Below are 72,089 nucleotides of genomic sequence, written 5' to 3'. Positions count from 1 at the left end.
GCTTAATTGTACTTTTCAAATGAGCACATACCTTGACATGATCTTGAAGGTGTTCAAGATGGATCAGTCAAAGAAGGAGTTCTTGCCTGAGTTGTAAGGTATGAAGTTAAGACTTAAAGCTCGACCACGGCAGAATGGAGAGAAAGGACGAAGGTCGTCCCCTATGCTTAAGACATAGGCTCTACAGTATGCCATGCTGAGTACCGCACCTGAAGTGTGCCTTGCCATGAGTCAGTCAAGGGGTACAAGAGTGATCCAAGAATGGATCACAGGACAGCGGTCAAAGTTATCCTTAGTAACTAGTGGACTAAGGAATTTTCTCGATTATGGAGGTGGTAAAAGAGTTCGTCGTAAAGGGTTACGTCGATGCAAGCTTGACACCTATCCGGATAGCTCTAAGTAGAGATACCGGATACGTATAATGGAGCAACAATTTAGAATAGCTCCAAGTAGAACAGTTATTTGGAATAGTTCCAAATAGAGCGTGGTAGCTGCATCTAGGAGATGACATAGAGATTTGTAAAGCACACACGGATCTGAAAGGTTCAGACCCGTTGACTATAACCTCTCTCACAAGCATAACATGATCAAACCCAGAACTCTTGGGTGTTAGTCACATGGGGATGTTACCTTGAGTGTTAATCACATATCGATGTGAACTGGATTATTGACTCTAGTGCAAGTGGGAGACTGTTGGAAATATGCCCTAGAGGAAATAATAAATAAGTTATTATTATATTTCCTTGTTCATGATAATAGTCTTTTATTCATGCTATAACTGTATTATCCGGAAATCATAATACACGTGTGAATACATAGACCACAACATGTCCCTAGTGAGCCTCTAGTTGACAAGCTCGTTGTGATCAACAGATAGTCATGGTTTCCTGGCTATGGACATTGGATGTCGTTGATAACGGGATCACATCATTAGGAGAATGATGTGATGGACAAGACCCAATCCTAAGCCTAGCACAAAGATCGTGTAGTTCGTATGCTAAAGCTTTTCTAATGTCAAGTATTTTTTCCTTGGACCATGAGATTGTGCAACTCCCGGATACCGTAGGAATGCTTTGGGTGTACCAAACGTCACAACGTAACTGGGTGGCTATAAAGGTGCATTACAGGTATCTCCGAAAGTGTCTGTTGGGTTGGCACGAATCGAGACTGGGATTTGTCACTCCGTGCAAACGGAGAGGTATCTCTGGGCCCACTCGGTAGGACATCATCATAATGTGCACAATGTGACCAAGGGGTTGATCACGGGATGATGTGTTACGGAACGAGTAAAGAGACTTGCCGGTAACGAGATTGAACAAGGTATCGGTATACCGACGATCGAATCTCGGGCAAGTAAAATACCGCTAGACAAAGGGAATTGTATACGGGATCATTTGAGTCCTTGACATCGTGGTTCATCCGATGAGATCATCGTGGAACATGTGGGAGCCAACATGGGTATCCAGATCCCGCTGTTGGTTATTGACCGGAGAACGTCTCGGTCATGTCTACATGTCTCCCGAACCCGTAGGGTCTACACACTTAAGGTTCGATGACTCTAGGGTTATAAAGGAAGTTTGTATGTGGTTACCGAATGTTGTTCGGAGTCCCGGATGAGATCCCGGACGTCAGGAGGAGTTCCGGAATGGTCCGGAGGTAAAGATTTATATATGGGAAGTCCTGTTTTGGACACCGGAAGAGTTTCGGGGTTTATCAGTAATGTACCGGGACCACCGGGAGGGTCCCGGGGGTCCACCAAGTGGGGCCACCGGTCCCGGAGGCTTGCATGGGCCTAGAGTGCAGAGGGACCAGCCCCAGAGTGGGCTGGTGCGCCTCCCACCCTTGCCCAAGGCACAGCTAGGAGGGGAGAGGGGAAACCCTAGGCGCAGATGGGCCTATAGGCCCACCCTAGGGCGCGTCCCCTCTCTCCCCCTCTTGGCCTCCCCCTCCAAGTCCCATCTAGGGCTGGCCGCACCCCTTGGGGTGGGAAACCCTAAAGGGGGCGCAGCCCCCCTTCCCCCTATATATAGTTGAGGTTTGGGGCTGCCATACACATGAGAACTTCTCCCTCTACTGGTGCAGCCCTGCCTCTACTCCTCCTCCTCTCCCGTGGTGCTTGGCGAAGCCCTGCTGGATTGCCACGCTCCTCCACCACCACCACGCCGTTGTGCTGCTGCTGGATGGAGTCTTCCTCAACCTCTCCCTCTCTCCTTGCTGGATCAAGGCGTGGGAGACGTCACCGGGCTGTACGTGTGTTGAACGCGGAGGTGCCGTCCGTTCGGCACTAGGATCTCCGGTGATTTGGATCACGACGAGTACGACTCCTTCAACCCCGTTCTCATGAACGCTTCCACTTAGAGATCTACAAGGGTATGTAGATGCACTCTCCTTCCCTCGTTGCTAGTTTCTTCATAGATAGATCTTGGTGACACGTAGGAAAATTTTGAATTTCTGCTACGTTCCCCAACAAGTGCTTGGCATGATCTTCCTTGTTCTTCGAGAAAACCAGAATGTCGTCGAGATAGACCAAAATGAAGTCATTGGTGTAGGCATTGAAGATGAAGTTCATCATGCGAGAGAACGTCGGAGGAGCGTTGACGAGGCCAAAAGACATGACAGTGTATTCGTATGAACCATAGCTTGTCCTGAAAGCCGTCTTGGGAATATCTTGCTCATGGATTCGAATCTGATGATAACCCATACGGAGATCAAGCTTGGAGAATACTTGGGCACCTTTGAGTTGTTCGAACAGCTCGTTGATGTTGGGAAGTGGGTATTTGTTCTTGATGGTCTTCTTGTTCAATGGACGGTAATCAACACAAAGTCGGTCCGTTCCATCCTTCTTCTTCACAAAAATAACACCACAACCCCACGGAGAAGAACTAGGCCGGAGGAGACCCATTCTTTCTTGAATATCGAGTTGCTTCTTCAGCTCCTTCAACTCTTCAGGACCGAGCTTGTAAGGACGCTTGCACACAGGTTCCATACCAGGCTCAAGATCAATAACGAATTCAACTGGCCGGTGCGGAGGCATTCCTGGAAGCTCTTCTGGAAAGACGTCTTGATATTCGCAAACGACTGGAATTTGCGAGATAGCATCCAGTTCACCCTTCTCATTGAGAGAAAACAGACGGATGGTATCATCACGAGCGGCAAAGACAATTACATCCTCAGACAAATGAGTCAATTGAATCTACCTGGCTGCACAATCAAGATGTGCCTTGTGCTTAGAAAGCCAATCCATTCCGAGAATAAGATCAATATCCGAGTTGCCCAGAACAATAGGAGAAGCTAGAAATTTGTAGTCGCCCAACGTGATAGTAATATCCGGGATGCAGAAATTAGCTGTCATTTGCTTGCCCGGTGACACGATTTGCAAGGAGTTTTGCAGATACTGATAAATCGCACTCATACTTCGATGCAAAAGGTTTGGAAATGAAACAATGCGATGCACCAGTATCAAAAAGAACTTTTGCAGGAATATCATTAATAGGAAGGTTACCCATGATGACATCTGATGAATCCTCTGCCTGGGCTGCGTTCATCAAGTTGACCTTGGCATGCTTGGGGTTATGCTTGACCACAGCTGTACTTGCCGATCTCACAGGAGGAGGAGGAGGAAGACGCCTCTGGTTGTGACACTTGTTGGCATAGTGACCCTTCTGTTGGCACTTGTTGCACGTGACCTCTGAAAGCGGACGGTGGTACAAAGCACTCGATCTTGGAGCTTGAGACGAAGTCTTGTTCTGAAAGCCAGGGTTGGGTGGGTGGGAAGAACCACTGCCACCTTTGCTCTTCTGCTGATACGGCTGACGAAACGGAGGAGGAGGAAGCCAATACTTTTGCTGCTTGGCCACTTGAGTAGAGGAAGAAGGAGTAACATCTCTGACTCGCTTCTTGGAAGCATCACACCTCAGTTGAGTGGCCTCTTGCTTCAGTGCCATGTTGTAGAACTCATCGTACCTCAAGGGCTCAAAGAGAACAAGAGAGAGCTGGATTTCTTCTCTGAGACCGCCCCCGAACTGGTATATCATGCTCTTCTCATCAGGTACGTCCTGCTTGGCAAAGCGGGCGAGCTTCTGGAACAACTTGTTGTAGTCATAGACAGACAAAGAGCCTTGCTTCAGGTTGCGGAATTCCTCACACTTACTTTCAACCACGCTCTGAGGGATATGATGAGCTCGGAAATCTTGACGGAATTCATCCCAAGTGATAACACGTCCACCCCTGGAATCCTTGTACTGCTGGAACCATTCTGCAGCTTGATCTTTGAGTTGGAAGGAAGCGAACTTGACGAAATCCTCAGGCCTGACGTTACTGCACTCGAAATGCTTGCACAGATCCACGAGCCAATCATCAGCATCGGTTGCCTCAACACAATTGCTGAAAGTCTTTGGCCCATTAGCAAGGAACTGGTTGAGTGTAGCAAAGTGATTCTGATTGTTGCCTTGATTCCCTTGGTTGCCTTGATTGCGCTCTTGGAGAATTTGCATGATCAACTGTGTGTTTGCATTGGTTGCGGCCATCACAGCTTGCCATGCCTCCGAAGGAGGTGGAGGTGGTGGCGGATCAGGATTCGTAGTCGTGCGCGTTGGAGGAGCCATCCTGAAGAGGTTGACATCCATTAGCACATTGATACAAAAATATTGAAGCTGAATCCAACGGAATGAAAATTGCAACATATAGTCTTCACATCCGAACAAAATGAACGAATGCATTCCTCTTGAAATGGTCACATATCCATAAATTGAGAAGCCACGTAGAATTAAGGTAGAGAAATAAATCAACAAGGTACGGCTGAAGAACGAATAATCGGTAAGAAATCCCAATCTCAAACCAATATCCGTGGAAGAAGAACTAGAGCTACGAGAATTCCCACCTATGAAACTCCCGAACCTTTACGGTTATGCAATCAGGTGTTGGGGATACAGGGGAGCATAATATCTCACCCAAATCTAGCAAATCCTACATCCAGATGTATCCATCCTTCAACACATACCCGAGAAAAACTTCGGAAACCATCTACCTCAACCTTCGAAAAACATCCGTTATACAAGTTATGGCGATACTCCCGAACTCCCGCCCCAGTACTGGGTGGCGTCGAGGTTATCTCACCAACGAACTTCATAAAAGAGATTTTCGATGTCGGCGTGCTAAAACTCAGGTATTCCAGAATTGTAACGATAAAATTATGACGACAACACCTCAGAGCTCAACTCCCCGGGACACTTCCACTAAACCCCTGACAGGAGGCACCAAGACAATGTTCTCATCATAAATCCATCGGAACGATTCCAAGATACGCGCGTGATCCTAAATTTTTTTCTAGTGAAATTTGAGAAGAGAAGAGTCAAAACTCTACGTCAGGATGCCTTACCAGAGCGATGAGGGGACTGGGGAGTAAAAAGAATTCCTAAACTCTCCGATATATAATTCCTAAATGACTCAAAACATTTTTCTAGGCACAACTTGGCTGCTAATAACGATCAAGCAATGGGGCTCCTAAGGTCGGGGGAGGCTCTGATACCAACTTGTAACACCCTCGATGCGACTATATCTCCCACGTGTCAAGGCACGACTTAGAGGCATAATCGCATTGAAGGCATATGTCGCAAGTCAAGCAATCATCACAAACATCCCATGTAATATAGATAATAAGAAGGGATAACATAGTTGGCTTACACTCGCCACGTCAATCAAGTACATGAATAACATTACATCATCCAAACACTCATGGCCCGACTACGGCGCCAAAATAAAAGATAACCCAACATGCGACACGGTCCCGATCACCCCCAACTGGGCACCACTACTGATCATCAGGAAAGGAAACATAGTAACATTGAGAGTCCTCGTCGAACTCCCACTTGAGCTCGAGCGCGTCACCTGGAGCGGAATCATCAGGCCCTGCATCTGGTGTAATAGTAATCTGTGAGCCACAGGGACTCAGCAATCTCGCACCCTCGCGATCAAGACTATATAAGCTTATAGGTATGACAAGGTAAGTATATATGTGGAGCTGCAGCAAGCGACTAGCATATATGGTGGCTAACTTATTCACAAAAGAGAGCGAGAAGAGGAGGCAAAGCGCGAGCGAGAAACTAGAGGACAACCTGCGCAAACATTACTCTAACACCGTGTCCACTTCCCGGACTCCGCCGAGAAGAGGCCATCACGGTAACACACTCAGTTGATTCCTTTTAATTAAATTAAGGTTCAAGTTATCTACAACCGGACATTAACAAATTCCCATATGCCCATAACCGCGGGCACAGCTTTTGAAAGTTCAAATCCCCGCAGGGGAGTCCCAACTTAGCCCATGACAAGCTCTCACGGTCAACGAAGGAATAGACCTCCTCCCGAGGCGTTCCGATCAGACTCGGTACCTCGGTTCTTCAAGACATTTTGACAGGTTAAAACAAGACCAGCAACACCGCCCGAATGTGATGACAAATCCCGATTGGAGCTGCACATATCTCGTTCTCAGGGCACACTCAGATGAGCTCTCCATACAACTAAAACCAAACCTCGAGTTTCCCCGAGGGGGTGCTGCACAGGACTCTAGTTCGGACCAACACTCAGAGGAGCACTGGCCCGTGGGGGCTAATAATAAGATGACCCTCGGGCTCCGGAAACCCATGGGAAAAGAGGCTAGGTGGCAAATGGTAAAACCAAGGTTGGGCATTGCTGGAAAAGCTTTAATCAACGCGAACTATCAAGGGGTTCCCATTATAACCCAACCGCGTAAGGAACGCAAAAATCCGGGAACATAACACTGATATGACGGAAACTAGGGCGGCAAGAGTGGAACAAAACACTAGGCGAGAGGCCGACCTTCCACCCTTTACCAAGTATATAGGTGCATTAAGATAACATGGCAATATAATGATATCCCAACAAGTAAATAAATGTTCCAACAAGGAACGGCCTCCAATCTTCACCTGCAACTAGCAACGCTATAAGAGGGGCTGAGCAAAGCGGTAACATAGACAATCAACGGTTTGCTAGGACATGGTGGGTTAGAGGTTTGACATGGCAATTTGGGAGGCTTGAAAGCAAATGGTAGGCATCGAAGCATTGGCATAGCAAAAGAGCGAGCAATCTAGCATAGCAAAGATAGTAGTGATTTGGAGGGTATGATCATCTTGCCTGCAAAGCTGTCAGAGTTGACTGGATCCTCGAAAGCAAACTCAATGGGATCCTCGTTAGCGAACTCGTCTCCCGGCTCTACCCAAACAAAACAAACAAGCAACAAGGACACAATCAACCACGTGCAAGGATCAAACAATATGATGCAATGATGATATGCTATGCGAGATGCGATGCGGGATGCATATGCAAGATTTGACAAGGGATGCATGAACCTTGCCTCAACTTGGGAATCCAAGTGTGCCACTGGAAAGATGAGATGAAATCGCTTGAAAACGATATAAAGAACGCCGGAATCGGAGTTACGGTTTGGAAATGGCAAGGGATTCAAATATGACACCGGTCTGCGATTTACAGCAAGTAGCCAACTAAATGCAATGAGATGAACATGCTACAGCACTCAAACATGGCAACAAAATACATGGCAAGGATGCAAACAAGATGCTTAACAAAAGTCTAGCACTGAGCTACGACCAATTCATCCATTAACAGGCTCAAATAAGCATGGCAAAAATGCATATGGAAAACAGATCTCAGACTTAGTGAAATTAACACTTGTCTGGAATTTCAGATCAGGTAGCTCTCTTTGGAGCAGCAAAACTACATGCTACAGGACCTGAACATGGCAAAGTAAAACATGGCATGGAGCTACTCAAAAAGCTTAACAGAAGTCCCTTAGTGACCTTGAGCCAAAAGGGATCAGAAAACACATTTGCAAGCATGTGAACATAGCAAAAGCATAATCAGTTTTCAGACTTGGTGAAAACTGGCACATGCTAAAACATAACTCAAGTAGGCATGTTTACGAGCCCGATGCACTCACTACGGAGCAAGTCATGAAAAGCTAAGCATACATCTATCAAGAACACACAAAACTCAAGCTCGACATGGCAAGAACAATTGCATAGCATGCACGGATCAACTACAACATCATCGGCAAAATTGCAAACAAGTTGACAATCTGCCCAGATTCACGAAGTAGCAAAAGTAGAGCTCGATTGACTCAAGCTAGGGTGCTCCATAAATGCAAACAAATACATGGATGGATAGAGCACTACAAGATTAATAAAACATCCTTACTGATCATCCTCAAAAGAGGCACGGATCACTCGGAAACAACATGAACATATAACAACATGGGATAAACAGCTCAAGGACTTAGTGGAAATGCTAAGTCCCTGAAATCAGAATTACCAAGTGCCTCACTTGGCAAGCTTGTGCTAGTCACCATACACATCATAAAATACATGGGTTGCACTTCTGGAAAGATGACAAAACCCTTAACAAAACATATGTAGAGCATCAGGGCATATCATGCACACAATAATCATGGCAAAAATGACAAATGTCTAAATGGAGTAGCAGATCTAACAAATATCTCAAGTAGCCCTCTTCTAACAGCATTTCAGGCATCAAGATGAACTCAAATGAAAATGATGCAATGGAATGAAATGGTGTACTCTCTGAGATGAACATTTTGATATGCTATATGCCCAAATCGGAGCTACAGATGAGGAGTTATGATGCCATGAACAGGAGCATATGGATCTGAGATTCGGGGACTTAGTGCAAAAACAACCTCGAGATAAAAGTCAATGGTTGCACGGAAGCCGAGGCGGTGGCGGATCTCACCGGAGAAGACGAAGATGGCGGCCGGCGAGGTCAGGGTCGCCGGATCCGGTCGCTCCTCGACCAGATCTGGCCGGAGGAGGGAGGCGCCGGCGGGGCAGCGCGCTGCGGCGGTTTGCACGGCGGCGGCGGGGGGACCCGCGGTGGCGCGACGGCCGGTGGACGCCGGGCGGCGGCGGCTCGTGCGCCGGCGCGGAGAAGGAGGCGGCGGGCAGTGCGCTCGGGCGGCGGGGAGGCGCCCTGGCGCGACGGCGGCGGCGGATGGGCCTCGAGGGCCCGGGGTGGGCTTCCCGGGCCGGCGGCAGAGGGAGTGGCGGCTGAGGCGCGGGCCAATGATGGCGTGCCACGTGGCGGCAGACACGTCCGTCGGTGGCGAATTTTGTCCGGCGCACGCGAGGTGGCGGAGAAGAAGAAAACGGAGGGGGTCTTTATATAGGCATAGAGGGAGCTAGGATAGTCCAAATGAGGTGCGGTTTTCGGCCACGCGATCGTGATCGAACGCTCTAGATGATGGAGAGGGTTTTGGTGGGTTTTGGGCCAAATTGGAGGGGTGTTGGGCTGCAACACACACGAGGCCTTTTCGGTCCCTCGGTTAACCGTTGGAGTATCAAACGAAGTCCAAATGATACGAAACTTGACAGGCGGTCTACCGGTAGTAAACCAAGGCCGCTTGGCAAGTCTTGGTCCAATATGGAAATGTTTAGTCCCCACACACGAAAGAAAGCTAGAAATGATCACCGGAGGAGAACGAAGCGCCGGAATGCAAAACGGACAACGGGGAAAATGCTCGAATGCATGAGACGAACACGTATGCAAATGCAATGCACCTGATGACATGATATGAAATGCATGACAACGATAACAACACACAGAGACAAAGACCCGAACCCGAGAAAATAAAATATCTTAATGCCAGAAACGACAAGAGTTGGAGTACAAATTTGGAAAGTCATATCCGGGGTGTTACAACACTCCACCACTATGAAAAGATCTCGTCCCGAGATCTAGGACTGAAAGAACGCCGGGTACTCAGAACGGAGGTGATCCTCGCGTTCCCATGTAGCTTCACGGTCGGAATGGTGTGACCACTTGACTTTGAGGAACTTGATCGACTTGTTGCGAGTCTTGCGTTCAGTTTCTTCAAGAATAGCAACTGGGTGCTCACGATAGGAGAGATCTTCTTGGAGCTCAATGTCCCCGAAGTTGACGGTGCGGTCAGGAGTCTTGAAGCACTTTCGGAGCTGAGAGACATGGAACACATCATGAACATTTGCAAAGTTTGAAGGAAGCTCGAGCTGATAGGCGAGATCGCCTCTCTTGCTGACAATCTTGAAAGGTCCCACGTATCTGGGGGTAAGCTTCCCTTTGATACCGAAGCGACGAGTACCTTTCATAGGAGAGTCACGGAGGTAAACATGATCTCCGATCTCGAAAGCCAAATCACGGTGCTTACTATCATAGTAGCTCTTCTGGCGGGATTGGGCTGCTTTGAGGTTATCACGAATGACTTTGCACATTTCTTCTGCCTCTGTGATTAAGTCATTTCCGAGAAGCTGACGTTCACCGGTTTCGGACCAGTTGAGAGGGGTACGGCACTTCCTGCCATACAGAATTTCAAATGGGGCCTTGCCCGAACTTGCTTGAAAACTGTTGTTGTAGGAGAATTCAGCATAAGGAAGACAATCCTCCCACTTCATGCCGAAGGAGATCACACAAGCCCTGAGCATATCTTCAAGAATCTGGTTGACACGCTCGACTTGACCGCTAGTTTGAGGATGGAAAGCTGTGCTGAAGCGGATGTTGGTGCCCATGGCCTTCTGAAAAGAATCCCAAAACTTGGAGGTAAAGATGCTGCCACGGTCTGAAGAGATCACTTGTGGAAATACCGTGCAGAGAGACAATTCGAGAGGTATAGAGTTCCGGCAATTGAGCTGCAGTGATCGACTCTTTGATAGGCAGAAAGTGAGCCACTTTAGTGAGTTTGTCGATGACAACGAATATAGCATCATTGCCACGCTTGGACTTTGGAAACCCAGTCACGAAGTCCATTTCAATGTGGTCAAACTTCCATTCTGGAATGGCAAGAGGTTGGAGGAGACCAGCTGGTCTTTGGTGTTCTGCCTTCACTCTTCTGCAGACATCACATTCATTCACGAATTGAGCAATCTCTCGCTTCATTCGAGTCCACCAATAAGCCTACTTAAGGTCCTGATACATCTTCGTACTCCTAGGGTGGATGGAGAGGAGAGAATCGTGAGCCTCGTTCATGATCACATTGCGGAGGTCACCTTTGGGCACAACAATACGATCCTCGAAGAAGAGAGTATCCTTGTCATCAAGGCGGTAGCACTTGGACTTGGGTTGACTCTTGGCAACCCCAATCTTCACCTTTTTCACCATAGCATCAAGAAGATGGGCTTGGCGAATCTGGTCTTCCAAGGTAGGAGAGACTTGAAGGTTGGCGAGGAAACCTTGAGGAACAACTTGCAGATTAAGTTTGCGGAAAGCTTCACAAAGCTCGGGTTGATAAGGCTTGAGAATCAGACTGTTGCAATAAGCCTTCCTGCTCAATGCGTCAGCAATCACATTGGCCTTGCCTGGAGTATACTCAATACTCGGATTATACTCTTGAATCATTTTGACCCATCGAGTTTGCCTGAGGTTGAGATTAGGCTGAGTGAAGATGTACTTGAGACTCTTGTGATCAGTGAAAATGTCCACTTTTCTTCCCAATAAGAGATGTCTCCAAGTCAAAAGAGCATGCACAAATGCCGCCAACTCGAGATCATGAGTGGGGTAATTCTTCTCATTGGGCTTCAATTGGCGAGAGGTATAAGCAACAACTTTCTTCTCTTGCATCAATACTGCACCGAGACCTTGGAGAGAGGCATCACAAAAGACCTCGTACGGTTTGGATTCATCAGGCGGAGTCAGAATTGGAGCAGTGATCAATTTCTCTTTCAAAGTGTTGAAAGCAATGTCACACTCCGGAGACCAAACGTACTTGACGTGCTTCTGGAGAAGATTAGAGAGAGGCTTCGCGATCTTAGAAAAGTTTTTAACGAATCTTCGACAATAGCTTGCGAGACCGAGGAAGCTACGGAGTTGCTTCACGTTATGAGGAGGTTCCCAATTCACAATTGCAGACACCTTCTCAGGATTCACGGCAATGCCCTTAGCAGAGATGATATGGCCAAGATAAAGAACCTCATCGAGCCAAAATTCGCACTTGGAGAACTTGGCGTAGAACTGATGTTCTCTGAGCTTATCGAGTACCAAACGCAAGTGTTGTTGGAAATATGCCCTAGAGGCAATAATAAATAAGTTATTATTATATTTCCTTGTTCATGATAATAGTCTTTTATTCATGCTATAACTGTATTATCCGGAAATCGTAATACACGTGTAAATACATAGACCACAACATGTCCCTAGTGAGCCTCTAGTTGACTAGCTCGTTGTGATCAACAGATAGTCATGGTTTCCTGGCTATGGACATTGGATGTCGTTGATAACGGGATCACATCATTAGGAGAATGATGTGATGGACAAGACCCAATCCTAAGCCTAGCATAAAGATCGTGTAGTTCGTATGCTAAAGCTTTTCTAATGTCAAGTATTTTTTTCCTTAGACCATGAGATTGTGCAACTCCCAGATACCATAGGAATGCTTTGGGTGTACCAAATGTCACAACGTAACTGGGTGGCTATAAAGGTGCAAACGGAGAGGTATCTCTGGGCCCACTCGGTAGGACATCATCATATGTGCACAATGTGACCAAGGGGTTGATCACGGGATGATGTGTTACGGAACGAGTAAAGAGACTTGCCGGTAACGAGATTGAACAAGGTATCGGTATACCGGCGATCGAATCTCGGGCAAGTAAAATACCGCTAGACAAAGGGAATTGTATACGGGATCGTTTGAGTCCTTGACATCATGGTTCATCCGATGAGATCATCATGGAACACGTGGGAGCCAACATGGGTATCCAGATCCCGCTGTTGGTTATTGACCGGAGAACGTCTCGGTCATGTCTACATGTCTCCCGAACCCGTAGGGTCTACACACTTAAGGTTCGATGACGCTAGGGTTATAAAGGAAGTTTGTATGTGGTTACTGAATGTTTTTCGGAGTCCCGGATGAGATCCCGGACGTCACGAGGAGTTCCAGAATGGTCTGGAGGTAAAGATTTATATATGGGAAGTCCTGTTTTGGACACCGGAAGAGTTTCGGGGTTTATCGGTAATGTACCGGGACCATCGGGAGGGTCCCGGGGGTCCACCAAGTGGGGCCACCGGTCCCGGAGGCTTGCATGGGCCTAGAGTGGAAAGGGACCAGCCCCAGAGTGGGCTGGTGCGCCTCCCACCCTTGCCCAAGGCACAGCTAGGAGGGGAGAGGGGAAACCCTAGGCGCAGATGGGCCTATAGGCCCACCCTAGGGCGCGCCCCCTCTCTCCCCCTCTTGGCCGCCCCCTCCAAGTCCCATCTAGGGCTGGCCGCACCCCTTGGGGTGGGAAACCCTAAAGGGGGCGCAGCCCCCCTTCCCCCTATATATAGTTGAGGTTTGGGGCTGCCATACACATGAGAACTTCTCCCTCTACTGGTGCAGCCCTGCCTCTACTCCTCCTCCTCTCCCGTGGTGCTTGGCGAAGCCCTGCTGGATTGCCACGCTCCTCCACCACCACCATGCCATTGTGCTGCTGCTGGATGGAGTCTTCCTCAACCTCTCCCTCTCTCCTTGCTGGATCAAGGCGTGGGAGACGTCACCGGGCTGTACGTGTGTTGAATGCGGAGGTGCCGTCCGTTCGGCACTAGGATCTCCGGTGATTTGGATCACGACGAGTACGACTCCTTCAACCCCGTTCTCATGAACGCTTCCGCTTAGCGATCTACAAGGGTATGTAGATGCACTCTCCTTCCCTCGTTGCTAGTTTCTTCATAGATAGATCTTGGTGACACGTAGGAAAATTTTGAATTTCTGCTACGTTCCCCAACAGTGGCATCATGAGCTAGGTCTATTGCGTAGATTCTTTGCACGAGTAGAACACAAAGTTCATCGAACTTTCCACTCAAAACATTAATTTCTTCTATCGCACGCACTTTCTTATTAGTAGATCTTTCAGTGTGCCATTGAGAATAATTAACCATTATATTATCTAGGAGTTTAGTAGCTTCTCCTAAAGTGATTTCCATAAAAGTGCCTCCCGCGGCCGAATCTAAAAGATTTCTAGAAGCAAAATTCAATCCGGCATAAATATTTTGTATAATCATCCACAAATTTAAACCATGTGTTGGGCAATTACGTATCATTAATTTCATCCTCTCCTAAGCTTGTGCAACATGTTCATGATCAAGTTGCTTAAAATTCATAATATCGTTTCTAAGAGAGATGATCTTAGCGGGAGGAAAATACTTAGAGATAAAAGCATCTTTGTACTTATTCCAAGAATCAATACTATTTTTAGGCAAAGACGAAAACCAAGCTTTAGCACGATCTCTAAGCGAAAAAGGAAATAGCTTCAATTTAATAATATCGTTATCCACATCTTTCTTCTTTTGCATACCACACAAATCAACGAAGCTATTTAGATGAATAGCGGCATCTTCACTAGGAAGGCCGGAAAACAGATCTTTCATGACAAGATTCAGCAAGGCAACATTAATTTTACAAGATTCGGCATCGGTAAGAGGAGCAATCGGAGTGCTAATAAAACCATTGTTGTTGGTATTGGTAAAGTCACACAATTTAGTGTTATCTTGAGCCATCGTGACAAGCAAGCAATCCAACACACAAGAAAACAAGAAACTGGCAAAAAGAGGCAAATAGAGAAAGAGAGGGAGGATAGAGAGAGAGGGCGAATTAAACGGCAAGGGTGAAGTGGGGGAGGGGAAAACGAGAGGCAAATGGCAAATAATGTAATGCGGGAGATAAGGGTTTGTGATGGGTACTTGGTATGTTTGACTTTTGCGTAGACCTCCCCGGCAATGGCGCCAGAAATCCTTCTTGCTACCTCTTGAGCACTGCATTGGTTTTCCCTTGAAGAGGAAAGGGTGATGCAGCAAAGTAGCGTAAGTATTTCCCTTAGTTTTTTAGAACCAAGGTATCAATCCAGTAGGAGGCTACGCGCGAGTCCCTCGCACCTACACAAAACAAATAAATCCTCGCAACCAACGCGATAAGGGGTTGTCAATCCCTACACGGTCACTTACGGGAGTGAGATCTGATAGATATGATAAGATAAAAAAATTGGTATTTTTATGATAAAGATGCAAAGTAAAATAAAAGGCAATGAAAATAACTAAGTATTAGAATACTAATATGATAGAGATAGACCCGAGGGCCATAGGTTTCACTAGTGGCTTCTCTCAAGAGCATAGATATTTTACAGTGGGTGAACAAATTACTGTTGAGCAATTGACAGAATTGAGCATAGTTATGAGAATATCTAGGTATGATCATGTATATAGGCATCACGTCCAAGACAAGTAGACCGACTCCTACCTGCATCTACTACTATTACTCCACACATCGACCGCTATCCAGCATGCATCTAGAGTATTAAGTTCATAAGAACAGAGTAACGCCTTAAGCAAGATGACATGATGTACAGGGATAAATTCATGCAATATGATAAAAAAACATCTTGTTATCCTTGATGGCAACAATACAATACGTGCCTTGCTGCCCTTACTGTCACTAGGAAAGGACACCGCAAGATTGAACCCAAAGCTAAGCACTTCTCCCATTACAAGAAAGATCAATCTAGTAGGCCGAACCAAACTGATAATTCGAAGAGACTTGCAAAGATAACCAATCATACATAAAAGAATTCAGAGAAGATTCAAATATTGTTCATAGATAAACTTGATCATAAACCCACAATTCATCGGTCTCAACAAACACACCGCAAAAGAAGATTACATCGAATAGATCTCCACAAGAGAGGGGGAGAACTTTGTATTGAGATCCAAAAAGAGAGAAGAAGCCATCTAGCTAATAACTATGGACCCGTAGGTCTGAGGTAAACTACTCACACTTCATCGGAGAGGCTATGGTGTTGATGTAGAAGCCCTCCGTGATCGATGCCCCCTCCGGCGGAGCTCCGGAACAGTCCCCGAGATGGGATCTCATGGATACAGAAAGTTACGACAGTGGAATTAGGGTTTTGGCTCCGTATCTGATCGTTTGGGGGTACATAGGTATATATAGGAGGAAGAAGTACGGCGGTGGAGCAACAGGGGGGCCACAAGGGTGGAGGGCGCACCTGGGGGGGGGGGGGTAGGCGCGCCCCCTACCTCGTGGCCTCCCTATTGGTTGCTTGACGTAGGGTCCAAGTCTCCTGGATAATGTTCGGTGAGAAAATCACGTTCCCGAAGGTTTCATTCCGTTTGGACTCCGTTTGATATTCCTTTTCTTTGAAACCCTAAAATAGGCCAAAAAATAGCAATTCTGGGCCGGGCCTCCCGTTAATAGGTTAGTCCCAAAAATAATATAAAAGTGGATAATAAAGCCCAATAATGTCCAAAACAGTAGATAATATAGCATGGAGCAATAAAAAATTATAGATACGTTGGAGACTTATCAAGCAAACGCAAGCAAAAACCGGGAAAAGCATAAGATCAAAGAACTACACGATCTTGGAAGATCAAGCTTTGATTCAAGCATGGAGTGTGGTGTCTCTTGATGCATGCATGGGTACTTCTCAAACTTCCAAGAGATATTGGCAAAGGATCGAAGATCAATGCTTCCGCATTATGGCAAAGCATCCCAATAGGACCCCACGCACATTTCGGTCGCTTCAAGGGCATTGGGAGAACATCAAGCCTATGTGCAGCCCTAGGGCAGCTTGCTTGGAGCAAGTACGCAATGCACCTGCAAGTGGCACCGTGGAGTCCGACTATGTGAGTTTGTTTTGCCTTTGTTCAATTTGTGCATCATCATATTGCATCATGAGAAATGATTGGATCACTTTGTTCACATTGTGTAGGACAAGATTGCTCAACATAGATACAAGGACATGGAAGCTTCGGAAGGCAAAATTTTCAAACTAGAGCATTGTTGGGAGTTGCTCCAAAAGTGCGAGAAGTGGAAGTTGATCGACAAAGAATCCCCACCAAAGAGAGGCTCACTTACAAATATGGATGAAGATGAGGATGATGACGGCCCAAGAAATTTGCACAAAGCCTGATGGTGACAAGAAGACCAAGGAGAAGATGAAGAGAGAGCAAGAAGCATCAAGCTTGAGGGAGAAGATTGATGCCATGGTGCAATCCAATGATTCGATGTTGTTGAAATCGTTGGAGATCAAGAAAGAGTTGGCCGAGAAGAAGGCGAAGGAGAAGCAAGAAAAGTGGCAGTTGCTCAAGGAAGAGGGGCTGCGCAAAGCTGCCATCGAGGAGAGAAGAGCACGCGCCGCCAAAAACAAATCTATGTCCATGTTGCTCGCCGAAGAGAACAAGATCATGTCAATGAACCGCAATGACATGGACGACCTCACCAAAACATGGCATGATATGACAAGGAGAGAAATCTTGAAGAGAAGAATGGTGGCGTCGGCCGGTCCGTGCTACAGTTCCGGTGATGTTTTCTCCGCTCCATATGGTGGCAATGTGGATGATTTCGGTGCGGGAGTTGGAACAAGCGCCGGAGGTGGATTCAGTGGCGCCGATGAACTCCAAGGTGGACTCGATGACGCGGAGTGAAGATCGATCAAAATGATGCCAGACATGGGCGCAAACCTTTTGCAGGGCCCTCTTTTGCGTTAGCCGTAATGAACTTGGCTTCTATTTGCGCGTAATTATGTCGTTTGAATTTGAACTTGTTTGTGAAATCCTATGTTAAATGCGAGATTTGCAGTTTATCTGTTTGCGGGTCGTCGCGGTGGTGTCCGAGCAGAACCCGCATAGCCGACCCGTTAAAAACATATTCCACGAATATACCTTTTTACGGATCCGTTTGGGGGTTTGCATCTGTGCCAGCCAGCGCCGGCCCGCAAAAGCGGTTTTGCGTGAACTGCAAACGCGTTTTGCGGGCCGACGGGATGCGGGGTCTGCTAGAGTTGCTCTTAAACTACCTAGGTCGTGTTGCTTCTTCTAATGTGACTTAGAGGGTGCTTGGATCCAAGGGACTTATTTTAGTCTGACTAAAAATAGTCTCTTTAAGAGGCTAAAGTTCCAAGCACCCCTGACTAAAGAGGGGCTAAAACTAGTCTTGAGACTAAAAAATTTTAGTCAGGGGTACCCCTACTAAAATGTGGATTAGTCCTCTCTCTCCTCATTTAACTCTTCTCCTTTAACACATGTGAGTTCTGGATTGAAGGGTTTGGAAGATAATAAATGCTCATTAACTTGATTTTAGTCTCTTTAGTATTTGGATCCAAGCATGGGTGAGGCTAGCAAGTTTTAGTCACACTACTTTTAATCATGAGACTAAAACGTATCCAAGCACCCTCTTACTTATCTAGATGGAGGGAGTACAAGTTTCCTAGCTATTTTCTAATTTATACTTTGATTCTATTTAGTTCATTCTTTATTACCTATATCAATATGGGTGTGCACCCCTTGTGTCTCTGCTCATGCATCTCATACTTACAATCTTACATCTACAAGTGTCTCTTCGAAACAGTCTTTTGGTTGCAACTCACAATTTGTGCGTACATGTTTGTCATCCGTGATGGCGTAACACAACTATTATAATATCTTCGTTGTAGTACATAAAATTTATTATGGTTCTGATAATCCTTAGTTGTCATAATTTACAAATTGCGCCAGTTGATTTTGCAAGAGAGTGGAGTGAAACCTCGAGCCAGAGAGGAGCCCCACGATCTCTATGGAAGCAACAAGTTTACGATGCGCGTGCGGGGGATCGTTGGCATCGAAGTTCAAGGGTGGTGTTTAGAGAGAAAGTCGGGGTGGCGGAGAGAGCACAGAGGGGCAACAAGGTGTGTGTGGTTGTACAGTCGATCACGGGTGACAGCAGCAGGTGGTTTGCCAGTAACGAGCTGGGCAGGTTGGCCAGTTTTATGGCGAAGAGAAAGCTGAGGAAGGAGAAACATGAAGCCGCATCTGCTGGATTTCTATTTCAATGGTTAGGGCGAATCAACTAAAAAAGTAGACAATTGTAACACACGTGGTCTTAATTCATTCTAGAAACATTAATTTAGCAAAAAGTGAAAATGAACCTATCGGCTAATGCGTGACGTTATGGTTAGCAATTGAGGAATATAAACTGTGACAAACAATATACATGGCTTCACTACAAAAAAAGTGCTACATCTCAAAGGCGTGTTTGACTCATAGCAACACATTGCCACAAGTGTGCCATGCAACTATCATAGTTGTGGCATGCCACACTTTCTTAGCAGTATGTCCCACATGCCATACACACACACTTTTTATCAAATCTTACTAGACTTGTGACGACCAATTTATTCACCGCATTTGTGGCATGCCACAATTTAGTTAGAAAAGTGTGGTCAAGTCTGACTACAAACCAAACATGCCCAAGTATTTAGAAAACTATTTTTTTACTCCTACCCAGGGTGAGACATGAGTTGTCGATGATTGTAATAATATTCTTGATTAATATATGTGGTAGTGGTGTTTTAAAAATATGACATGCTATTTAAGGATGCCAATATCTGGCGTATGTTAACTCAAGTTGACCCCCCGAGCAGAAATATAGCTCGTTGAGAAAGGAGCGAGCGAACCTTTTTGTTCACTCATGGAAACCCCCCTGCGCGAACATTTGGTCATTTGCTGACCCTCCAGCGTCATTCCTTCTACGAAGAAAAGGCAGTCCAAGCACCAAATCAGTAAAAAGAAATTGCCATCATGCACACAAAAAACTGCAACAATGTTGTACAGGAAAAACACGCAAAGTTAAACTAAGGATTTTGTGTTATATAGAAGCATGTCAAGTTGCAATAATATCTGTAATAATCATATGGCAAGCATAAAAAAGTGTTGAACATGCTCTATATAAAATGGTAGCATGCAAAAAAATGCAAATTAATAATGATGACAACGCAAGATGAAAACACTTTGTACCAAAAGATCACATGCCCAAAAATGTCATGTTTCAAGATTTCATATACAGGGATAAAAATATATGAAAAAACTGAGAGATTTGCAATGACACAATGGAAAAAAATCCGTCTGTTTATAATATGAAATTGCCATGGTAGATACAGAAAGTTTTTTGCCATGGAATGATCAGTAAATGTGCCATCTTATATACAAAACATTTGCCATTGTCCCCTACAAACTAAAATAATTACAAGCCTGCCACCATCGCGTGAGTTGCGCCGATGTGACAAAACCTACTTGCCCATCTAGTAAAAACTATGAACACAATTTTTTCACCATGTATTTTACTGTCCATCTCTCCCCCTACCCCGAAGTTCTCATGATAAAATTTAAAAAGTGTTTGCCATGGTATATTTACTAAATTTTCCATGGTCCATTTAAATAAATTTCCATGGCAGCTACAAGAATAAAACTATCATGGTTTAATAACTTGTTTGCCATGGTCTCGTTAGTGAAATTGCCATGGACCTATATTAAAATTGCACATGTAAAATTTAGAAAAAATGTTCTCTTGGAAAACATTTCAACTTTTAGAAAACTTGTAATGGTAAGAAGGAAAATTTATTCTTTTATTCATGTTCAAAAAACATGGCAAGGTCATGGATTTATTATTTGAAAGAATGGAAAATTTAGGAATTTTCCGTGCACACATGAGACAACTGTAATTAAAAATGTGCCATGTTTTGGACCACATAATTAATAAATTTGCCATTCTCTCAAAACATAAAATTTTGTATGCGACCAAAAACAAAACTAACATGGTCTAATTAATAATTGTGACATGGTGTATTTAATAAAATTGGCATACACTAAAAATAAAATTGCTACATAAATTGAAATTGTCATGGTCTAACTAATAAAATGGCCATGGTCTAAATAATAAAAATTGTGATGGTATCTACAGCAAAAACTACCATATTCCAAAATTTTCCATGGTCTGCAAAATTAGGATTTTTTTTGTTATAATGGGGACATGGCAGATTTATGAATTTTGTTATTTTGAAAAAAGTGCCAAAGTTAAAGGTTCATAGTTGTGGCCCATGGCAACCACAAGCATGTTGCCATGGTTACTTAAGAATCTTGTTTGCCATGGAATCTAAGAATTTTCTGCCATGTTAATTAAGATTTGTTGTTGTAACATTTTTGTGTACTTATTTTGCCATGTCAACTACTTCTGCATACTTTGGCAGCATGTCAATGAAATTGCCATGTGAGTTATTTTTGTGTGACCTTGCCTTGATCTTCGATACTTTTTTCTTCAAAATTTGCCATGCTTTTAGAGAAAAAATTCCAAGCATTTGCCATGTGACGAACCAAAAAGACTTTCTTTGAATTTGCTTTTACATTTGGACCCAATGTTTTCTAAATTTGCCATGTGACTTGTGAAAAATGTACCAAGTAAAGAAAAATCCCCATGAGTAAAAATTAGGAGTTATCATCTAAAATGCTACTTAAACTCTTCAAACCCAACTTGCCAGCCTTAACAGCAAATTAACCATGGCAAAAAACGGCTATACAAGTTTACAACAAGTACTAAAAGTTTACAAAATATTAATTCATGTCACCAAAAATTATATTGTTGGATTCGTATCTGAACATAGTCTCCGGTAATACTATTTTTACTATGTATAAATTATATTTTATTAGTTAAAATCATGGTTATGATGCTAAATACGATGGGGACTAATACCAGGATGGAGGCATTAGCTAACACAAACACTTGCCATGGCAACAACCTCGTGCACAGTTTGCAGGGCGAACTAGATCATGTGTTTCGACTCTGCCACATCTTGACAAAGAGAGATGGAAGTACAATAGCTAGCTCACCTAGAGGTTGAAAGAGACAATGGTGAGCTTCATGTCAACCCGTCGCGCCACGGTGGCCCGCATCACCGGGAGCGGCAACACAACCGCCTCCATGTCACCTTGCTTCCCTTCAAGGTTGTGTAAGGCTGGCCCAACAGTTGCTGGACGAATGCCCTAGCTTGAGGCAGGAGCACACACTGGTGAAAAGCCGCGGCGAGGAGCGCGGGACCAGACCATGCCTGGCATCGGAGAAGTCAAAATAGCGCTGCAACGAAGCGCATCTTGCGGAGGAGGTGCCGAGGGTGTTGGAGGCTGCGACACCATGGAGGAACGAGAGCAGCTCGAGGAGCAGCAATGATGGCAAGGACACTGATGGGGCGACATACGACGAGGTCTGCATAACTTGCGCCAAAGTGTGCCCACACATCTGCCTCCGTGGAGCGCTGAGCTTGCGGAAGAAAGCTTCCTCGACGCAGTGACCGACACGATTGAGCACGCACTTTGTGGGGATGTTGGCGACGAGCATGAGGTCGAAGCACCGGCCAGAGGGCCACATCAAGGAAGCGCGCAGCCATGGTGAGAGGAAATAGAAGGTCGGTGAGCGACGACGAGGGACACGACAAGGTAGCTGATACGTCTTCAACATATCTATAATTTTTGATTGCTCCATGCTATATTATCTTCTGTTTTGGATGTTTATGGGCTTTATTATACACTTTTATATTATTTTTGGGACTAACCTATTAACCCAGAGCCTAGTGCGAGTTTCTGTTTTTTCCTTGTTTTAGAGTATCGCAGAAAAGAAAAATCAAACGGAGTCCAATTGACATGAAACTTCACGGAACTTATTTTTGGAAGGAAAGCAACCCGGGAGACTTGGAGTCCACGTGAGGGAAGCAACGAGGAAGCCACGAGGCAGGGGGCGCCCACCCACCTGGGCGCGCCCTCCTCCCTCGTGGGCCCCTCATGCCCCCCTGACGTACTTCTTCCGCCTATATATCTCCATATACCCTAAAACAATCGTAGAGCACAATATCGGGAGTTCCGTCGCCAGAAGCCTCCGTAGCCACCGAAAGCCAATCTAGACCCATTCCGGCACCCTGCCGGAGGGGGCAATCCCTCTCCGGTGGCCATCTTCATCATCCCGGTGCTCTCCATGACGAGGAGGGAGTAGTTCTCCCTCGGGGCTAAGGGTATGTATCAGTAGCTATGTGTTTGATCTCTCTCTCTCTCTCATGTTCGTAAGGTGATACGATCTTGATGTATCGCGAGCTTTGCTATTATAGTTGGATCTTATGATGTTTTCTCCCCCCCCTCTACTCTCTTGTAATGGATTGAGTTTTCCCTTTGAAGTTATCTTATCGGATTGACTCTTTAAAGATTTGAGAACACTTGATGTATGTCTTGTCGTGCGTATCTGTGGTGACAATGGGATATCACGTGATTCACTTGATGTATGTTTTGGTGATCAACTTGCGGGTTCCGCCCATGAACCTATGCATAGGGGTTGGCACACGTTTTCGTCGTGATTCTCCGGTAGGAACTTTGAGGCACTCTTTGAGGTTCTATGTGTTGGTTGAATAGATGAATCTGAGATTATGTGATGCATATCATATAATCATGACCACGGATACTTGAGGTGACATTGGAGTATCTAGGTGACATTAGGGTTTTGGTTGATTTGTGTCTTAAGGTGTTATTCTAGCACGAACTCTAGGGTTGTTTGTGACACTTATAGGAATAGCCCAACGGATTGATTGGAAAAAATAACTTTGAGGTGGTTTCGTACCCTACCACAATCTCTTTGTTTGTTCTCCGCTATTATTGACTTTGGAGTGACTCTTTGTTGCATGTTGAGGGATAGTTATGTTATCCAATTATGTTATTATTGTTGAGAAAACTTGCACTAGTGAAAGTATGAACCCTAGGCCTTGTTTCCTAGCATTGCAATACCGTTTACGCTCACTTTTATGCTGTTTTATAATTTCAGATTACAAAAAGCTTTATCTACTATCCATATACCACTTGTATCACCATCTCTTCGCCGAACTAGTGCACCTATACAATTTACCATTGTATTGGGTGTGTTGGGGACACAAGAGACTCTGTGTTATTTGGTTGCAGGGTTGCTTGAGAGAGACCATCTTCATCCTACGCCTCCTACGAATTGATAAACCTTAGGTCATCCACTTGAGGGAAATTTGCTAGTATCCTACAAACCTCTGCACTTGGAGGCCCAACAACGTCTACAAGAAGAAGGTTGTGTAGTAGACATCAAGCTCTTTTATGGCGCCGTTGCCTGGGAGGTGAGTACTTGAAGGTATATCTTTAGATCTTGCAGTCGAGTCTTTTAGTTTCTTGTTTTATCACTAGTTTAGTTTATAAAAGAAAATTACAAAAATATGGAATTTAGTTTGTCTCATACGCTTCATCTTTTTAATATCTTTTGTGAGTATGATGGAAAGGAAAATTGTGCCAAAATATTAGAAGAATGATGCATTAGAATGTTTGGCACTAAATATTTGAATGATGAGCATGATTGCAATGTTGTTAGTATGAATTCCTTGAATACCCATGATGCTAATGATATGCAAAGCCACAAGCTTGGGGAAGCTATGTTTGATAAAGATGACATTTTTTGTCCCCCATGTTTTGATGAGAAAATTTATTATGATGAAAGCATGCCTCCTATTTATGATGATTATATTGATGAAAGTGGATTTGGAGAGGTCATGACTTTATTTTGTGGTGAATCCACTATTTCGGAAGAGGTTCCAATTGATTATGAGAACAAAGTTGCTATCTATGATGGTTATTGTGATGACTTGTATGCTATAAAGAATAATGATATCCATGAAACTTGTCATCATGATTTTAGTTTTCAATTGAATTATGCCTCACATGATAATTATTTTGTTGAGTTTGCTCCCACTATTATTCATGAGAAGAATTTTGCTTGTGTGGAGAGTAATAAAATTTATATGCTTGTAGATCATGAAAAGAATGCTTTAGGTGCTGGTTATATTGTTGAATTCATTCATGATATTACTGAAAATTATTATGAGGGAGGAACATATGCTTGTAGGAATTGCAATAATATCAGGTTTCCTCTCTATGTGCTTAAAGTTTTGAAGTTATGCTTATTTTGCCTTCCTATGCTAGTCGATTATTGTTCCCATAAGTTGTTTGCTCACAAAATCCCTATGCATAGGAAGTGGGTTAGACTTAAATGTGCTAGTCATATTCTTCATGATGCTCTCTTTATGTTACAATTCTTATTCTTTATGTGAGCATCGTTGAAATCATCATGCCTAGCTAGGGGCGTTAGACGATAGCGCTTGTTGGGAGGCAACCCAATTTTATTTTCGTTCCTTACTTTTTGCTCCTGTTTAGTAATAAATAATTTATCTAGCCTCTGTTTAGATGTGGTTTTATATTTTAATTAGTGTTTGTGCTAAGTAGAACCTTTGGGAAGACTTGGGTGAAGTCTTTATGATCATGCTGTAAAAAACAGAAACTTTAGCGCTCACGAGAATTGCTGACATTTTTATTTGGAGAGTGCTATTTAGTTAATTATTTTTGCAGATGATTAATAGATAAATTCCTCACGTCCAGCAATTTATTTGAGAATTTTATGAGTTCCAGAAGTATACGTTTGATCCAGATTACTACAGACTATTATGTTTTTGACAGATTCTGTTTTCGATGCGTTGTTCGCTTATTTTGATGAATCTATGAGTAGTATCGGATGGTATGAACCATGGATAAGTTGGAATACAGTAGATATTACACCAATATGAATTTATAATGAGTTCACAACAGTACCTAAGTGGTGATTTATTTTCTTATACTAACGGAGCTTACGAATTTTCTGTTAAGTTTTGTGTTGTGAAGTTTTCAAGTTTTGGGTAAAGATTCAATGGACTATGGAATAAGGAGTGGCAAGAGCCTAAGCTTGGGGATGCCCAAGGCACCCCAAGATAATCTAAGGACACCTAAAAAAGCCAAAGCTTGGGGATGCCCCGGAAGGCATCCCCTCTTTCGTCTTCGTTCATCGGTAACTTTACTTGGAGCTATATTTTTATTCGCCACATGATATGTGTTTTGCTTGGAGCGTCAATTTATTTTATTTAGTTTTGCTTGCTGTTTGAATAAAATACCAAGATCTGAAATTATTAAATGTTAGAGAGTCTTCACATAGTTGCATAATTATTCAAATACTCTATGTGTTTCACTTATATCTTTCGAAGTAGTTTATCATTTGCTCTAGTGCTTCACTTATATCTTTTTAGAGCACGGTGGTGGTTTTTTTATAGAAATAGATGAACTCTCATGCTTCACTTATATTATTTTGAGAGTCTTAAATAGCATGGTAATTTGCTTAAATAATCCTAATATGCTAGGTATTCAAGATTAGTAATTTTTTTTCTTATGAGTGTTTTGAGTACTAAGAGAAATTTGATGCTTGATGATTGTTTTGAGATATGGAGGTAATAATATCAAAGTCATGCTAGTTGAGTAGTTGTGAATTTGAGAAATGCTTGTGTTGAAGTTTGCAAGTCCCGTAGCATGCACGTATGGTAAACGCTGTGTAACAAATTTGAAACATGAGGTTTTATTTGATTGTCTTCCTTATGAGTGGCGGTCGGGGACGAGCGATGGTCTTTTCCTACCAATCTATCCCCCTAGGAGCATGCGCGTAGTGCTTTGGTTTTTGATGACTTGTAGATTTTTGCAATAAGTATGTGAGTTCTTTATGACTAATGTTGAGTCCATGGATTATACGCACTCTCACCCTTCCATCATTGCTAGCCTATTCGGTACCGTGCATTGCCCTTTCTCACCTTGACAGTTGGTGCAAACTTCGCCGATGCATCCAAACCCCGTGATATGATACGCTCTTTCACACATAAACCTCCTTATATCTTCCTCAAAACAGTCACCATACCTACCTATTATGGCATTTCCATAGCCATTCCGAGATATATTGCCATGCAACTTTTCACCATTCCGTTCATCATGACACATTCATCATTGTCATATTGCTTAGCATGATCATGTAGTTGACATAGTATTTGTGGAAAAGCCACCATTCATAATTCTTTCATACATGTCACTCTTGGTTCATTACATAACTCGGTACACCGCCGGAGGCATTCATATAGAGTCATATCTTGTTCTAAGCATCGAGTTGTAATCATTGAGTTGTAAATAAATAGAAGTGTGATGATCATCATTAATAGATCATTGCCCCCCCTCCCCCGAAAAAGGCCAAATAAAAAAATAAAAAATAAAGGCAAAAAAAGAGAAAATAAAAAGGGGCGATGCTACTATCCTTTTTCCACACTTGTGATTCAAAGTAGCACCATAATCTTCATGATAGAGAGTCTTTTGTTTTGTCACTTTCATATACTAGTGGGAATTTTTCATTATAGAACTTGGCTTGTATATTCCAACAATGGGCCTCCTTAAGTGCCCTAGGTCTTCGTGAGCAAGCAAGTTGGATGCACACCCACTTAGTCTCTTTTGTTGAGCTTTCATACATTTATAGCTCTAGTGCATCCGTTGCATGGCAATCCCTACTCCATGCATTAACATCAATTGATGGGCATCTCCATAGCTCATTGATTAGCCTCGTTGATGTGAGACTTTCTCCTTTTTGTCTTCTCCACATAACCCCCATCATCATATTCTATTCCACACATAGTGCTATATCCATGGCTCGCGCTCATGTATTGCGTGAAGGTTTATAAAGTTTGAGATTACTAAAGTATGAAACAATTATTTGGCTTGTCATCGGGGTTGTGCATAATGAGAGCATTCTTGTGTGACGAAAATGGAGCATGACTAAACTATATGATTTTGTAGGGATGAACTTTCTTTGGCCAGTGACGTTTAGGCTGGTCATAGTGGGAGTAACTTAGCAAGTAACATAGCGCATTTCAAGACAGATTTGCTTATGTGGCATAGAGTTAATGAGGAGAGAGGTGTTTGGAGTAACATAATATGTTACTGTAACATAACGCAACCCAAAGCAAAATGAGTCTATGATGTAATAAATGCTATCATCTACGATACTACTCCCTCCGGTCCTTTTTACTTTGCATATTAGAATTTTCTGAAGTCAAACTTCACAAAGTTTGACCGTATTTATATAAAAAATATCAACATCTATCATGCTAAAGTTATACAATATGAAACTTTAATTCATAACACATCTACTGATATTGATTTCAGATTGTGAATGTTGGTACTTTTTTCTATAAAGTTGGTCAAACTTTACGAGGCTTGACTTCAGTCAAATCTTATATTCGAACTAAAAAGGACCGGAGGGAGTACTTGTACGTTACTTTACACTATGAAGATAGTAACAAAGACTAGTGTAATATGCATGACACTAGTCTAAGTTACTCCCCACTATGACTAGCCTTTAGCTCGTGGGCTATATCTGAATGTTTAATGTCTTGGGGGGTGGGGGGGGGGGAGATAAGAGCTACTCACTCCCGTCTGGTGAAAACTGCACATCTAGCTTCAAAATTTGTCCACAAAAGAGTGTAATTCTATCTTTCCAATGCACTTTAAAGTAGAAAATAATACTTCTCTCTCATTACATGGTAATCAAGACCAATAGCAATCTACACATGGTCTTTTTAATTGCTACATGCCCTTAGCTCATTGGGGGTTGAATAATTAAAGAGGAGAGAGATGGTGGCTTGCATCTTTTTAATGTATTTTTTATTTAACTCCATAATTTATCCTAAAATTTCTAGATGTACATTTTTCAACGGATGGAGGGAGTAAGATTATCTCTCTATGAAAGAAAAGAGAAGCGGGAGGTCTTGGCGTATGCATTGAAGAGAGTGAACTAGTAAAACAAGCTTGTAAAAGAAATTGAGCGTGGCGAATCACGTAGAATCAAGATATGTGTGAGTGATTCGATGGCAAACAAAGCATATTCACGGGGAGAGACCAAAAATCTGACGTCAGTCAGATAGCATTTCTCTAGTTTAATCGTTCGAGATATTTCTGAGAAGAAAAGAAAGAGAAAAAAATATCAGAGTATAATGTTGTAAAAGCTCAAAATGGGAGTGACCGACCGAGGGATGCAGTACAAGAACCGTCCTGCGCAGGTGCATCTCCAGTCTCTCGAGCCCACTCTCGTTCTTCCCACTCACTGCATCTGCACCGTTGAAAGAAGCAAGAGAAAAGAAGCCATGACTGCCTACTCAACCTCGCTCCTGCACCCTGCCGCTCCTGGGACCGGTCCCGTGGCCTTCTCCCCCTTTCAGCTCTGTTCCGCGGCTCCATTCGCCCTGCCGCTGTGCTGTCCCTTCCCGCCGCACTACCTGTACCCACCTCCCCCGCTGCCGCCTTCGTGCGGGCTGGCTGTCGGGTGCGACGGCTGGCTCGCTCCGATGGGTAGTGCCTACACCGTGGGGGTGCCCGCGTTACCGTTCTTGCCTTGGCTGCACATGCCCCCTCCGCCGCCTTTTCCGATGGTGCTGTACTACAACCCGGCCCTCAAGCCGCTGCTGCCGGCGACGCGCTGCAGCATCACGGAGATCGTAGAAGACGGCAACGTCGAGCCCCCGATGGCAGAGGTGGAAGACGAGCCCTCCCCTCGCTCGGTCCTCGCGCTCTGGAGGAGGAGCGCGGCGCTTCCGCCTCCGTCTTCCGGCGTCGCAGGCAGCAAACCACCCTTCGACGGAAGGAGCAAGAAGACATCCGTCATGATCTGCAACATCCCCAATAGTTTCATGTTAGTACTTCCTATATTTCTTGTTTCTTGCTTCAATCTTGCTGAGGTTCTTGATTGTACGGATGTTCTTGATTGTTGCTTCAAGTTTATTTTTTCTCCCCTCGAAGGAAACGAAGGTTGATGGCCATCTTGGACCAGCATTGCGCGGAGGAGAACAAGCTTCGATGTCGACCCCGAGGCGGCGGCGCCGCCGTCGCGAAGTCGGAGTACGACTTCCTATACCTTCCAATCGATTTTAGGTACTAGTACACCAATCCCCATCTTTGTACTAGTAGTCTAGTACTGCTCGTGTAGGGCTTTCGCTTGTTCTGAGCTTGCAGCTGACCACAACGTTTGCACTGGGCAGGACAAAATGCAACAAAGGCTACGCGTTCGTCAACATGACGACGCCGACGGCCGCACGGCGGCTCTACGCGTTCCTCCACGGCCACCACTGGGCGGGCTGCGCCAAGGTCTGCGAGGTCGTGCACGCCCACATCCAGGTACCCATCTTCTTCTCCGGCATGAACACTGGTATTCTAGTAGTAGTATACTCGAGTACCTGGATGTGCTAACGAAGCCAGAAATGGATGTTTGGTTGCTCCGGCCTGGATTTTGCATTTCAGGGAGTGGACGCGCTGGCGGCGCACTTCTCCCGCTCGCTATTCCCATGTGGCAACAACAAGGAGTTCCTGCCGGTGCGGTTCGGGCCTCCCAGGGACGGCCTCCGGCAGACGGCGGAGCGCACCATCGGCTGTGCGGTGGTCCGTCGTCGCCTCAGCTGACCTTGTTCGCTCGCTGCACACCGGCCGTGTTAGACCTCTATCTTGCATTCTATCTATTCCATGTCATGCCAATGCCAATGCCATCGATTGATAGAACGGGATATGGAGGTTGGCTCAGTTATGAATTTCCATTCTCTCTCTAAAAAAAAGAGATATGAATTTCCATGGCTATTTCATGTTTTTAAGATGAATCTTCAGAAGCTAGTAGTAGTACTAATAGTCCAGCCAGGCGTACTACGAGTAGTCCAGTATTGGTAGCAGTATGCGTCTAGCCAGTGACGTTTAGCTCGTGGGCTATATCTGAATGTTTAATGTCTTGGGATCTCCCGTGTTATGTGCAGTAAAATTAAATGTACTGAAGCCTAGTGGAAGGAGCTTATTTATGTGCTAGACATAAGTGTGAGATGATTAACATTCTCATCTGTTTCTTTCTACCTTCGCCTTATTTTTGCTCCTTTGGGAGATTAACCTTTTATTCTTTACTGCACTAGTAGAGGTTCCTTGGTAGGGAAATACACTGGTGCTCTCGGTGCGAGCACTCTATATGAAAACATAATTTAGTAACTAAAAACAAGTCAAAAGATTTAGAAACTTTTCTGAAATTAAACATGATCAAGTATTATACTCGTATAAAAAGATTCGCTAGGGAATGACTTTCATTGTATCCAGGGAATACTATTCACGCAGTATTGTCTTCATAAATTGTTTTTTCCTTGAAGTCAACAAGAATCATTCCTTGGCCAAACTTTTTATACGAGTACACTACTAGATCGTGTTTGATTCCAAAAAGATTCAGATTTTTTTTGACTTTTTCTGATATATTTTTTTGCATATAAGATGGGTTGGCACCCGAGAGCCAAAATTTCGCTTCCCTGCTTAGTGTGTTGTTAATATGTACTCCCTTTATTCTAAATTACTTGTTTGGATTTGCCTAGATATGGATGTATCTAGACTCATTTTAGTGCTAGATACATCCGTATCTAGACAAATCTAAGACAAGTAATTCGAAACGGAGGGAGTAGGTAAGAAAAAGAAGCCTATCAATTTGTCGGTACCCATTCGTGCCAACCATACAAAACTTGTCATTTTGGTAAATTTTGGACCTAGTCTTTCAAATTTGAGAAAAGTACATCTCAACCCTTGACAGAGTCTAATTTGATCACTCAAATTCAATACCAGACAAGTTTCACCCCCCAACTATTGAAACCGCCACCTTGTTGTGAAACTGCTCGACAAAATTGCCACGTCATTGTAAAACTGTTGTGCATCTCCGTCATTACCTGATCTCCTCTTTCGACAAGCCCCGCCCCTCCTCTCCACCCAGAGCTCCCTCCGAAGTTTCTGGAGTCGTTCCTTTGTTGCCGTTCGTCCCCACGAGCTCTATGCCTCGCCGTTCATCGCCGACATCATAGTCAAAGCTCATGGGCCTCCGTTGCCACTCTAACCTCGACTCTGTCCACCGTTGGCCCTGCCGGCGAGTTTCCCGGAACAAGATGGCGGGGCACCCGAGCATCGTTAAGTGCGTGCATCTCTTCTCCTGGAGGTCACTGCCATGCACCATGTGTCCAGTGACGGAGTCCCGCCGAGCCCCTCCCAGCAATAGAAATTGCCACTAGACCACGTTTGGTCAAAACCATGTTGACTTAGCATGAATATCGCTTGGCTGATTCAAGGCACTAAATTTATCTGGTTTGAAGAGGTAAGGATGCAACTCGTCCATTTTTAGAGTTGACAGATCAAATCTAGACTCCACCAAGAGTTGAGGGACAAAATGTATACTTTTTCTCTTCAAAATTTGTCATTTTGGGGATCCAATATTTGAGTTGCCAAAGTTTACATGCCAAAATGTTGTGTTCTTTCGTGAACTTTTGCTTCGACGAAAAGCGTGGTTGCATGTCACTCGAATCTATTATGAAAATTCACAAAAAGTACAAAGCACTCCAAACACAATGAAATTTATATCAAGGTCCCTCGACCCCAACCTAGTAACTTAGGGCCTTTTTGATTCATAGAAAAATATATGCAATTTCAAAAATCATGAAATGGTGTATCCATTTGTTTTAAAGCAATACACATAGGAGAGGTATATTTTCTTTTCGTTTAAGTTTTAATGGACGACAAAAGGAATTCCTCCTAACCAAACACTTGATTTCACGAAAATTGTGTTCTCACATCCGTTACTTTGCACATGCAATATATTTTATGTGTGTGTTGTTTTATTTTTCCATTCCAAATTTTGAAGATCATGTAAATCATAGAGGGCCTAGAATGATCCACTCAAAGAGTATGTGGGTATCAAATGATCATGTAAATTAGTGAGAGCCTAAAATGAACTACAAATCAAAGAGTATGTAGGTATCAAATTATATGACTAGACATGGTGAAATTTTACATTGGGCTTCTTTCATTCGTAGGATTGTAAAGCACAAAAATAAGAATAACCGGGATTTAATTGTTGGAAGCAATTGTAATTAGTACAAAACATGTTAGAGACATCACAGAAAAATAACAATTATAGAAAATGATTTAACAAATAAAAAATTCAGCAAAATGGAACACAATCGAGTCCTTACGAAAATTACTAGGGTGGAGGGACGCTGTCAAGTTATTTCTCTTTCAATAGCCGGGCTGATGCTTATTTCATTGTGTTTTGAACCGTGTTCTCTCTTAATACCATGAGTAATTTTAATATGCTCCCTCTTACCCCCTCTTTTTACATGGGAGGTAAGAAGGTACGTTAATCAGACCGTTACTTAATCACATCAATGGCTGAGATCTATGATGATCTCTTACTTCTCATGTGAAAAGGGAAGGTAAGAGAGACCATGCTAAAATTTGCCTAATACCATTTTTTGTATACCAAAAATTACATTAACTTATTACATGTTTTGTGTTGCAGTATTACTTTGTTGTTGTTCTTTTACTTCTTAGTTTATTAAAGAAAAAATAGACACTAGTTATGGGCACATTAATTTTTGTCTAAGTCTGCATGCATGAAGGAGAAATGTGACATACGTGGTGTACTCTCGCAAAATCCAGCCCCAAATGCCCGCGGACTCGCCCGCGGAATGCCCGGCCAACACACAAAAAATCGTTTTCATAACTGAAGATCTCATTTTCAAACGATCAAGTTCACACAATTACGTGCAATGTAAACATAATCTAAATATTCTCTGACCACCGTCCTTATTGTCCAGCCCTGTCCATATCCGCCAGCCGGCTGAGCCCCTAAAAATGGAGGCATGGTCGCCAGCAGGGTAGAGTAGGACATGGGACACATGCCGGCTCACAGGACTCGTGGTGTCGTCGTCTCCCATGCCCTACTCTTCCTTGTTAGAGCCCGCATCCTGAGCGTTGCCGATCGATGTAAGGCCGACTATGGATCCGTTGTGGTCGGAGCCCGACACGCCCACCACGGCACGGTTGTGCCAGCGGTTGCTGGTCACCCGCACTGGCGCCGAAGAGTGCGATTCCGCCTCACCGGCCTCCGCCGTGAGGGCTGCCGCGGCCTCTTGTGCCCTTTGCCTCGCACGGCGGGCACGCCGCATCATATTTTTCTCGGGTGGGCGTGGGTGCACCTCCGAGTCGGTGCACCAACGAAGGGGTTGCGTGTTCGCCAGGGCGTTTGGACGCTAGACGAACCGCACCGCCTTCAGCGAGCCAGCGGCCGACGTGTCCCGCACCAGATCCATGTGCTATGTGGGCGGACGCACTGGATTTCTGCCAGATGAAGTCCTTCCGTTGTTGGCGTTCTCCTCACGGGCGCGGCGGAGCGCAATGCAGACATCCATTTCTTCCTTGGGGCTACGTTGGACGAGTTTTCAGTCAACGGATCGGGATGTGTAGGATTCGGATCCGCCCCCCGCCATGTCGGAGAAGGCCGGAGATCACCTGAGGGAGCTTCGGGCGAGGGGGTGGAGTGGAGTGGAATGCGGCTAGGGTTTCCTCTGAAACGCGGATAGGTTGAATATATATGGGGTTGGGTGGGCCACAGTAGGTCGGATATGACGTGGCGATCGCATCCGAGCATGCCCATATCCTCCCCTGATATGGTTTGGATTTCGGGGTTGTCGGTCAGTCTGGGTGTTTGGCCGTATTTGTCAGGTCCGGTTAGGTGGCACTTCTGCATCTGGGCCGGACATAACAACCTGCCCGGACGTTTGGAACGAATACGGGGCGTCCGGTTGTGGATGCTCTAAGTAGTGTTTCAACACACAATGTCCTACAGACGACTTCTATGAAATAGTTATGTACTATGACAGAACCAGTAACCGCCTGGAGAAAACATGGAGTATGTAAGTTTTTTGATAAACTATTGCGGAAGAATACATGCATTGCTCATAGTTAGATTCTCTTCGGTTAAAATGAATTTTGGGGTAGCCTTAATAAACTGAAAAAGGAAATATATTGCTAATTGTGTTCTCAAAAATATAATAACATTCAACTTGTTAAGACCTGCAAACAGGGCTGTCTCTGGAAAATTAGGGGTCCGGGATGAGAATCAAAGTAGGGCCCTATTTTTTTAAAATCATATAACTGAAGAACTAATGTAAGTAAGGCATACTCTCATTTACTTATATAACTTCAAATATGTGTTATTCGATACAATATTTTGAAAATATACTGAATACTAATTGTAAAATAGTAAAGATGGTACCGAAGCAATAAACTTATAAAGTGACCTCACTTTCTACTAAAAATACCAGCACCCGTCTAGTCTTTTTTTAATCAAATCTTCAATTATATCTTCATAATTAATCTTCTCTTTTTTGCGATGAGATTCTTTCAGGACATATTCATCGAGAGCACCCTTTTGGGATCGAGCATCCGCTTATAGTTTTGTTTCGTTCCTACGCTTTTCAGCACTAGAATTATAGTTCCTTCTATGCATGATTCTTTCTGTTTTATAAAACAAACAAAAATAATATATCATTCCAAATTGTATGTAATATTTCACCTTGATGCAACATTATGAAAAATTGTTTAACAAAGACGAATGTACACTAGCAAAATAAAATAGGGCTTCATATAAAAGGATTTGCACTGGCAGGGACGAGGCGGCTGTAATACCTAATACGGCGCCGTGGAGCATGGCCGGCCGGCGGCCGCGTACGCATGTCTTCTACTCCTGCCGCTCTCGCTTGCCGGCTGCCGTCGCGGAGTCGCCCAGCCGCCCCTTGCTCTGCTCGAGACCTAAGGCTGGTTGTAATGGGGAGTATCATATACTATTATCATGCATATGATACTACTCTATGATACTACATCCGTAATGCATAATATCATATGTTAGTACCATAGAGAACTACATTTATTGCCATGCATGACACAAAGTAGCATATCATTTAATATGATATGGTATCATGATATGATACTCAAACCTCTCTTTCTTCATTTAATTCTATGCCACCTCATCAAAATTGCTTAGTTGACATACATGATGCTACCTATGATACTCCCATTACGGGCAGCCTAAACGACCTGGTCTCACGCTTCATCTCGTAAGACCCACTCCAGAGGATGCCACGTGTACTTCATCAATTTTGATGCACTCATTCTTCCTCAATCCTCCTTCCCAAACTTCACGCCTCCAGCCCATGAATTCTAAGACCTCCCCAATGCAAAGGTGCTTAGATGAGGTGCTAAGCATATTAAATGCCTTAGCAACTCAAGTCCACAATGCAAAGGTGCTAAGGACCCATTTGATTTCAAATAAGTCACCAACTTATAAATCAAAAAGTGAAAAAAGTGACTTATTTTGCCAAACAGACCCAACTTATAAGTCACCCCAACTTATAAGTCATAAGTTGCTCCACCCCAACTTAAAACTTATAAGTCACCCTCTTTTGCATGGGTCCCACCACCTTTACATAAAAAATAAGATGAAAAGGTGTGGTCAGGTGACTTATAAGTCAGGTGACAACCAAACAGACGTGACTTATAAGTCACTAGTTTTAAGTCACCTGACTTAAGTCAGGTGACTTATTGGAACCAAACAGGCCCTAAGCTTTTGAATGTTAAGCTTTGCGCATTTAATTCGTTGTAGACTCAGAATTGTGTTTCCACCTAGGTACACGTGCTTAGCACCATTTCTTCCTGGGACACCATACTACTCTCTCTCTCTTCTTAGCTAGCATGCCACATCATATTTTTTGCTTAGTTGGCAACCTTAGCACCTGTACAAGGTGGAGCATTGGGAGGGGCCTAACAGTCTCGGAGTATCCTATAGGCCTCGTGCTCCTCGCCGGTAGGCCCGGCACCGTAGAAAAGCTATTCCCGTTCCTTCCATCTATCACGTCAGGTGTAGGCAAAGGCGGCAGCGTCGAACGGCGGGAGGTTGAGGTCGATGTCGGCAAAGGCGGCAGCGTCACGTTCCAAGATGAAGCGCTGCAGAGGAGCTTGATGATGGCCGTGGAGGCGTGGACGGCGAGGGACCTGGACGATGGCCGTGGACTGAGCTCCGGTGGGCAGCGATGCAACGAACAGGCGAGCTGCCGGAGCGCCGAGGAACGCGGCCCTGGAAGATGGGGCAGAGCAGTGGGACGGCGGCCATGGCCGCGGCCGCGGCGAGCGAGCCGGAGAAGCGCCTCACGGTCGAGTTTTCGGGGAGTCGAGGAACGCGGGAGAGCAGACGAGGCGGCAAAGACGGCGGCTGCCATGGTTGCGAGCGAGAGGAAGAAGGAAAAGGGAATTGGGATTTCGCTGCGTAAGTTAATGGAAGCAGAGGATTAATGGCCTACGTGTTTTGAGATTTTCGGGTTTGCCAAGTGTCATCTGCTGAATAAGGTCTCACGGTCAGGGCGTGCGACCCAGGTCACATAGGATTTGGTTGCTATCTTTTTCTTTTTTTGAGGTAAATTTGGTTGCTTTTTTTTAGAAGAGGTAAATTTGTTTTTTTAGCGATTAAACCAAGCTTTATTCAGAGAATTCCACAAAATGTGGGATACAACGTTGATCATGAGATTGGCCTAACCACAAGTGACGCCTTGGTCCCAACGAAAAAGCATGCTTGGCTAAACTATGTGCCTCTACATTGACGGCACGAGATTCATAAGTAAAGGAAACGCTAAATAAAGAGGATAAATTGTTTATCTCAGCTATAATGGCTCCGTTTGAACCCTGGCAAGACTTGTTGATTGCACTCACAACGTCCTTTGCATCCGACGCTACTAGCACATCATGGAGGTATAGATCTTGGGCTAGGGCAAGTGCCTCCCGGCATGTAATCATCTTCAGAATAGCAGGATCGTCAACACCTGTGATGCCTAGAGCGGAGCTCCCCATGAAAACCCCATTTGCATCTCTGCACACTGCTGCTGCGACTCCTCCTGTTCCTCTGCAACATGCGGCATCAACATGTATCTTGGCCACCCTCGATGGAGGGGCTTTAGGCCGCTGATTTTGTTGAGCTGCTCCCGCTCCTCGCCTTGATGTGATTTGCCCTGGTTCTCTCGGCAGTTCAAGCTCTTGTATAAACCTGCATATAAATCCATGTGTGCTTTGTGGACTCTGAAAAATTCCATCGTGGATAGCTTTGCGGCGCACTGACCAAATCGCCCATAGCGTAACAGTGAGCTTGACGAACTGATCGTGTGATGATAGCTCCATAAGTGTGAACAGCCACTGCTTCGCGTTTGGTTCTATTACAACTGCTAGCTGCTGAGAGAGGTCTTCGTCCACTAGAGCCCATATACACCGAGACATAGTGCACTGCAGCAACGAGTGTCTCCACGAGTCGGGCTGACCACACATGCCGCATGAGCTAGAATCAGTCATATGTCAATGCGCTCGGACATCATTTGTTGATATCGAGTGTTTGGATAGTCTCCATAAAAACATACGGATTTTGCCTGAACTTGCACTTTCCAGAGTGTTTTCCACGCTCCCTCCTCCTGAGATGTGCTTGAGGATCCCGCTCTAGTTTTCAGCCAAGCTTCCCTCCTTGCCCTAGTACTTACTAGCATCCGGTATGCACTTTTAACCGAGAAGAAGCCCGATCTTTCATGATTCCAGCTCCAGAAATCTTCTATATTTTTTGTGCACGAAGGGATACCGATTATACACCTAGCATCCATGGGCAGAAACGTACCATGCACCCGCTGCTTATCCCATGAGGCTGATGTTTGGTCTATTAGCTCGGATACATAGACAGGTGGGTTCGGATGAAGGTGCCCATACGGTCTCTGTTGGGGAACGTAGTAATTTCAAAAAAAATCCTACGTACACGCAAGATCATGGTGATGCATACCAACGAGAGGGGAGAGTGTAATCTACGTACCCTCGTAGACCGACAGCGGAAGCGTTATGACAACGCGGTTGATGTAGTCGTACGTCTTCACGGCCCGACCGATCAAGCACCGAAACTATGGCACCTCCGAGTTTTAGCACACGTTCAGCTCGATGACGATCCCCGGACTCCGATCCAGCAAAGTGTCGGGGAAGAGTTCCGTCAGCACAACGGCGTGGTGACGATCTTGATGTTCTACCATCGCAGGGCTTCGCCTAAGCACCGCTACAATATTATCGAGGAGTATGGTGGAAGGGGGCACTGCACACGGCTAAGAAAACGATCACGCGGATCAAATTGTGTGTCTAGAGGTGCCCCCTGCCTCCGTATATAAAGGAGCAAAGGGGGGGTGCGGCCGGCCCTAGGAGGAGGCGCGCCGGAGAAGTCCTACTCCTACCGGGAGTAGGACTCCCCCCTTTCCCTAGTTGGATTAGGACTTGGGGGGAAGGAGGAGAGGGAAGAAAGGAAAGGGGGGGCGCCGCCCCCCCTCCTTGTCCAATTCGGACTTGGGGGGAGGGGCACGCGGCAGCCCCTAGGACTCCTCTCCTCTTCCTCCACTAGGCCCATTAAGGCCCATTAGGTTACCGGGAGGGTTCCGGTAACCTCCCGGTACTCCGGTAAAATGCCGATTTCACCCGGAACACTTTCGATGTCCAAACATAGGCTTCCAATATATCAATCTTTATGTCTCGACCATTTCGAGACTCCTCGTCATGTCCGTGATCACATCCGGTACTCCAAACAAACTTTGGTACATCAAAATATATAAACTCATAATGAAATTGTCATTGTAACGTTAAGCGTGCGGACCCTACGGGTTCGAGAACAATGTAGACATGACCGAGACATGTCTCCGGTCAATAACCAATAGCGGAACCTGGATGCTCATATTGGCTCCCACATATTCTACGAAGATCTTTTATCGGTCAGACCGCATAACAACATACTTTGTTCCCTTTGTCATCGGTATGTTACTTGCCCGAGATTCGATCGTCGGTATCTCAATACCTAGTTCAATCTCGTTACCGGCAAGTTTCTTTACTCGTTTCGTAATACATCATCTCGCAACTAACTCATTAGTTGTAATGCTTGCAAGGCTTATGCGATGTGCATTACCGAGAGGGCCCAGAGATACCTCTCCGACAATCGGAGTGACAAATCCTAATCTCGAAATACGCCAACCCAACATGTACCTTTGGAGACACCTGTAGAGCTCCTTTATAATCACCCAGTTACGTTGTGATGTTTGGTAGCACACAAAGTGTTCCTCCGGCAAACGGGAGTTGCATAATCTCATAGTCATAGGAACATGTATAAGTCATGAAGAAAGCAATAGCAACATACTAAACGATCGGGTGCTAAGCTAATGGAATGGGTCATGTCAATCACATCATTCTCCTAATGATGTGATCCCGTTAATCAAATGACAACACATGTCTATGGTTAGGAAACATAACCATCTTCGATTAACGAGCTAGTCAAGTAGAGGCATACTAGTGACGTTTAGTTTGTCTATGTATTCACACAAGTATTATGTTTCCGGATAATACAATTCTAGCATGAATAATAAACATTTATCATGATATAAGGAAATAAATAATAACTTTATTATTGCCTCTAGGGCATATTTCCTTCAGTCTCCCACTTGCACTAGAGTCAATAATCTAGATTACACAGTAATGATTCTAACACCCATGGAGCTTTGGTGCTGATCATGTTTTGCTCGTGGAAGAGGCTTAGTCAACGGGTCTGCTACATTCAAATCCGTATGTATCTTGCAAATCTCTATGTCTCCCACTTGGACTAGATCCTGGATGGAATTGAAGCGTCTCTTGATGTGCTTGGTTCTCTTGTGAAATCTGGATTCCTTTGCCAAGGCAATTGCACCAGTATTGTCACAAAAGATTTTCATTGGACCCGATGCACTAGGTATGACACCTAGATCGGATATGAACTCTTTCATCCAGACTCCTTCGTTTGCTGCTTCCGAAGCAGCTATGTACTCCGCTTCACATGTAGATCCCGCCACAATGCTTTGTTTAGAACTGCACCAACTGACAGCTCCACCGTTTAATGTAAACACGTATCCGGTTTGCGATTTAGAATCGTCCGGATCAGTGTCAAAGCTTGCATCAACGTAACCATTTACGATGAGCTCTTTGTCACCTCCATATACGAGAAACATATCCTTAGTCCTTTTCAGGTATTTCAGGATGTTCTTGACCGCTGTCCAGTGATCCACTCCTGGATTACTTTGGTACCTCCCTGCTAGACTTATAGCAAGACATACATCAGGTCTGGTACACAACATTGCATACATGATAGAGCCTATGGCTGAAGCATAGGGAACATCTTTCATTTTCTCTCTATCTTCTGCAGTGGTCGGGCATTGAGTCTTACTCAATTTCACACCTTGTAACACAGGCAAGAATCCTTTCTTTGCTTGATCCATTTTGAACTTCTTCAAAATTTTGTCAAGGTATGTGCTTTGTGAAAGTCCAATTAAGCGTCTTGATCTATCTCTATAGATCTTAATGCCCAATATGTAAGCAGCTTCACCGAGGTCTTTCATTGAAAAACTCTTATTCAAGTATCCCTTTATGCTATCCAGAAATTCTATATCATTTCCGATTAGTAATATGTCATCTACATATAATATCAGAAATGCTACAGAGCTCCCACTCACTTTCTTGTAAATACAGGCTTCTCCAAAAGTCTGTACAAAACCAAATGCTTTGATCACACTATCAAAGCGTTTATTCCAACTCCGAGAGGCTTGCACCAGTCCATAAATGGATCGCTGGAGCTTGCACACTTTGTTAGCTCCCTTTGGATCGACAAAACCTTCCGGCTGCATCATATACAACTCTTCTTCCAGAAATCCATTCAGGAATGCAGTTTTTACATCCATCTGCCAAATTTCATAATCATAAAATGCGGCAATTGCTAACATGATTCGGACAGACTTAAGCATCGCTACGGGTGAGAAGGTCTCATCGTAGTCAATCCCTTGAACTTGTCGAAAACCTTTTGCGACAAGTCGAGCTTTGTAGACAGTAACATTACCGTCAGCGTCAGTCTTCTTCTTGAAGATCCATTTATTCTCAATTGCTTGCCGATCTTTGGGCAAGTCAACCAAAGTCCACACTTTGTTCTCATACATGGATCCCATCTCAGATTTCATGGCTTCAAGCCATTTTGCGGAATCTGGGCTCACCATCGCTTCTCCATAGTTCGTAGGTTCATCATGATCTAGTAGCATGACTTCCAGAACAGGATTACCGTACCACTCTGGTGCGGATCTTACTCTGGTTGATCTACGAGGTTCAGTAGTATCTTGTTCTGAAGTTTCATGATCATCATCATTAGCTTCCTCACTAATTGGTGTAGGTGTCACAGAAACCGGTTTCTGTGATGTACTACTTTCCAATAAGGGAGCAGGTACAGTTACCTCATCAAGTTCTACTTTCCTCCCACTCACTTCTTTCGAGAGAAACTCCTTCTCTAGAAAGTTTCCGAATTTAGCAACAAAAGTCTTGCCTTCGGATCTGTGATAGAAGGTGTATCCAATAGTTTCCTTTGGATATCCTATGAAGACACATTTCTCCGATTTGGGTTCGAGCTTATCAGGTTGAAGCTTTTTCACATAAGCATCGCAGCCCCAAACTTTCAGAAACGACAACTTTGGTTTCTTGCCAAACCACAGTTCATAAGGCGTCGTCTCAACGGATTTTGATGGTGCCCTATTTAACGTGAATGCGGCCGTCTCTAAAGCATAACCCCAAAATGATAGCGGTAAATCAGTAAGAGACATCATAGATCGCACCATATCTAGTAAAGTACGATTACGACGTTCGGACACACCATTACGCTGTGGTGTTCCGGGTGGCGTGAGTTGCGAAACTATTCCGCATTGTTTCAAATGTACACCAAACTCGTAACTCAAATATTCTCCTCCACGATCAGATCGTAGGAATTTTATTTTCTTGTTACGATGATTTTCAACTTCACTCTGAAATTCTTTGAACTTTTCAAATGTTTCAGACTTATGTTTCATTAAGTAGATATACCCATATCTGCTTAAGTCATCTGTGAAGGTGAGAAAATAACGATATCCGCCACGAGCCTCAACATTCATCGGACCACATACATCTGTATGTATGATTTCCAACAAATCTGTTGCTCTCTCCATAGTACCGGAGAACGGTGTTTTGGTCATCTTGCCCATAAGGCACGGTTCGCAAGTACCAAGTGATTCATAATCAAGTGGTTCCAAAAGTCCATCAGTATGGAGTTTCTTCATGCGCTTTACACCGATATGACCTAAACGGCAGTGCCACAAATAAGTTGCACTATCATTATCAACTCTGCATCTTTTGGCTTCAACATTATGAATATGTGTGTCACTACTATCGAGATTTAATAAGAATAGACCACTCTTCAAGGGTGCATGACCATAAAAGATATTACTCATATAAATAGAACAACCATTATTCTCTGATTTAAATGAATAACCGTCTCGCATCAAACAAGATCCAGATATAATGTTCATGCTCAACGCTGGCACCAAATAACAATTATTTAGGTCTAATACTAATCCCGAAGGTAGATGTAGAGGTAGCGTGCCGACCGCGATCACATCGACTTTGGAACCATTTCCCACGCGCATCGTCACCTCGTCCTTAGCCAATCTTCGCTTAATCCGTAGTCCCTGTTTCGAGTTGCAAATATTAGCAACAGAACCAGTATCAAATACCCAGGTGCTACTGCGAGCATTAGTAAGGTACACATCAATAACATGTATATCACATATACCTTTGTTCACCTTGCCATCCTTCTTATCCGCCAAATACTTGGGGCAGTTCCGCTTCCAGTGACCAGTCTGCTTGCAGTAGAAGCACTCAGTTTCAGGCTTAGGTCCAGATTTGGGTTTCTTCTCCTGAGCAGCAACTTGCTTGCTGTTCTTTTTGAAGTTCCCCTTCTTCTTCCCTTTGCCCTTTTTCTTGAAACTAGTGGTCTTGTTGACCATCAACACTTGATGCTCCTTCTTGATTTCTACCTCCGCAGCTTTCAGCATTGCGAAGAGCTCGGGAATTGTCTTATTCATCCCTTGCATATTATAGTTCATCACGAAGCTCTTGTAGCTAGGTGGAAGTGATTGGAGAATTCTGTCAATGACGCAATCATCTGGAAGATTAACTCCCAATTGAATCAAGTGATTATTATACCCAGACATTTTGAGTATATGCTCACTGACAGAACTGTTCTCCTCCATCTTGCAGCTATAGAACTTATTGGAGACTTCATATCTCTCAATCCGGGCATTTGCTTGAAATATTAACTTCAACTCCTGGAACATCTCATATGCTCCATGACGTTCAAAACATCGTTGAAGTCCCGATTCTAAGCCGTAAAGCATGGCACACTGAACTATCGAGTAGTCATCAGCTTTGCTCTGCCAGACGTTCATAACATCTGGTGTTGCTCCAGCAGCAGGCCTGGCACCCAGCGGTGCTTCCAGGACGTAATTCTTCTGTGCAGCAATGAGGATAATCCTCAAGTTACGGACCCAGTCCGTGTAATTGCTACCATCATCTTTCAACTTTGCTTTCTCAAGGAACGCATTAAAATTCAACGGAACAACAACACGGGCCATCTATCTACAATCAAACATAAACAAGCAAGATACTATCAGGTACTAAGTTCATGATAAATTTAAGTTCAATTAATCATATTACTAAAGAACTCCCACTTAGATAGACATCCCTCTAATCCTCTAAGTGATCACGTGATCCAAATCAACTAAACCATGTCCGATCATCACGTGAGATGGAGTAGTTTCATTGGTGAACATCACTATGTTGATCATATCTACTATATGATTCACGCTCGACCTTTCGGTCTCCGTGTTCCGAGGCCATATCTGTATATGCTTGGCTCGTCAAGTATAACCTGAGTATTCCGCGTGTGCAACTATTTTGCACCCGTTGTATTTGAACGTAGAGCCTATCACACCCGATCATCACGTGGTGTCTCAGCACGAAGAACTTTGCAACGATGCATACTCAGGGAGAACACTTCTTGATAATTAGTGAGAGATCATCTTAAAATGCTACCGTCAATCAAAGCAAGATAAGATGCATAAAAGATAAACATCACATGCAATCAATATAAGTGATATGATATGGCCATCATCATCTTGTGCTTGTGATCTCCATCTTCGAAGCACCGTCATGATCACCATCGTCACCGGCGCGACACCTTGATCACCATCGTAGCATCGTTGTCGTCTCGCCAATCTTATGCTTCCACGACTATCGCTACCGCTTAGTGATAAAGTAAAGCATTACAGCGCAATTGCATTGCATACAATAAAGCGACAACCATATGGCTCCTGCCAGTTGCCGATAACTTGGTTACAAAACATGATCATCTCATACAATAAAATTTAGCATCATGTCTTGACCATATCACATCACGACATGCCCTGCAAAAACAAGTTAGACGTCCTCTACTTTGTTGTTGCAAGTTTACGTGGCTGCTACGGGCTTAAGCAAGAACCAATCTTACCTACGCATCAAAACCACAACGATAGTTTGTCAAGTTGGTGTTGTTTTAACCTTCACAAGGACCGGGCGTAGGCACACTCGGTTCAACTAAAGTTGGAGAATCTGACACCCGCCAGCCACCTATGTGCAAAGCACGTCGGTAGAACCAGTCTCGCGTAAGCGTACGCGTAATGTCGGTCCGGGCCGCTTCATCCAACAATACCGCCGAACCAAAGTATGACATGCTGGTAAGCAATATGACTTATATCACCCACAACTCACTTGTGTTCTACTCGTGCATATAACATCAACACATAAAATCTAGGCTCGGATGCCACTGTTGGGGAACGTAGTAATTTCAAAAAAAATCCTATGCACACGCAAGATCATGGTGATGCATAGCAACGAGAGGGGAGAGTTTAATCTACGTACCCTCGTAGACCGACAGCGGAAGCGTTATGACAACGCAGTTGATGTAGTCATACGTCTTCACGGCCCGACCGATCAAGCACCAAAACTACGGCACCTCCGAGTTTTAGCACACGTTCAGCTCGATGACGATTCCCGGACTTCGATCCAGCAAAGTGACGGGGAAGAGTTCCATCAGCACGATGGCGTGGTGACGATCTTGATGTTCTACCGTCGCAGGGCTTCGCCTAAGCACCGCTACAATATTATCGAGGAGTATGGTGGAAGGGGGCACCGCACACGGCTAAGAAAACGATCACGCGGATCAACTTGTGTGTCCAGAGGTGCCCCTGCCTCCGTATATAAAGGAGCAAAGGGGGGTGCGGACGGCCCTAGGAGGAGGCGCGTCGGAGGAGTCCTACTCCTACCGGGAGTAGGACTCCCCCCCTTTCCCTAGTTGGATTAGGACTTGGGGGGAAGGAGGAGAGGGAAGAAAGGAAAGGGGGGGCGCCACCCCCTCCTTGTCCAATTCAGACTTGGGGGGAGGGGCGCGCGGCAGCCCCTAGGCCTCCTCTCCTCTTCCTCCACTAGGCCCATTAAGGCCCATTAGGTTACCGAGGGGGGTTCCGGTAACCTCCCGGTACTCCGGTAAAATGCCGATTTCGCCCGGAACAGTTCTGATGTCCAAACATAGGCTTCCAATATATCAATATTTATGTCTTGACCATTTCGAGACTCCTCGTCATGTCCGTGATCACATCCGGGACTCCGAACAAACTTCAGTACATCAAAATATATAAACTCATAATGAAACTGTCATCGTAACGTTAAGCGTGCGGACCCACGGGTTCGAGAACAATGTAGACATGACCGAGACATGTCTCCGGTCAATAACCAATAGCGGAATCTGGATGCTCATATTGGCTCCCAATATTCTACGAAGATCTTTTATCGGTCAGACCGCATAACAACATACTTTGTTCCCTTTGTCATCGGTATGTTACTTGCCCGAGATTCGATCGTCAGTATCTCAATACCTAGTTCAATCTCGTTACCGGCAAGTCTCTTTACTCGTTTCGTAATACATCATCTCGCAACTAACTCATTAGTTGCAATGCTTGCAAGGCTTATGTGATGTGCATTACCGAGAGGGCCCAGAGATACCTCTCCGACAATCGGAGTGACAAATCCTAATCTCGAAATACGCCAACCCAACATGTACCTTTAGAGACACCTGTAGAGCTCCTTTATAATCACTCAGTTACGTTGTGACGTTTGGTAGCACACAAAATGTTCCACCGGCAAACGGGAGTTGCATAATCTCATAGTCATAGGAACATGTATAAGTCATGAAGAAAGCAATAGCAACATACTAAACGATCGGGTGCTAAGCTAATGGAATGGGTCATGTCAATCACATCATTCTCCTAATGATGTGATCCCGTTAATCAAATGACAACACATGTCTATGGTTAGGAAACATAACCATCTTCGATTAATGAGCTAATCAAGTAGAGGCATACTAGTGACGTTTAGTTTGTCTATGTATTCACACAAGTATTATGTTTCCGGATAATACAATTCTAGCATGAATAATAAAAATTTATCATGATATAAGGAAATAAATAATAACTTTATTATTGCCTCAGGGCATATTTCCTTCAGTCTCATCATCTTCTCTCGCGGGATCCAATTGTCTTCCCATATCCTGGTTGACTATCCATTACCAATGCGTCGAATGAGTCTTTGTTTCAGAACGTCCTTTCCTTCTGTGATAGCTCTCCATACCTGGCTTGGGTGATTTCCTAAAACAGAGTTCAAGAAATCTCCTCCTGGGTAATATATGCTCTTGAGCAGTCGTGCGCAAAGGCTCTCTGGTTGTTGGACAAGGCGCCACGCCTGCTTAGCTAGCATTGCCATATTAAAGAGCTCGAACTTTAAAGCCCAAACCCCCCATTCCTTTAGGCTAGGTCATCTCCTTCCAAGAAACCCAGTGTGGTTTTCTCTTTCCATCCTTACATCCCCATCAAAACTTCCTTATCAACTTATTTAGGTGCTCGCACTGCCACCTTGGTAATTTAAAACACGACATGGAGTACACAGGGATAGCTTGGGCCACTGATTTAACAAGTACTTCCTTCCCCGCAGAAGACATGGAACTTTCAATCCAACCCTGCACCTTACTTCATAGTCGGTCTTTCAGATATTTGAACGCTCCATTCTTATTGTTGCCAATATCGGAGGGCATACCGAGGTACTTCTCATTCCGGGTTTCATTGGGTACATTTAGGGCAACCTTGATATCATTCCGGACGCTATATGGAACTCCCTTGCTAAAGTAAATAGATAATTTTGCATGGTTGATTCTCTGGCCAGAAGCTCTACAATAAGTGTCCAAGACTTGGCTCACCTCCTCAGCTCCCACACTATTTGCCTTGAAAAACAGCAGGCTGTCATCAGCGAATAAGAGATGGTTAACCCAGGGTGCCATTGGTTCCACCTGTAATCCCTCCAAGTTGGATGGTTGTCTTCTAGATTTTAGCAGGCACGACAGGCCCTTTGCTGCTAGCAAGAACAAGTATGGTGAAATTGGATCCCCTTGTCTTATACCACATGTAGGCTTAAAACCCTCAAGCCTCTTTATAACAGAGAAACTCATTGTGGATACCAGGTTCATGACAATACTTACCCACCTCTTAGTGAAACCCAGCTTGAGCATAATAGCCTTGAGATATGGCCATTCTACTCTGTCATATGCTTTCATCATATCCAGCTTCAACGCACACGACTGGTGTTTCTTTGCTTTGTTTCTTTTCATAAAGTGCAAACACTCATATGCAATAATAATATTGTCAGTTATCATCCTTCCAGGCACAAAAGCAGACTGCTCCTCAAATATAATGTCAGGAAAGACTAACTTTAGATGATTGGATATCACTTTTGAGACAATCTTATAGAAGACGTTGCATAAACTGATTGGTCAAAATTGAGACAGAAGGATGGGGGTTCTTTACCTTCGGTATTAGGACCAAGATGGTTTCATTAATACATTCAGTTGACTCCGTTCCATCGATTATACGTAGAAACATCCAGGTGATCTCTTCTCCACATGTCTCCCAATGGCGTTGGACAAAATGTGCAGGAAAACCATCCGACCCAGGAGCCTTGGTTGGAAACATCTGGAAGAGAGCGGTTTTGACTTCCTTGCTGTCATAGGGGGCGTTTAGAGTGGCATTCATCTCCTCGGTTACCTTCCTTGGTACTGTTTCAAGTACTTGCTCCATCTCTTGAACCCCTTCTGATGTGTAAAGATGTTTGTAGAAATCAGTTGTCATGGTCTCCATCTCCTCATTATTTTATGTTAATTGGCCATCGTCCCTTTGGAGAGCCTTAATTTTATTTTTCCGACGACGGCAACATGCCCGGAGATGGAAAATTAAGCCACTCTATTCTTGCCCTTTGTCTCCACAAAATTTCTTCCCGGTGAAAAAGTTTCACCAATTGGTCAGTTACTTAATTTCTGCTTCTGTCGGCCCGGATCTACCTTAGGATCCTCGCAACTCTTGTAGCAGATTCTGCAGCTGCTTTATTTGGATATGTACGTTACCAAAATGCTGGCGATCCCAAAGTGACAGATCGGTTGCCAACGATTGGAGCTTGTCGCGCATGCCAGTGACAGAATCTGTCGGGCCCCTCGCCCATGCAACATGCACTACGTACGGCAGAGCGGGGTCCCTTTCCCAACAGAGTTCATATTTAAAGCTTCATCGGCCCCGTCTGCATGCATGCATCAATCCCACATCGAGAAATATCGGTATATGATCAGAAGACGCCACTTCTTTGTGCTCTGTGATCGCATCGAGGAAAGCCATGCACCACGCTACATTAGCCACACATCGGTCTAACCGTACCCTAGTGTACGTTCCACCTAGTAGTTTCTTCTCAAAAATCCAGTTCCTTCCCTTGTAACCGATATCAGTTAAACCACAAGTGTCAAGAGCATCCCGAAAAGAATCCATCTGATCTTGGCTTCTGTTTCCAACTCCGCCGTGCTCACTTGGCAACAGTACTTCATTAAAGTCGCCCACAACAACCCATGGCTGATTGTTGGGTCCTACTATTCCACGAAGCAAGTCCCAACTTTTATAGCGCTCACTAACCTGCGCATCCCCATATACAAAAGTGATTCTTGTTTGCATATTCACTAACTCGTCAACAACAACATCAATGTGATACTCAGAATAACCAACATCTTCAAGCTTTATTTTCTCGTTCCAAATATTCCTAGGCCACCACTTCTGCCAGAGCTACTCACTGCAAAGCTTTTTTCATAGCCTAAAGAGTCTACCATATTCTCCACTCGGGAGCCCTCTATTAGGGTTTCAACAATACAAACTAAAGACGGGGCAAGTTGCCTCGTGAGATCGCGAAGCTCACGAACTGTCACTGGTTTGCCAGCCCCATGACAGTTCCAGCATAATAAACTCATTGTGCCAGGCGCGGCCCCATCTGGGGGCCCGCCAAATGCGCATCAATGTGTTTGCTAGGAGTTGAGCTCTTCACTGGACCTTTATCTTGAGCTGTGGTTGTTGCCTTGTTCCTCTTCGGCTCCTGCTTCGAAGAAGGGCTCGGCAGTATTTCTGGGGCCGGCATTAGCAGTGGCATGTCACCCTTTCCATTGTGAATAGGAGGATTGGGGGGGTTCTTGGGATCGGCAATAGGAGAAGCACCCTGCTACCTCTTGAGCACTGCGTTGGTTTTTCCTTGAAGAGGAAAGGGTGATGCAGCAAAGTAGTGTAAGTATTTCCCTCAGTTTTTGAGAACCAAGGTATCAATTCAGTAGGAGGCTACGCGCGAGTCCCTCGCACCTACACAAAACAAATAAATCCTCGCAACCAACGCGATAAGGGGTTGTCAATCCCTACACGGTCACTTACGAGAGTGAGATCTGACAAATATGATAAGATAATATTTTTGGTATTTTTATGATAAAGATGCAAAGTAAAATAAAAGGCAATGAAAATAACTAAGTGTTGGAAGATTAATATGATGGAAGATAGACCCGGGGGCCATAGGTTTCACTAGTGGCTTCTCTCAAGAGCATAAGTATTTTACGGTGGGTGAACAAATTACTGTTGAGCAATTGACAGAATTGAGCATAGTTATGAGAATATCTAGGTACGGTCATGTATATAGGCATCACGTCCGAGACAAGTAGACCGACTCCTGCCTGCATCTACTACTATTACTCCACACATCGACCGCTATCCAGCATGCATCTAGAGTATTAAGTTCACAAGAACAGAGTAACGCCTTAAGCAAGATGACATGATGTAGAGGGATAAATTCATGCAATATGATAAAAAACCCATCTTGTTATCCTCGATGGCAACAATACAATACGTGCCTTGCTGCCCCCTACTGTCACTGGGAAAGGACACCGCAAGATTGAACCCAAAGCTAAGCACTTCTCCCATTGCAAGAAAGATCAATCTAGTAGACCAAACCAAACTGATAATTCGAAGAGACTTGCAAAGATAACCAATCATACATAAAAGAATTCAGAGAAGAATCAAATATTCTTCATAGATAAACTTGATCATCAACAACAACAACAACAAAGCATTTAGTCCCAAACAAGTTGGGGTAGGCTAGAGGTGAAACCCATAAGATCTCGCAACCAACTCATGGCTCTGGCACATGGATAGCAAGCTTCCACGCACCCCTGTCCATAGCTAGCTCTTTGTCGATACTCCAATCCTTCAGGTCTCTCTTAACGGACTCCTCCCATGTCAAAATCGGTCGACCCCACCCTCTCTTGACATTCTCCACATGCTTTAGCCGTCCGCTATGCACTGGAGCTTCTGGAGGCCTGCGCTGAATATGCCCAAACCATCTCAAACGATGTTGGACAAGCTTCTCCTCAATTGGTGCTACCCCAACTCTATCTCGTATATCATCATTCCGGACTCGATCCTTCCTCGTGTGGCCACACATACATCTCAACATACGCATCTCCGCCACACCTAACTGTTGAACATGTCGCCTTTTAGTCGGCCAACACTCCGCGCCATACAACATTGCGGGTCGAACCGCCGTCCTGTAGAACTTGCCTTTTAGCTTTTGTGGCACTCTCTTGTCACAGAGAATGCCAGAAGCTTGGCGCCACTTCATCCATCCGGCTTTGATTCGATGGTTCACATCTTCATCAATACCCCCATCCTCCTGCAACATTGACCCCAAATACCGAAAGGTGTCCTTCCGAGGTACCACCTGTGTTGGGGAACGTAGCAGAAATTCAAAATTTTCCTACGTGTCACCAAGATCTATCTATGGAGAGACCAGCAACGAGTAGAAAGAGGAGTGCATCTACATACCCTTGTAGATCGCTAAGCGGAAGCGTTCAAGTGAACGGGGTTGATGGAGTCGTACTCGTCGTGATTCAAATCACCGATGATCCTAGTGCCGAACGGACGGCACCTCCGCGTTCAACACACGTACAGCCCGGTGACGTCTCCCACGCCTTGATCCAGCAAGGAGAGAGGGAGAGGTTGAGGAAGACTCCATCCAACAGCAGCACAACGGCGTGGTGGTGGTGGAGGAGCGTGGCAATCCAGCAGGGCTTCGCCAAGCACCATGGGAGAGGAGGAGTAGGAAGAGAGGTAGGGCTGTGCCAGAACTTCGTGTATAGCTCCCATGCGCCTCCCCACTATATATAGGGGTGGAGGGGCTGGTTTCTTGCCCTCCAAGTCCATTGGGGCGTTGGCCAAGGTGGGAGGAAAGAAATCTCATTATTTCCTTCCCCACCGATTGTTATCCCCCCTTTTTAGGGATCTTGATCTTATCCCTTCGGGATATGATCTTATTCCTTCTAAGGGGGGATCTTGGTGCGCCTTGACCAGGGGTGTGGGGCCTTGCCCCCACTACCCACGTCCATGTGGGTCCCCCCATGCAGGTGGGCCCCACTCCGGAACCTTCTAGAACCTTCCCGGTACAATACCGAAAAATCCCGAACATTTTCCGGTGGCCAAAATAGGACTTCCCATATATAAATCTTTACCTCCGGACCATTCCGGAACTCCTCGTGACGTCCGGGATCTCATCCGGGACTCCGAACAACATTCGGTAACCACATACAAACTTCCTTTATAACCCTAGCGTCATCGAACCTTAAGTGTGTAGACCCTACGGGTTCGGGAGACATGTAGACATGACCGAGACGTTCTCCGGTCAATAACCAACAGCGGGATCTGGATACCCATGATGGCTCCCACATGTTCCACGATGATCTCATCGGATGAACCACGATGTCAAGGACTTAATCAATCCCGTATTCAATTCCCTTTGTCTATCGGTATGTTACTTGCCCGAGATTCGATCGTCGGTATCCAATACCTTGTTCAATCTCGTTACCGGCAAGTCACTTTACTCGTTCCGTAACACATCATCCCGTGATCAACTCCTTGGTCACATTGCGCATATGATGATGTCCTACCGAGTGGGCCCAGAGATACCTCTCCGTTTACACGGAGTGACAAATCCCAGTCTCGATCCGCATAAAACAATAGATACTTTCGGAGATACCTGTAGTGCACCTTTATAGTCACCCAGTTACGTTGTGACGTTTGATACACCCAAAGCACTCCTACGGTATCCAGGAGTTACACGCTCTCATGGTCGAAGGAAGAGATACTTGACATTGGCAAAGCTCTAGCAAATGAACTACACGATCTTTTGTGCTAGTCTTAGGATTGGGTCTTGTCCATCACATCATTCTCCTAATGATGTGATCCCGTTATCAACGACATCCAATGTCCATAGCCAGGAAACCATGACTATCTGTTGATCACAACGAGCTAGTCAACTAGAGGCTCACTAGGGACATATTGTGGTCTATGTATTCACACGTGTATTACGATTTCCGGATAATACAGTTATAGCATGAATAAAAGACAATTATCATGAACAAGGAAATATAATAATAATACTTTTATTATTGCCTCTAGGGCATATTTCCAACAGTCTCCCACTTGCACTAGAGTCAATAATCTAGTTCACATCGCCATGTGATTAACACTCACAGGTCACATCGCCATGTGACTAATACCCAAGAGTTTACTAGAGTCAGTAGTCTAGTTCACATCACTATGTGATTAACACTCAATGAGTTTTATGTTTGATCATGTTGCTTGTGAGAGAGGTTTTAGTCAACGGGTCTGAACCTTTCAGATCCGTGTGTGCTTTACAAATCTCTATGTCATCTCCTAGATGCAGCTACCACGCTCTATTTGGAGCTATTCCAAACAACTGTTCTACTTGGAGCTATTCTAAATTATTGCTCCATTATATGTATCCGGTCTCTCTACTCAGAGCTATCCGGATAGGTGTCAAGCTTGCATCGTCGTAACCTTTACGACGAACTCTTTTACCACCTCCATAATCGAGAAAATTCCTTAGTCCACTAGTTACTAAGGATAACTTTGACCGCTGTCCTGTGAGCCATTCTTGGATCACTCTTGTACCCCTTGACTGACTCATGGCAAGGCACACTTCAGGTGCGGTACACAGCATAGCATACTGAAGAGCCTACGTCTTAAGCATAGGGGACGACCTTCGTCCTTTCTCTCTATTCTGCCGTGGTCGAGCTTTAAGTCTTAACTTCGTACCTTACAACTCAGGCAAGAACTCCTTCTTTGACTGGTCCATCTTGAACACCTTCAAGATCATGTCAAGGTATGTGCTCATTTGAAAGTATTATTAAGCATTTTGATCTATCCTTATAGATCTTGATGCTCAATGTTCAAGTAGCTTAATCCAGGCTTTCCATTGAAAAACACTTTCAAAATAACCCTATATGCTTTCCAGAAATTCTACGTCATTTCTGATCAACAATATGTCAACAACATATACTCATCAGAAATTCTATAGTGCTCCCACTCACTTCTTTGGAAATACAAGTTTCTCATAAACTTTGTACAAACCCAAAATTTTTGATCATCATCAAAGCATACATTCCAACTCCGAGATGCTCACTCCAGTCCTTAGAAGGATTGCTGGAGCTTTGCATACTTATTAGCATCTTTCGGGATTGACAAAACCTTCCGGTTGTATCACATACAACCTTTCCTCATTAAAATCGTCGAGGAAACAATGTTTTGACATCCTATCTGCAAGATTTCATAAATAATGCAGTAATCGCTAATATAATTCCAACAGACTCTTAGCATCGCTACGAGTGAGAAAATCTCATCGTAGTCAACTCCTTGAACTTGTCGGAAAACATCTTAACGACAAGTCGAGCTTTCTTAATGGTGACATTTACCATCATTGTCCGTCTTCCTTTTGAAATCCATCTGTACTCATTAGCCTTACGACCATCGAGCCGTTCTGCCAAAGTCTACACTTTGTTTTCATACATGGATCCTCTCTCGGATTTTATGGCCTCAAGCCATTTATCGGAATCCGGGCCCACCATCGCTTCTCCATAGCTCGTAGGTTCATTGTTGTCTAGCAACATGACCTTCAAGACAGGATTACGTACCACTCTGAAGTAGTACGCATCCTTGTCATCCTACGAGGTTTGGGAGTGACTTGATCCGAAGTTTCATGATCAATATCATAAGCTTCCACTTCAATTGGTGTAGGTGCCACAGGAACAACTCCCTGTGCCCTGTCACACACTAGTTGAAGAGACGGTTCAATAACCTCATCAAGTCTCCACCATCCTCCCACTCAATTCTTTCGAGAGAAACTTTTCCTCGAGAAAGGACCCGATTCTAGAAACAATCCATATTGCTTTCGGATCTGAATTAGGAGGTATACCCAACTGTTTTGGGTTTCCTATGAAGATGCATTTTATCCGCTTTGGGTTCGAGCTTATCAACCTGAAACTTTTTCATATAAGCGTCGCAGCCCCAAACTTTTAAGAAACGACAACTTAGGTTTCTCTAAACCATAATTCATACGGTGTCATCTCATCGGAATTACGTGGTGCCCTATTTAAAGTGAATGTGGTTGTCTCTAATGCCTAACCCATGAACGATAGTGGTAATTCGATAAGAGACATCATGGTACGCACCATATCCAATAGGGTGCAACTATGATGTTCGGACACACCATCACATTATGGTGTTCCAGGCGGTATTAATTGCGAAACAATTTCCACAATGTCTTAATTGTGTGCCAAAACTCGTAACTCAGATATTCATCTCTATGATCATATCATAGACATTTTATCCTCTTGTCACAATGATCTGCTACTTCACTCTGAAATTACTTGAACCATTCAATAATTCAGACTTGTGTTTCATCAAGTAAATATACTCAACATTTACTCGAATCATCTGTGAAGTAAGAACATAATGATATTCACTGCATGCCTCAGCACTCATTCGACTGCACACATCAAAATGTGTTACTTCCAACAAGTTGCTATCTTGTTCCATCTTACTGAAAATGAGGCTTTTCAGTCATCTTGCCCATGTGGTATGATTTGCATATCTCAAGTGATTCAAAATCAAGTGAGTCCGAACGATCCATTTGCATGGAGTTTCTTCATGCATATACACCAATAGACATGGTTCGCATGTCTCAAACTTTTCAAAAACGAGTGAGTCCAAAGATCCATCAACATGGAGCTTCTTCATGCGTTTTATACCATTATGACTTACATGGCAGTGCCACAAGTAAGTGGTACTATCATTACTATCTTATATCTTTTGGCATGAAAATGTGTATCACTACGACCGAGATTCAATAAACCATTCCTTTAGGTGCAAGACCATTGAAGGTATTATTCAAAAATAGAGTAACCATTATTCTCCTTAAATGAATAACCGTATTGCGATAGACATAATCCAATCATGTCTATGCTCAACGCAAACACCAATCTCGGTGGTAGAGGGAGCGTGCGATGCTTGATCATATCAACCTTGGAAACACTTCCAACATATATCGTCAGCTCACCTTTAGCTAGTCTCCGTTTATTCCGTAGCTTTTATTTCGAGTTACTAACACTTAGCAACCGAACCGGTATCCAATACCCTGGTGCTACTAGGAGTACTAGTAAAGTACACATTAACATAATGTATATCCAATATACTTCTATCGACCTTGCCAGCCTTCTCATCTACCAAGTATCTAGGGTAATGCTGCTCCAGTGGTTGTTCCCCTTATTACAGAAGCACTTAGTCTCGGGTTTGGGTTCAACCTTGGGTTTCTTCACTAGAGCAGCAGCTGAATTGCCGTTTCATGAAGTATCCCTTTGTTCCCTTGCCCTTCTTGAAACTAGTGGTTTCACCAACCATCAACAATTGATGCTCCTTCTTGATTTCTACTTTCGCGGTGTCAAACATCATGAATATTTCAAGGATCATCATATCTATCCCTGATATGTTATAGTTAATCACGAAGCTCTAGCAGCTTGGTGGCAATGACTTTGGGGAAACATCACTATCTCATCTGGAGGATCAACTCCCACTCGATTCAAGTGATTGTTGTGCTCAGACAATCTGAGCACAAGCTCAACGATTGAGCTTTTCTCCCTTAGTTTGCAGGCTAAGAAAATCGTCGGAGGTCTTATACCTCTTGACGTGGGCACGAGCCTGAAATCCCAATTTCAGCCCTCGAAACATCTCATATGTTCCGCGACGTTTCGAAAACGTCTTTGGTGCCTCTACTTAAACCATTTAATTGAACTATCACGTAGTTATCAAAACGTGTATGTCCGATGTTCGCAACATCGACAAACGACGTTGGGGTTCAGCACACTGAGCGGTGCATTAAGGACATAAGCTTTCTACTGATCGCATAATCGCTACTATCAACTTTCAACTATATTTTCTCTAGGAACATATCTAAACAGTGGAACTAAAGCGCGAGCTTACGACATAATTTGCAAAAGGTCTTTTGACTATGTTCAGGATAATTAAGTTCATCTTATGAACTCCCACTTAGATAGACATCCCTCTGGTCATCTAAGTGATCACATGATCCGAGTCAACTAGGCCGTGTCCGATCATCACGTGAGACGGACTAGTCATCATCGGTGAACATCTTCATGTTGATCGTATCTACCATACGACTCATGCTCGACCTTTCGGTCTCCGTGTTCCGAGGCCATGTCTGCACATGCTAGGCTCGTCAAGTTAACCCTAAGTGTTTTCGCTGTGTAAAACTGTCTTACACCCGTTGTATGTGAACGTAAGAATCCATCACACCCGATCATCACGTGGTGCTTAGAAGCGACGAACTGTAGCAACGGTGCACAGTTAGGGGAGAACACTTCTTGAAATTTTGTAAGGGATCATCTTATTTACTACCGTCGTCCTAAGCAAACAAGATGCATAAACATGATAAACATCACATGCAATCAAATAGTGACATGATATGGCCAATATCATTTTGCTCCTTTTGATCTTCATCTTCGGGGCTCCATGATCATCATCGTCACCGGCACGACACCATGATCTCCATCATCATGATCTCCATCATCGTGTCTTCATGAAGTTGTCACGCCAACGACTACTTCTACTTCTATGACTAACGCGTTTAGCAATAAAGTAAAGTAGTTTACATGGCGTTCTTCAATGACACGCAGGTCATACAATAAATAAAGACAACTCCTATGGCTCCTGCCGGTTGTCATACTCATCGACATGCAAGTCGTGAATCCTATTACAAGAACATGATCAATCTCATACATCACATATCATTCATCACATTCTTCTTGGCCATATCACATCACATAGCATACCCTGCAAAAACAAGTTAGACGTCCTCTAATTGTTGTTGCATGTTTTACGTGGCTGCTATGGGTTTCTAGCAAGAACGTTTCTTACCTACGCAAGACCACAACGTGATATGCCAATTGCTATTTACCCTTCATAAGGACCCTTTTCATCGAATCCGTTCCGACTAAAGTGGGAGAGACTGGCACCCGCTAGCCACCTTATGCACCAAGTGCATGTCAATCGGTGGAACCTGTCTCACGTAAGAGTACGTGTAAGGTCGGTCCGGGCCGCTTCATCCCACAATACCGTCGAAACAAGATTGGACTAGTAACGGTAAGCATATTGAACAACATCAACGCCCACAACTACTTTGTGTTCTACTCGTGCAAAGAATCTACGCAATAGACCTAGCTCATGATGCCACTGTTGGGGAACGTAGCAGAAATTCAAAATTTTCCTACGTGTCACCAAGATCTATCTATGGAGAGACCAGCAACGAGTAGAAAGAGAGTGCATCTACATACCCTTGTAGATCGCTAAGCGGAAGCGTTCAAGTGAACGGGGTTGATGGAGTCGTACTCGTCGTGATTCAAATCACCGATGATCCTAGTGCCGAACGGACGGCACCTCCGCGTTCAACACACGTACAGCCCGGTGACGTCTCCCACGCCTTGATCCAGCAAGGAGAGAGGGAGAGGTTGAGGAAGACTCCATCCAACAGCAGCACAACGGCGTGGTGGTGGTGGAGGAGCGTGGCAATCCAGCAGGGCTTCGCCAAGCACCATGGGAGAGGAGGAGTAGGGAGAGAGGTAGGGCTGTGCCAGAACTTCGTGTATAGCTCCCATGCGCCTCCCCACTATATATAGGGGTGGAGGGGCTGGTTTCTTGCCCTCCAAGTCCATTGGGGCGTTGGCCAAGGTGGGAGGAAAGAAATCTCATTATTTCCTTCCCCACCGATTGTTATCCCCCCTTTTTAGGGATCTTGATCTTATCCCTTCGGGATATGATCTTATTCCTTCTAAGGGGGGATCTTGGTGCGCCTTGACCAGGGGTGTGGGGCCTTGCCCCCACTACCCACGTCCATGTGGGTCCCCCCATGCAGGTGGGCCCCACTCCGGAACCTTCTAGAACCTTCCCGGTACAATACCGAAAAATCCCGAACATTTTCCGGTGGCCAAAATAGGACTTCCCATATATAAATCTTTACCTCCGGACCATTCCGGAACTCCTCGTGACGTCCGGGATCTCATCCGGGACTCCGAACAACATTCGGTAACCACATACAAACTTCCTTTATAACCCTAGCGTCATCGAACCTTAAGTGTGTAGACCCTACGGGTTCGGGAGACATGTAGACATGACCGAGACGTTCTCCGGTCAATAACCAACAGCGGGATCTGGATACCCATGATGGCTCCCACATGTTCCACGATGATCTCATCGGATGAACCACGATGTCAAGGACTTAATCAATCCCGTATTCAATTCCCTTTGTCTATCGGTATGTTACTTGCCCGAGATTCGATCGTCGGTATCCAATACCTTGTTCAATCTCGTTACCGGCAAGTCACTTTACTCGTTCCGTAACACATCATCCCGTGATCAACTCCTTGGTCACATTGCGCATATGATGATGTCCTACCGAGTGGGCCCAGAGATACCTCTCCGTTTACACGGAGTGACAAATCCCAGTCTCGATCCGCATAAAACAATAGATACTTTCGGAGATACCTGTAGTGCACCTTTATAGTCACCCAGTTACGTTGTGACGTTTGATACACCCAAAGCACTCCTACGGTATCCAGGAGTTACACGCTCTCATGGTCGAAGGAAGAGATACTTGACATTGGCAAAGCTCTAGCAAATGAACTACACGATCTTTTGTGCTAGTCTTAGGATTGGGCTTGTCCATCACATCATTCGCCTAATGATGTGATCCCGTTATCAACGACATCCAATGCCCATAGCCAGGAAACCATGACTATCTGTTGATCACAACGAGCTAGTCAACTAGAGGCTCACTAGGGACATATTGTGGTCTATGTATTCACACGTGTATTACGATTTCCGGATAATACAGTTATAGCATGAATAAAAGACAATTATCATGAACAAGGAAATATAATAATAATACTTTTATTATTGCCTCTAGGGCATATTTCCAACAACCTGGCCATCAAGGCTAACCTCCTCCTCCTCACAGCTAGTAGTACTGAAACCGCACATCATGTACTCGGTTTTAGTTCTACTAAGCCTAAACCCTTTCGATTCCAAGGTTTGTCTCCATAACTCTAACTTCCTATTTACCCCCGTCCGACTATCGTCAACTAGCACCACATCATCCGCAAAGAGCATACACCATGGGATATCTCCTTGTATACCCCTTGTGACCTCATCCATCACCAATGCAAAAAGGTAAGGTCTCAAAGCTGACCCCTGATGTAGTCCTATCTTAATCGGGAAGTCATCGGTGTCGACATCACTTGTTCGAACACTTTTCACAACATTATTGTACATGTCCTTGATGAGGGTAATGTACTTTGCTGGGACTTTGTGTTTCTCCAAGGCCCACCACATGACATTCCGCGGTATCTTATCATAGGCCTTCTCCAAGTCAATGAACACCATATGCAAGTCCTTCTTATGCTCCCTATATCTCTCCATAAGTTGTCGTACCAAGAAAATGGCTTCCATGGTCGACCTCCTAGGCATGAAACCAAACTGATTTTTGGTCACGCTTGTCATTCTTCTTAAGCGGTGCTCAATGACTCTCTCCCATAGCTTCATTGTATGGCTCATCAGCTTAATTCCACGGTAATTAGTACAACTCTGAACATCCCCCTTGTTCTTGAAGATTGGTACTAATATACTCCGTCTCCATTCTTCTGGCATCTTGTTTGCCCGAAAAATGAGGTTGAAAAGCTTGGTTAGCCATACTATCGCTATGTCCCCGAGACCTTTCCACACCTCAATGGGGATACAATCAGGGCCCATCGCCTTGCCTCCTTTCATCCTTTTTAAAGCCTCCTTCACCTCAGACTCCTGGATGCGCCGCACCAAAACGCATGCTGGTCTCATCAAAGGAGTCATTCAGTTCAATGGTAGAACTCTCATTCTCCCCATTGAACAGCTTGTCGAAGTACTCCCGCCATCTATGCTTAATCTCTTCGTCCTTCACCAAGAGTTGGCATGCTCCGTCCTTGATGCATTTGACTTGGCCAATATCCCTCGTCTTCCTCTCCCGGATCTTAGCCATCTTATAGATGTCCCTTTCACCTTCCTTCGTGCCTAACCGTTGGTAGAGGTCCTCATATGCCCGACCCCTTGCTTCACCAACAGCTCGCTTTGCGGCCTTCTTCGCCATCTTGTACTTCTCTATGTTGTCTGCACTCCTATCCAGGTATAGGCGTCTGAAGCAATCTTTCTTCTCTTTAAGCGCCTTCTGGACATCATCATTCCACCACCAGGTATCCTTATCTTCGCTTCTCCTTCCCCTGGACACTCCAACTCCTCCGAGGCCACCTTACGAATGCAAGTTGCCATCTTCATCCACACATTGTTCACATCCCCTCCTTCCTCCCAAGGGCCCTCCTTAAATACCCTATCCTTGAACACCTGAGCTACCTCCCCCTTGAGCTTCCACCACTTCGTTCTAGCGACCTTGGCACGCTTATCCCGCTGGACACAAATCCGAAAGCGGAAGTCAGCAACCACCAGCTTATGCTGGGGTACAACACTCTCCCCAGGTATCACCTTACAGTCTACGCACGCACGCCTATCTTCTCTTCTCGAGAGGATGAAATCAATCTGGCTAGAGTGTTGGCCACTACTAAAAGTCACCAGATGTGATTCTCTCTTTCTAAAGAGGGTGTTAGCTACAATCATGTTGTAGGCTAGAGCAAATCTTAAGACATCTTCTCCTTCTTGATTCCTGATGCCATAGCCAAAGCCCCCATGCGCCCCTTCAAAACCTGTGTTAGATGTACCCACGTGGCCATTGAGGTCTCCTCCTATGAAGAGCTTCTCACCAATCTGTACACTCCTAACCATGTCTTCCAAGCCTTCCCAGAACTCCCTCTTGGTGTTCTCATTGTGGCCTACTTGCGGGGCATATGCGCTGATAACATTGAGAACCAAGTCCTCAGCTACCAGCTTGACCAGGATAATCCGGTCCCCACGTCTCCTGACGTCTACGACTCCATACTTGAGGCCCTTGTTGATCAAGATGCCTACGCCATTTCTGTTTGCAGCCGTCCCCGTGTACCACAGCTTGAAGCCGGTATCCTCCACCTCCTTCGCCTTCTGTCCTCTCCATTTGGTTTCTTGGACGCAAAGGATATCAACACCTCTCCTCACTGCTGCATCAACTAGCTCCCGAAGCTTCCCTGTCAGAGACCCTACGTTCCAGCTACTTAAGCGAATCCTCCTAGGCTCGGCTAGCTTCCTTACCCTTCGCACTCGTCGAGTCAAATGCGAAGACCCTTGCTCATTTTCCACTACATCCGGGCGCCGATGTAGCGCGCCACTAAGGATGCGACGACCCGATCCTCGCTCACTTGCCACCATATCCGGATCAAGATACGGCGCGCCACTTGGGGGGTGACGGCCCGGCCCTTGCCCATTTTCCACCACACCCGGGTTCCGATGTGGCGCGTCGCTGAGAGGGTTACGCCACAACGAAAATCTTTTGGGTTTCATCTCCATAAAGTGGCTGAGTTTTTACGTTGGCTCGCCAAGCCTATCACAACCCTCCTCCTTTACCCGGGCTTGGGACCGGCTATGTTGAGACAACATAGGCGGAGTTCATAGATAAACTTGATCATAAACCAACAATTCATCGGTCTCAACAAACACACCGCAAAAGAAGATTACATCGAATAGATCTCCACGACAGAGGGGAGAACATTGTATTGAGATCCAGAAAGAAAGAAGAAGCCATCTAGCTAATAACTATGGACCCGAAGGTCTAATGTAAACTACTCACACATCATCGGAGAGGCTATGGTGTTGATGTAGAAGCCCTCCGTGATCGATGCCCCCTCCGGCGGAGCTCCGGAACAGGCCCCAAGATGGGATCTCGTGGATACAGAAAGTTACGGTGGTGGAATTAGGGTTTTGGCTCCGTATCTGATCGTTTAGGGGTACGTAGGTATATATATAGGAGGAAGGAGTACGTCGGTGGAGCAACAGGGGGCCCACGAGGGTGGAGGGCGCGCCTGGGGGGTAGGCGCGCCCCCCTACCTCATGGCTTCTCTGTTGGTTGCTTGACCTAGGGTCCAAGTCTTCTGGATCTTGTTCGTTCCAAAAATCACGTTCCCGAAGGTTTCATTCCGTTTGGACTCTGTTTGATATCCTTTTTCTACGAAACTCTGAAATAGACAAAAAAACAGCAATTCTGAGTTGGGCCTCCGGTTAATAGGTTAGTCCCAAAAATAATATAAAAGTGAATAATAAAGCCCAATAACATCCAAAAGAGAAGATAATATAGCATGGAGCAATCAAAAATTATAAATACGTTGGAGACGTATCACACCCCTCTTGCGACTCTGCTCTCCCTCTGTCATTTCAATGTCCACCACATTCTGCTCAGTTTCCTCCTCTTTCCTGGACGTGTTAGGATTCTGCTGCATGCCACCTCTACCTCTTCCACGGCCACCAGGACCCCTGCCTCGGCCACCTCTATTTCCAGAGCTTTCTCCAAGCCCTCTCCCCGGGCCTCTAAACCACGTTGCTCTCAGATCCTTAAACACTAGTGCCTTCGGGGGGTGAACCCCGTCCCCGCACTCTTTGAAAGTATGCCCAAGATATCTATAGACCGCACACCAGTCAGGCGGCCTTTCATACTTGACCCTGAAGAGCACCCTCTGAACCTCTCCCTTCTTCTTCACTACCAGGGAGACAGCGTTCTTCAGCGGTTTCGTGACATCAATGTTAACACGCACACATGCGAAATTCCCTTCAAAGTCTCGCACCATTGGTTCGGCATAATGAACTCCCCAACTGTCGATGATAATGCTTTGATCTTGGAGAAGTATCCTTGAGGAAAGTCGTGTATGTGCACCCACATCTCAACTTTATTGAGCTCTATGGAAGAGGGCTTAGTGAATCCATCATAGTGTGCCATCACCACTACCTTCCCTTTGAAGTTCCATGGTCCATCCTCCATAACACGTTCCCAGTCACCAATACACGAAAACTGCAATGTATAGAGGTTTTCCTCGAGTGGTTTGATCTTCACCTCTTGGGCTAGATCCCATGCCACCCTCATGTTCCAAAAAAACAATACTGGTTGTAGGGTTTGTCGATATGAACCCTAGCTATCGCCATCCAGCGGGTCGCCTCCTCCTGGAGTTCATCCTCTTCCACGATCACATCCTGCAGATCATCCTCCTGGAGTCCCAATTCTGCCATCATCGCCTCGAGTTCAGAGGAGCCCGAGCTTTCCGTTGCTTCAGCCATCGATCTGATCTCTTGCCCGTGGTTTCTTTTCCACGGGCGGTAGGAACCCTAGCTATCCTGGTCTCGCGCCCGCTATCGTGACCCAGAGGCCTCGGCAGACCGGTGATGGAGAAGGACAGCAAGGGAGTGGAGATCTCTACGGGGGACCGCCGTCGCCGCCGAGAGGAGCAGGAACCCTAACGAGAGGGGATCAACTGACAATGCTGCTGTATATGGCAGAGGTAAATTTGGTTGCTGATCGGAAGTGCTAGGATGGGCTGCCTGAGTGTTGGTTTGCTGGGGCCTTTTGTTCATATATATATCACACGTAATATTTCCTGAACCGAGGGCCTCAAAATTTTCGGGGCTTGTGTGCTCGGCCAATTTGGCCTGCCTTTTCAACGGGCCTACTGCAAATTTATACTACCACCCGTGGTCGAGGTGGATGGGTCCCTGATGGGGGAGCTCCTATACGGCGCTGCAGGCGCCCGTTCGTGCTCCTGGCGCCTGCAGTGCCCCGCACTGGACTGGCCCATGAAACGCAAAGCCTGGCGAATGCAAAAGCTCGCAAAAGAAAACGTGAAAAAATTTCTATATACAGATTTTGAACTCACCACATGAGCTACTTGCTTTCTATGATTAGTAACAGAGGCAAACGCTTAATAACAATGCTGCAACGCCGTTTCATTGCAAAAATCTATCACACCACTTAATTTTTTTGAACAAAGAACGTATAATCCATGAATTGAAAGGATAAGTTCACGAAAATGGAAAAAGTTCGTGAATTCGAAAAAAGTTCATCGGATTTGAAAAAGTTCATCAAATTCAAAAAAAAATTGTGAATTTGAAAAAAAGTTCATCAAATTTGAAGAAAGTTCATAGAATTTTTTTAAATCATTGAATTTCAGAAGAAGTTCATCGAATTTGAAAAAGTTCATCAAAATTCAAAAAAGTTCAGCGAATTTGAAGAAAAGTTCAACAATTTATAAAAAAAGTTCATCGATTTTCAAAAAAGTTCACAAATTTAAAGAAAAACTTCAGAAATTTTAGAAAGCGCGCAATAAATAAAACAAAAAAGATGAGAAAAGGGGAAAATGAATAAACCGAGCTGAAGAACAAAATAAAAAAAGAAAAATGATCTACCTTTACAGTCATGAGTGGATAGCCTGGTGGCTAGAGCCGAGCCCTTACGACAGAACGTTTGCGAGTTCGATTAACTGTAGCGCTCTTTTTTGACCTTCCGAAAAACAAGAAAAACAAGAATGAAAAAATAGAATGTGCCGGCCCAGTTTGGACTGCTGCAGGCGCCCGTTTGCAAATTGCACTATAACGGGCGTCTGCAGCGCCAAATAGAAAATGCCCCCTGATGGTGGGTTGTTCGTCCGTACATGCTACAATATCCTTTCCCTTGGAACGTTGTGTTTGTCCAGTTCATACTCCATCCCCGGCGCTCTTTTTTGACCTTTCAAAAAACAAGAAAAACAAGAATGAAAAAATAGAATGTGCCGGCCCAGTTTGGACTGCTGCGGGCGTTCGTTTGCAAATTGCACTGTAACGGGCCCCTGCAGCGTCAAATAGGAAATGCCCCCTGATGATGGTTTGTTCGTCCGTACGTGCTACAGTATCCTTTCCCTTGGAATGTTGTGTTTGTCCGGTTCATACTCCATCCCGGGACGTGCACTTGCCATTAATGGGATGCAGCCGGGGGAAACGGGAAAGCTGGACGATCCCCTGCACGCCCGTCTTCTGCAACAATCCTGTGTGCATCGTCCACTCCTGCCGTGCTGCGTGCCGCGGCAGGTTGTAGCTGTGTCAGGCAGGCAGGCAAACAGTAGTAGTACTCCACTCGCAACTTGTTGGAAAACAGCGAAGCCCGCCGCCCGGGCTGCCGCCGTCTGGCAGAGCACACTCGATAGCTCACCTTGGCTCTGGTCGCGGCTAGTTGCTCCGCGCGGCGATCGAACGTGCCGGGCTGCACCTGCACGTCGTCGCTATTTTTTTTAAAATACTATATTTTTATTAATTTACAAAAATAATACGCTGATTAATTATTATTTTTAAAAGTTATATAAACGTAATGCATGTTAAAATTTTCATGTATAGAAAAAATAGCTAGTAACAATCGGATAATAATTGATGCCCACTTTACTTGCAATGTAATTTGATAAAAAAATTAGACGATGTATACATAGAAATCAATGATCCTACTATTAATCTGTTACAAATAAGATCAATGTCAGAATATTGTCTTTAGCATCATTCGCACGATATTTGAGCAAATATAATAAAAACTTCTTTCTCAACTCATAACCATCCAGCACAAGCAATATATCTACCTAGTATGAGTACTTTATGTGGAAGGTTTAAAAATATGCAACGGAGAATACTCATCGTGCAAACCGGGTGAACCAATTCTTTATTATTTCATGAGGGCATAAAATCAACAACAAAATAGTCAGACACGTCCTTGCAATTTCCTAAATTAATATTATCTTGAATGTGGTGCTAACAAAAATAAATGCATGTATCTTGCATGTTATGATAATAAAATATATAAATTTATCCATTCATGCTCATTGGAATACCAACAAAAATATATTTTGTAATTTAGATATGTCGGAGTTTTAGCCGGGATGCGCAATTTTGAGTGCATCGTTGAATTGCCTCGCAAAATCTTGTAATTTCACTAAATGACTCAGAGTTTTAATCTCTGGCGACTATGATGTATGGATAGGGTCTAAAATATACACACGGTGTACAAGTTTGCTGCTGAAGTACAATATGTATCGGTCGATGAATGCATATAGAAAATAAATCCACAAGTGGTATATATTAGAAACCATAAATCATGAAACAATGGACAAGAGACCTTACTTAACAAGTCACCCCAAGCATGCTATCAAACAGTGTTGCCAACATTTGAATATTTGGCTTCACGCAGAACTCTCTCTCCTCACATCCGCGCGTCCGCGCCTTTCCCCGCCGCCTCCCTTCCATCGTTGGTGTGGCGAATCGTCTTCACCCTTTCACGGCATCGGTCGACCCATCCTATCCCTGCCATCCCCCCCTCCCCCGGTCGAGCCTGTACCATCCCCATAGCCTACCTTCTCTCAATGGTGTCGCCCACATCCTCCTCTCCCCGCTATGGCATCGTTGGCCTCCTTCTCTGATGGCAACCCCTCCCGCCACCACATCAGCATGGAGCCCATGCGCTCGCCAATCAGGCATCTTGGTCAGCTGGATCCTATTGTTCGGTGCAGAAAGGCTCGCCGCTGACGGCGCCCTCGTCTCTACAACTGGCACAAAGGTGTGACGCGGCGAGGAGGGATGACGCACGCATCGTTTACATGAGGCACAATGGTGTGGCACAACGAGGTGGAGAGACGGCACCCCCATCGTCAACATCGAGCACGCCGATGTGGCGCAGTGAGGAGGAATGGCACCCTTGTTGTCTAAATCATGTCGTGTGTTTTTTCCGCCACAAGTCTTCATCTTGTCTTCGTCATCTCATCTCCGCCCATAACTCGACTTGCCTCCAATCCAAGTCTCTCTGCTATAGCATGCAATTTTTCATCACATCCTAAATATATCCCCATTCCATTGTGCATGCCCTACTTCCTCCCTGACGCGTGTCTTCTTCGCACTAACTTTATTTGCTCTGTTGGCAATGCAGATGTCACTTCGCAACAATTAGCAGCCCCTTGATGCATCAATATATGAATATATACAATATTAGATGATGAGGGTTATATGATACGATGAGATTTATGGCACTACATTGGGTGTAATACCCATGCGTTGCCAAATCCTATATATTTAAGAAGTTCACCCCCACTACTTGATTTATCTCAACATGTAGCATAGACACCTCAGCATCTAATCACATCGAGCCACGTCATATCTCATGCAGTCCCACTCAAGCCCACCTCCTCGGGCCTGACCTATAAACTCCATCATCAATTATTTTATTTTTCCTATTTGTTTGCGGGGCTATGCTTGCCTCTACTGTACTCTCATCCAGCAGTTCCGTAAGCCTAACAGTCAAGACTCAACGCCAGCCGTCTAGCCCGAAATTGTTTGCTCTTCCGCTTCTGAAACAGACGACGCACTTTCCTAGCCCATATACATCGTCTCACCTCCCCACAAAAATTTCTCTCCAACCAATAAACGGTGGTCCACACATCTCATCTTCCGTCCTATCGATAAGGTGCAGCCGACAGAGATGATATTCAGCGCGCAACCTCATGCTCACGCCAAGATGGGCCTTGATGATGCACCTGAACGATAGCGCATCGCCGGCGGCGCCTTGGCTTTTGCCCGTTGCCAAATAAACACTAACGAAGGAACTAACGAAGGAAGCCAAGTAAATGCTCGTTAGTTATACCATGGAGCAAACCACTCAAGTGCTTCTTGGTAATAAAATCCCTAAAGAGAATTTACTATAATTGTAGACGTGTACCACTTCATCTTTGACAATTTCCTTCTGAACCCATATTGAGCTAGATCTCTCTGACAACATATGATAAATATTGTTTTGGCAGTACATGCTGCATGCTTGTGGTTCCAAAAAAATGATAGATTATATGGCACTACAATGTTGCATTCTTATATTATCACGACACATGTTGGTATTATACATAAAAGATTAATTGACAGTTAGCCTGCATTTAAGAATCAAGATTTGTCCCTGCTAAAATGTGAATAACTAATTATATCTCACCATTTTGAAATCAACACAGAAACCGCATTGTAAATTTGAGAAATGGTAGTTATGCAGCAATCAGTAAGCTAACAGATTTAACTAAATTGATGACTGAAGTCTGAAAAATGAGAATATATATATTTAAGTGAATTACCAATGGCCTTAGGTTGCAATATGGTATCCTGGGCTGTACAAAAAGTGCAAGTAGTGCAGTCCTTTGGCCAACCCCGCCGCAATCCTATTCTTGGTGTCCCAAGTATGTCACCGCTAAATAAAAAATTGTTCGTCTAACTGAGACAATTTATGTATGCAACAATACACATTTATAAGAAAATATACCCAAATTAAACTATACAAGATTCACCTTATGCTAGGAAAGAGCTTTTCCTTATTGTTTATATGGCTCTTGTAAGGAAGGAACAAACTTTCCTCTCCAGATCTCTATAAGTGATCCGAGCATACCTTCCAACAAAGCATAGATAAAACTTAAAAACCCTGTAATTTTTCGAACTCCTTAAATAGAAAAAACAAGAAACGCTGTCAATGTTCAACTAAATATTTGTTGTTTTGGTAAACTTCAGAGAACAGGGCATGCTCATGACAGGGACTATGTGATGCCAACACCAACAGACATCTGACATAGTTAATGAACTCTAGTAGAAGCGTTGATCAAAAGGAAGATAATCTGGAGTTCAGCTATATTCTTATAAGTACCTTCTAACCTCACAGAATCTAGAATGTACATTGGTAAGAAATCTTGGACATTATATCCTGAGTTATATAAATCAGCTCATAAGGAATAACGACTGGGTGAGTTGTAAAATTAGTTGTGGTATATTTGCAACAGAGAGCGTCATGGCTGCCTCGACATAAGGCGGCAAATAGGATTTCATTACAAATCCTGAAACTCACTTTTGGGTTCTAATTATTTAATCCTTTCTATGAAACACAAAAACAAACAAATGAACCATTTATTATTTGGGAGTGTCGAAACCAAACTATATACTATCCATGGCCATATGGCAAACCATCAGTTAGAGCATTTCAATCAACTATAACAACAGAATGTACAAGTGTGTATAAGTAAGAACCTTGGTAGAACAGATGTCTGCGTAACTACCTCAACATATGTGCAGCACTAAGTCATGGTAGAATTATATGATTACTTCATGTGTTAACTTCCTCGACACTCTTATCCTGTAATCTAAATCTCAATGAGCATTTGCTGGTTCAGCCACAACCATCCATCAAAATACACGAGATAAATGCAGATAATAATTTATATCCTTGATCTACTGAGGATATCTATACAGACTAGACCTTCATGTTTTACCAAATATGAAGTCTGATTTTCGTGGAATATTCATGTTGGTGGAAGCACTTCATTTTCAACAAAATACAGAAGATACAAAACCAACCTTACTTAACCTAACGTTATCCCCTAGGCCTCCCTCTGTAAATTTTAGTTTGACCAAAATGATGATGTTATCCACAGTCATACTACCCAAGAACAATTGGATGTTCTACAGAGAAGCTATGCATTACAGAGGAAAGGTTTAGTTTTTAGAAAGCCACACCTCCGTCAGCCCCGGCTGTCCTCCTGGCACCTGGGAGCGGGTATCCTGTATGTATAAGGTGTCGTTTCTTCTCTTCCCTGTAAGCCTCTGCCTCGGCTCTCCAGCCTTCTCGCCCTCCTCCTCTGACCGGCGGCAACCTCCTTGTGCATCATCTCACCCACTGTGACGCCCTCGATTCAATCGTACACTAATCATGCACGCAAATGTGTACGACCAAGATCAAGGACTCACGGGAAGATATCACAACACAACTCTAGACACAAATTAAAATAATACAAGCTTTATATTACAAGCCATGGGCCTCGAGGGCTCGAATACATAAGCTCGAATACACAAGAGTCAGCGGAAGCAACAATATCTGAGTACAGACATAAGTTAGACAAGTTTGCCTTAAGAAGGCTAGCACAAAAGCATCTACGATCGAAAAGGCAAGGCCTCCTGCCTGGGAGCCTCCTAACTACTCCTGGTCGTTGGCGTCCTCCACGTAGTAGTAGGCACCCTCGGGGTTGTGGTAGTCGTCGTCAAAGGTGGCGTCTGGATCCTGGGCTCCGATGTCTCTGGTTGCATCAACCGGAAAGAAGAAGAAAGGGGGAAAAGGGGGAGCAAAGCAACCGTGAGTACTCATCCAAAGTACTCGCAAGCAAGGATCTACACTACATATGCAACATTATCAAAGAGGGGTTGTATATGTGGACTGGGCTGCAGAAATGCCAGAATAGAGAGAAGGCCTAGTCCTATCGAAGACTAGCATCTTCTGGAAACCACCATCTTGCAGCAAACAAGAGGGAGTAGAGTAGCATAAAGTAAAGTGGTAGTAGTGTTACCAACCTCGGCCAGAGATCCTTTCTCGACTCCCTGCGAGAAAGCAATCCCAGAGCCATACTATCCAGTTATCATCACAATCAATCCTCATCGCCATCCAGTTCTCATCACAAGTATCCAGTTCTAGTTGTATCGATCGGGATACAACTCCAAGTGTCCGTTACCGTAGGACAGGCTATGCATAGATTAGTTCTTCCCTGCAGGGGTGCACCAACTTACCCACCACGCTCGATTGACTCTGGCCGGACACACTTTCCTGGGTCATGCCCGGCCTCGGCCAAACAATACGCCGCAACCCGACCTAGGCTTAATAGAGAGGTCAAGCACGCCGGACTAAACCTATGCCCCCAGGGGTCATGGGCCATCGCCCCGGGAACTCCT

General features: G+C 44.6%; 2 protein-coding genes and 1 long non-coding RNA gene across 4 annotated transcripts; 2 read left to right on the top strand and 1 right to left on the bottom strand.

Annotated features, from left to right (window-relative positions):
- The first annotated feature begins 28,838 nt into the window (after positions 1-28,838).
- Positions 28,839-29,555, top strand: LOC123101487 (protein MEI2-like 6). Its single transcript, XM_044522922.1, has one exon. It carries the CDS (start codon positions 28,890-28,892, stop codon positions 29,553-29,555), a length of 666 nt encoding a protein of 221 aa, XP_044378857.1. The 5' UTR covers positions 28,839-28,889.
- LOC123107499 (protein MEI2-like 6) lies at positions 29,481-30,574 on the top strand. Its single transcript, XM_044529484.1, has 3 exons — positions 29,481-29,673; positions 29,781-29,916; positions 30,040-30,574. Exons 1-3 carry the CDS (start codon positions 29,555-29,557, stop codon positions 30,196-30,198), a joined length of 414 nt encoding a protein of 137 aa, XP_044385419.1. The 5' UTR covers positions 29,481-29,554; the 3' UTR covers positions 30,199-30,574.
- A 35,444-nt stretch (positions 30,575-66,018) lies between these two features.
- Positions 66,019-71,041, bottom strand: LOC123104533 (uncharacterized). Of its 2 annotated transcripts, none has more exons than XR_006450416.1 (3): positions 70,887-71,041; positions 69,464-69,771; positions 66,019-66,585 (listed from the first exon to the last, which is right to left on the bottom strand). It is a non-coding gene; the product is annotated as an uncharacterized lncRNA (long non-coding RNA). The 2 variants fall into 2 exon arrangements; XR_006450417.1 differs by lacking the exon at positions 66,019-66,585 and adding an exon at positions 70,430-70,506 and having other exon boundaries at positions 68,995-69,771.
- Between the last annotated feature and the right edge of the window lie 1,048 nt (positions 71,042-72,089).

Source organism: Triticum aestivum, chromosome 5A (assembly GCF_018294505.1).
Source record: "Triticum aestivum cultivar Chinese Spring chromosome 5A, IWGSC CS RefSeq v2.1, whole genome shotgun sequence".
Taxonomy (NCBI): Eukaryota; Viridiplantae; Streptophyta; class Magnoliopsida; order Poales; family Poaceae; genus Triticum; species Triticum aestivum.
This window is presented reverse-complemented; position numbering and strand designations above follow the sequence as displayed.

Bases quoted from the DNA above. Each gene is read 5' to 3' on its own strand.
- LOC123101487 (XM_044522922.1), top strand. From the start codon at position 28,890: ATGACTGCCTACTCAACCTCGCTCCTGCACCCTGCCGCTCCTGGGACC.
- LOC123107499 (XM_044529484.1), top strand. From the start codon at position 29,555: ATGGCCATCTTGGACCAGCATTGCGCGGAGGAGAACAAGCTTCGATGT. The intron at 29,674-29,780 runs GTACTAGTACAC...TGCACTGGGCAG, and splicing joins TACCTTCCAATCGATTTTAG to GACAAAATGCAACAAAGGCT. The intron at 29,917-30,039 runs GTACCCATCTTC...TTTGCATTTCAG, and splicing joins TCGTGCACGCCCACATCCAG to GGAGTGGACGCGCTGGCGGC.